The 69,390-nt window shown below is 41.0% G+C and overlaps 1 long non-coding RNA gene across 5 annotated transcripts; it reads right to left on the reverse strand.

Annotated features, from left to right (window-relative positions):
• Nucleotides 1–7,153: 7,153 nt before the first annotated feature.
• On the reverse strand, nt 7,154–41,460 carry LOC105475718 (uncharacterized). Of its 5 annotated transcripts, XR_983596.2 has the most exons (6): nt 30,884–31,011; nt 24,456–24,596; nt 15,258–17,409; nt 13,886–15,172; nt 12,972–13,039; nt 7,154–11,309 (listed from the first exon to the last, which is right to left on the reverse strand). It is a non-coding gene; the product is annotated as an uncharacterized lncRNA (long non-coding RNA). The 5 variants fall into 5 exon arrangements; XR_003016582.2 differs by lacking the exons at nt 24,456–24,596; nt 30,884–31,011 and adding an exon at nt 41,346–41,460; XR_983595.2 differs by lacking the exon at nt 24,456–24,596 and having other exon boundaries at nt 30,884–30,985.
• Nucleotides 41,461–69,390: the final 27,930 nt, after the last annotated feature.

Raw genomic sequence — 69,390 nt, forward strand, 5'->3', positions numbered from 1 at the left:
TCGTGCCTGTGTATTGATGATTGCAATTAGAGTTGTTATCATTATTATGTTTATTTTAATAATTATGATGATGTTGAATTTCTATCTGCTGGGTTTTAACTTGCTCTAGGATATAAGTCTAGTGAAACTGTGTCCAAAGAAGTCCAGACTTCGTGGAAACCCTAGACAGCCGAGCAGAAGGCTACTGATCCGCGATCAGTAGCAGAGAGTTCCCTATCTGCCTCCCCATGCTGAGAGTTCCCCATCTGCCTCCCCATGCTGTTTGGTGAGTGTCATTCTCTTTAGGTTTTTGCTGTGCTGGCTGCTGGGAGCTCCCTGAGCTCATTGTCTGTTCCTCAATTGGAACTCTCTAAGGAAGTGTAGTTTCACACTGTGATTTCCGCAGAAACCACTAATTTTGGCCAGCATTGCCCACTGAAGGAGAAGAGCAGGCTTCACTCCTGCGACAGCTGACTTTCTGTTCCTTTCTGCTCTTGCCTCTGTGCCCAGTACTGAACTCGCTGGAGATGATCACGAAATTCAGGGTGACCAGGGTGGGCAGTGAGGAAGCGGAGAAGTCTCCCGGCCTCCTCTCACGCCCACTCCTCGCCAAATCTCCAAGAATTAAAACCAGTTGGCAATTTCTTGGAAAAAGGGAATTGGTTTCTTAAATCTTGAGAAAATAAAAAGGGTGTTTTTGTTGTTGTTGTTGTTGTTTAATGGCTATTTTGTTCCTGATGATCCCGGCATTTGTACCGCGTGTAGACTCTGAACAGGCGCAGGAGCTCGTTCCACGAGACAGCCTGCTAATTTCATTTGCCACCACAGTTTTCCCATCTGCTAAGGGACGCACCCAGACAATTTCCATGTATAATTCACAATCCTTTGTAATTTAGGCTCAAATAGAATCAACAGCTTGATCAAGATGCCATGGCAGTGATTTCAAGGGCAGGGCTTCCATTGTCTCCCATCTTTTGTGAGTGCATCCTCTCTCTGGCCGTTTTCTACGTCTCTGTTTATCTCTCCTCCTACCTTGTTTCACAGTCCCTCACAATTTGTATTTGTCTTCCCTTTCATCAAGCACGATATTTCTGCCTTGCAAATGTGCAGGTCTAACAAGATTCCTCCTATAGATTATGCAGCACAATGGACATTGTTGGGCCCCAACTTGCTAATTGCAGCCCCCACCCCCACTTCATCTGGCCAGGGCTAAGATGGATGCTCAATTTGCATTATTTATGTCTTTTTCTTTGTGTTTCTAGTGATGGCTTTTGCATAACATATGTAAAATTTTGCTGACATCAAGAATTCATTTGACTCGAGATGTTCAAAAGATTGTAGGAGGGAGGGGGCCTGGTTTGTGTAAACTCAAAAGCCATCAGACATCTTTGCTCTCATCTATTTCTTAGAAAAAAGTGGGCATTTTCTCCCAGCATTGGAAGACGGCTTTTCATGAGAGTTCTCTGGATTACCCTGGACAGTCAGGTGAGCTCTTTTGCTTAAAGAGCTTTGGTTCCTTTTGAGCTGTCAGTCCTCTTCCTTTGAAAGGGCACGGCAAGGCACCAAGGCTCATTTTAAAGTTCAAACACAAGTCCATTGCCACATTGCAACTACAGCTGAAGATCATCAGAGCAAGGAGATCTCAGTGTCTAATTTGACTTCCTCATTTTGTTGAGGAGGAGACTGAGGCGCAGACACAGACAATGGCTCACCAAGGCCACAGAACTGCCACCAGCTAGTTCTGTGGTCTGTCATTTTATTTGGTCCTTAAATTCCCTCCAATAGAACAGCAACATTGAAGGTATCAGTCACTATTCTAAGCACTTTGCATATATTATCTCATTTAATCCTCGTAAAATACCTATTCACTGGGACTTGTTGCTATCACCTTCGTTTCATAGATGAGAAGACTGAGGCACAGAGAAGGAAAATAACTTGCCTAAAGTCACAAGGCACTAAGTAGCAGAGTTTGGATTCGACCCCAGGTAGCCTGGTTTAAGACTCCTTGATGTAACCAATCTGTTCTCCAACGTCGCTGTGCTGCCCCATTCCCCATAGAATAATGCCAAAATTCCTTATTTTGCAACATAAAGCTTTCTACTCTTGGAAAAGCAGCCTGGTATTGGGAAAGGCAGTCTAGTGTGGGCAGTCTTGTGATTCTGCTTGGCCACATAAAAATGGGCTTTGGGCCTAGAGTTCTTTCTTACCAAGAGGTAGGGGCCCTCATAACCTGTGCTGAGCTTGTCACCTTGTGCAGGAATCTTCCTCTATTTCAAACTCATTGAGTGCACCTAGACTGCTTAGACGCATGCATGGATGGACCTCAGGAATGTCCCCCTCACCTGTCCCTCGCCACCCCTTTTCTGCAATTCAGACCCCCATGGGGTAAGGGGAGAGGTCCTTCTATTCTCTACAGAGTAGGGTGCATGCAGCCACATCACCCGCTTTTGCTGCAGCGTGGATCGATGGCCCTAGGAGCAATGCACTGCCAGCTGGATCTCATGCACACTCTCTCTACTCTCTTACTGTAAGAGAACCGAATGCAGGAGAACCGAGGAGGCTGATGTGTGTTTGCCCAGCTAGCAGCCTCTAATCATGCACTGGTCTTTCCTTGGGTCGCACTCATCTGCCTTTTAACCTTGGCTGTACCCGTTATATTCTATTCTGACACACAGCCTGACACCCAGGGAACTGTAATGCTGGGGATGACTTTTTGGTGACTCCCACGCATTCACTCTTCTTTGGGTACAGCACGGATTTTCTCCTGGAGAGATACTCTTGGCTCCAGCAGAAGGCTTGTGACTCAGGACTGGCCCATTAGAGCATCCCATTCCATGTGAGAGCTGGGTGTGTGAACTCTCAGAGCCATGTGCTGGAAAAGACTTGTTTATACCATCAAGAGAGAAGTAAGATTCTCTCTTCTCCACCAGAGCTCCTGGAGCTAAGGACATGAAGTAGGAGGTATCCATAGTTGTCTCAAGAATGAGGCCGCTATGGGCCAGATCAGAGCTGAGATGAAGAGGTGGAGAGACACAGGGTCTCTCTGATACCCTCTAAACTCTTACCTGAAGCTGAGCCCAAAGCCAGCTCCTCTCTAGATTACTGAATTCCATGAGCCAGACGTTTCCTTTTGCTTAAGCCAGTTTGATTTAGGTTCTGTACTTGGAACGAAACTCTCAATTGATTGCTGAGTTTCACCAAGTTCTGAGTCTCTCCACCCGGCCCTGCTGCCTCAAGCTCTCTCCTCTTTGAACTTCCTCTTTTCTCATGCTGAAATGCCAGTAAGAAGATGCAAGTCAAGCATCTTGTTGCATTGTGCCTGTCACCCTCCTCTACAGTGTAAGCTTCATGAGAGAAACAAACAAAGAAACAAAAACCCTAACCTGTCTTATTCTCACTGCTGTAGCCCAGTGCCTTGAATAGGTCCTGGGATCGCAATAGGCACCCAACAAATATTGCTGAATAAATGAATAAAGCTCTCCATGTTCATCTTCCCCCTCCTCCCTTTATGCTAAGTTGCTCATCCCCTATCAGACATCGTTACATTATTCATCTTACACATTCCCTTTCCTAAATTATGAATTATTTAAGGGGCCTGATACTTCTTCATATTCTCCATGCCTAGCAGAGTTACTGGCATAAAGTAAGGACCCAAAATAATGGTTAATAGAAGGAATCAATTGATTAGGTCAACAGAACACTCTTTTCATTATACCAACTCAAGCTTTCTTAGCTCCCTGGTTGATGTTTGCATTATCCCATTCTCTGGCATCATTCATAATCACCTCCTGGGGCTCAGCGGATGGACAATGGAGAAATTAACTTTCTAATGGCCAAGATATGAACCTCCCTCTTTCATGGTCAAGGCAGGAGGAAAGGACATAAAGAAAGGGCCAGCTACCACTCTCTGGGTTAGGTGATATTCAAGCTAGGAGTACTGGCTCAGAACAGGAACCCCTCAAAAATAAAAGAAAGAGGTGATGCATGCATTCAATCCACATAACAATCGCCTTGTGCAGGAACTACACTTGGTCTCATACTAAGCTCAAGTGCAATATAGTTTGCAGTTACTTTTGCTCCCTTACTTAGCTTTAAAGCTTTAACCTGACTTTCCTACAATAATGACTGCCACATCACTCAGGTCTGGCTCCTTATGACTGTCATATCAGTCTATATGTTCCACCAAAGAGTAAGGAGATAATATAACTGCTATTATATTATAAGCTCTTGTTAAACAATAAACCATGCCTTTCTTTTATGATTTATAACACTACGTACCATAGTATTTCCATATTAAAAGACTATAGTGATTTTACAAAGAAAACTCTTGGTAGACAGTACTTAATTACTACATATGATATATATTTCATACGCATAATTCTGACATATTTATAAATCATGTTACATTATATATCCAGAAACTCTTTATAAGTGATAACTGTATTTTCTTTTCTTTTCTTTTCTTTTCTTTTTTTGAGATGGAGTCTTGCTCTGTCGCCAGGCTGGAGTGCAGTGATGCGATCTTGGCTCACTGCAACCTCCACCTCCCAGGCTCAAGCGATTCTCCTGCGTCAGCCTCCCCAGTAGCTGGGATTTCATGTGCCACCATGCCCAGCTAATTTTTGTATTTTTAATAGAGACGGGGTTTTACCATGTTGGCCAGGATGGTCTCGATCTCTTGACCTGATAACTGTATTTTCTAAGCCTCTTGCTTCCAAATGCAGGTTTATAACAAAGCTTTTATGGACCCAGAAAAATAAGGGCAATGATATTAGCTATATCTTGTATGTATTTGTATATAGTATGTGTGTATAAGTATAAATTTATGAATGTTCTTTCTTGGGAAAAAATGCCATTTATTCAAAGACTAGAGACTCATCTTTTTTTTTTTTTTTTTTTTTTTTTTTTTGAGATGGAGTCTCACTCTGTCACCCAGGCTAGAGTGCAGTGGCACAATCTCAGCTCACTGTAACCTCCACCTCCCAGGTTTAAGCAATTGAGACTCACTTTTTTACTTTTTAACATCACCAAGGGCAAGAAAAAGGGGCAAGAAATGTCCCCTCTTTTATGAAATAACAGTGTTTGTTATACTAGAAAAATATTGGGGTATTATACGTCAATCTCCTCAATTTTTTGACACTTTACCAGATTCTTGGTTTATTGATTTTATTTCATTAGCTCATAAAATTACTCCAGCAAGGGCTCTCATGCTCTGACACAACCCACGATGGGCTCAATCCTGACACTGCCTCTCTGGAAGTGGCCCATACCCCAAATTGTCCCTCTCTAAACTCTCCACCTCTCCACTCCTCTGGTACCTGTCCTCACCTTCTAATAGGAGGAAAGGCATGGAGAGCTATGAGACTTTAACTCAATACTTTTCTCAGAGTGCTTGCATTATTAAACAGGATGCATATTACTCCACAGGGTGATTTCTTATCATGAAATAAGCATGAAATATTACTCTTATTACTCCAAAGAGTAATTTCCTATCATGAAATTTCAGGCAGTGAGGTCAAGTAGGGTGAATAATTGCAAACAGCATTGGAAAGCTAATGTTGAGTACTTTAAATTAGAACCCTCAGCTGGCTCTTCTGAGTGTCTGTCCTTAACCTAAACAGGTTGCTGGAAAGTCCAGAGCAGCAGTCTGGTGATGCCCCAGAAAATAGTCTTCCCCATTAGGTCGAAAATAAGCGATCATTTCAATATCAGTAGGGAAGTGGAGCTAAGGAATAGTAATCATCTGCTGGTTATGCCACAAACTTCTGTTTCCTTTTATTTCTCCCTCCCTTTATAACCCTTTCTGTCTTCCCACTTTTTATTTTTTACCTCCCTCTTGTCACAAAACACTTTCTCCAAATACTTGAAACATATATTTAGTTGGTATAGCTAGCTACACATTGATACGATCTCTTGTGCAATTTGGAGAATGGATTTCCAAGCTTTATAGGGAAGAACAAGCCCTTTTCCTTCTTTCCCAGAAAAGGAAACGAGATCAAGGACCCTTGGCTAAGAACATAACCAAGCCTTATTCAAATAGTAATCTTCAGTTTTTACTCTTGAAAACTAAGAGAATGTCCATCAAAATCCCAAAGAGGAGAAAGAATATGTGGAGAGAGGAATATGGAGGAAAGAACGAAGCAGCAGGACGTGGAATTCGTGGAGATAGGCATGTCTATCCAATTAGAGCACAGGAAATGTTTCTGCTCTTCCTAAAGAGTTTGGGTAGTCCTGTCTGAGAGACTTAATGCTTGTTTTGGGAGATGTGTGCATTTAGGACAACAGACATGCCGGTAACTCCAGCTGCAGAGGAGGCTGAAGTAGACAAGCCCATGACTATACCCTAGGTATGTTTTATATGCCTCCCTCCATCCTGCAAACAGTATTGCCCTTCTATGAGACCTGGGATGGCAACGGACACTACTTCTGATACTACTGAAGGTCCTCTCTGCATCTGTACTTTTCTCAGACTTTGGGAAATACACAAAGAGAAGTAGAGTTGAGGACCCTACTTCAGTTCCCACTTCTGTAACTGGTCAGGAAGCCCAACTTGGTCATCATAGCTGCTTTCTCCCCATCCTTTCTATGTTGTCTCTACCCACTGCCAGCAACTCAGTCAGGTAGGCTTTTATCTGATGGGATGACCAAACTTTCAATCTAGGATAATCTGAGTGTTTGATAGCCTTGGCCTTACTGTGTTGCCTCAGTTTTCCAGTGCCAGAGATTATTGGGAAAGGGAGTGTGGAGCTTGGATTAAAAGGCAGATACAGACTTAAATTTGAAAGGTTAAGAAAGGTACGCAAAGGAAGCATTAATGACTAAAATAAGTATTTTACCCGAAAGTTGAACCTGAGTCTGATCATGCTTCTAGGTTTAACTAACAATTTGCTGGTAAATACAGGAAAAAAGGCCCTGATGTTTTTAATAAATTGAGAAGAAAGCTATAGAGGAGATATTTAAAGACTAAGAAAGGCTAGGAGACTTAAGAGACATACCAACCAATTGCCATGTATGAACCTTGTTTGAATTCCAATTTCTAAAAAATAGCCTCTTCCATTTCATTAAGAGGTAAATATTCAGTAGTTTTACTTTTCATGTTTAATAATTTTATTAACCTTTATATTATTATTTATTAAATATCAATGGTAGAATTTTTAATACAAAACACTATGGGCACAATGAATAAAACTATTAATTTCAAATTTGATACATATTTTTGTTGCAGAGAAGTAAAGCAAAGTGTTCAAGAAAAGTCTTTTAAGCATGAAAATACATTTCATTAAGATAAAACCATATGGGAAAAGTAGAATATAAAGAATGCATTTATAAAGATAAAGAAATGTAAAATTTCAAGAGCTTGTTTCTATATTTTTTTAAAATAGTGAGCTAGGCATCAAATTGTTATGATACTTAGATTCTGTGGATACATTTAAAAGAGTAACATAGACCAGGGGTGATGGCTCACGCCTGTAATCCCAGCACTTTGGGAAGCCGAGGCGGGTGGATCACTTGAGGCCAGGAGTTCGAGACCAGCCTGGCCAATATGGTGAAAAAAAAATTATCTGGGTTGGTGGTGCATGCCTGCAATCACAGCTACTCAGGAGGCTGAGGTGGGAGAATTGCTTGAATCCAGGAGGTGGAAGTTGCGGTGAGCTGAGATTTCACCACTGCACGTCAGCCTGGGTGACAGAGCAAGACTCCATCTCAAAAAATTAAAAAATAAAAAATAAAAGAATGATATAACAGTAGAAATGTGCCATAAATTGTGTCCTTCATAACTGTCAAGCAAGCCAGAAATTGCGTCCTTTGTAACTGTTACAATTTGTGATTTTAAAGATGTAGATGCTACCTTAAAAGTAGTGACAGGGTCTACAGTTTCAAAATTCTTTCAGGGGAATCTAAGAAAAAGAGATGAAAAATCCTTGCTGAATCCACTAATGCTCAACAATTTTTTTGGACTTGAGTTCGTTTTCTTGCATCAATACTTATCTACTCTCCTCAGAATGCATTTTAGGAAGAAAAGCTTATATACTCTAAAAGTCTTTAATTGCTACAGTGGTACCAAGAGGCTTGTGCTTCTTAGCATCATTCGTTCATTATTCATTTACTTAATACAATTCAGTTAAGCAGATACTAGGTTCAAAACCTGTGCCAGGTCCCAGAGAAATACCCACTGGAATCAGGTACAGATCCTCCTGTTGAAGAGCCTAGCAATGATCAAATTCTTAAGCTCTGCCCTTTTGTCAATGCAGTCAGATAAGCCCAGTGAGACTCTCGCAGTAGCCTCCTGAAAATGGAAATGATCTTAAGAGGGTCTTGCACAACCATTATTGAAAATGAGTAAAAACTAAAAAATAATATTTTTTAGTTTAGAACAACTAAAAAAGGTATATTCCAAAATTATCCTTGTACTCTTAATTGAAATTGCTTCTTGGTTCTCTGGTGGCACCTCTGGAAAGACGAACTAGAAGCCAATTTATAAAGAGGTCAATGTCAGAGAAGCCATCCTTATTACTGGTAGGAAAAAAAAAACTCAAGTAGAACAGGCTACGAAGTGATATTAATAACCCAGATCTGTCACTGCATGCCCCTAGACTTTGGAAATGCCCCAAAGATTATGTGTACATGGAGTTCTGATCTGAATATGATTTATCTATAGCAGTCTGACCAGCTCTGTTGAACAGAGTCAGCTATATTTTTGGGGGCTTAGAAGATGACATTAATATTGCCCATATTTATCACTGTGAGGAGACATGGAGTTGCAAGCTGCAATTCTGAGTTCTGTGGGTACAGAGTCACAAGTGTATACTGTTTTCCGATGTGTGAATGATGCATGTGTTAAACCCAGCAAGCTTTTTTTTAAGGAAGTTTTTACTCTTCGATGTATTTCTATCTACCTGCCTTCCTTTACCCTACACAAACTCACACACTCATCTGTCCATTCTTACAGAAAATAATCCCTTCTTTGATTATTCAGAGAAAAACCCCTGTGTGACTAGGACGGTGAGGATGCAAAAGTCACTATTTCTTACTGAGCAATACTCCAGGCCTGACTCCTCTGGGGGTACATCAACAGGATGCAGTTCTGCAACTTTGTTTTTTATTAGTTTTGTGTTTTGTTTTGTTTTGTTTTGTTCTTAGTAATCAGAAGAGCAATCGCCCACCCATCCACTCAGCGATTACTTAAAACATCAAGAAGGGATCTAGCCCACTGTTCTCAGTGATGGGCTCTAGGCATGATAAACCAGGCATTTCTGCTTGTCAACATTATTCACTCACTCTTTCAACAAATGCTTATTGACCACCTGTGGTATGCAAAGCCGTGGGCCAAGCATTAGGGAGAACAGTCTGTATTTCACAGATTCTGAAACAGTTATTTTTCAACATTTGAATGTCTCTGAATTTGGGGAGTTTACTTGGCAAGGCTTTTTTTCTTTCTCAGTGATACCTAAAGCAATGCTGTCTTACAATCAATGGCCTCTCAGATTTGATAAAAGACCACATTGTCCATGACATCTCTGCTTTCACCAAAAAAGGGATTATACAGAATAAGAGGAGGTAAAACTCAGCTATCAGTGGGCTTTTCACTGATTGTCAACTTTTAGAGCAAGAGAAGTCTGAGCTTCTGTGGTTTGAAGATGATCTGTGTATTTCATTTCCTCGTGCCCTCCCTGGCTTTACAAGCTGTCATAACTTCACATGGATTACCTATTATTATCCTATAGTTCTTAAAATCTCAAATGACTTTTTTATTGAAGTTGGGTGTGTGTGTGTGTGTGTGTGTGTGTGTGTGTGTGTGTGTGTGTGTGGTGCTTTCTACAAAATAATTCATTAGGAAATTGATTTTTCATCCATTATTGAAGCCATAATTTGAGGAGACTGTTTCTTAGAATATATCTACCACATGCCAGTGGAAACTAGTTAAAATATTTTTATTAAAGCAAAATAAAGGTTATTTTTGTTGTTTTTGTTTTCCCTTTATTCATCCAAACGTTTACAAACTCCCTATGATGCATCAGACACTGTTAAGTACTGTTGGGAGACAGTGACAAATTGGATACAGTTTTTGCATTCAAAGGACTTAAAATTAAAGGAAGGGTAAAACCTATAACTACCAATGCTCATATAAGGAAGAATGAGTGAGTCCTGAGGCCAAGATCCAAGAATATCTGAACGAAATCTGCATCATTCCATGGCACTACATCTACCATTAAATATCACAAAACAAAAGCTGTTCTTCCTTTCCCCGGAAACACGGCCGCATCAGGTCTACCCAGGTAGACCACAGAATGATGAACCGAAACAGCCCTTCTGTGGTTGATATACAGAGACAACTCCCATCCCCTGGTGGATAGAAAGGACCACATATTTTGAAAACTTTACAATAAGCCAAGTGTTCCATGCCTCACACACCTGCTGTCATTGGTTTCCACCCACTGATCCGTGTTACCACTGTAGTGGTTTCTACACACTGATTGGTATTTCTACCCAGTAGTCAAGGTGTTCCCCTGTTCTCCTTCCATAATGTTTTGTACCCTTTCACCCCTGCTCAGCTTCTCCCAGACCCCTCCCTCGCGACTTTTTAAACTGGCTTTCAGAGTCTTTCATCTTTAATTCCCTTGTAAAATGCTCCCTCTCCTTTGTTTGAACTACAAGCTCTTTGAAGACAGGAACCAAGCCTGGATGATACAGAGCAGACAATGAAAATACGTTTTGCTTTGTCAAGGAAGGATGATAAAGAAGAGAAAATAGCTTCTCTTCTTGAATACAGGAGTTTAGGAAACTGAAAAAAGCTTTGACACACCCACAGAGCAGCACGTTTTACCAAAGAAGGCTGAAAAAGTTCAATCCTGGGTTTCCTCTCCTGGAACTGTCTGAGACCAGTGAACCTTAATCTTCTTTTTTGTCCCAGCACACATGACAGTTGATAGTCACATGAATAACAGATTGTTGCGAGCAAAGTCAATTTATCTGGAATTCTCACATGATTGACTTTCAAACCACCCTTCTGTCTTACTTGCTATGCAAGTGATTAAAAGTGAATCTAATAAAGAGATAATATTGAATCCATTCTAATCTATGGGGGAAAAGTAAACCCACTTGGCAGATTTTGCCATTTCATATTTAGTAACATGCTTCTTGAGACAAACCAGTCTGTGGATGCTCCAACGTTGTCTTCAGCCCCTGGCCCGGCACACCCTCAGGACAGCTTAGCTTGCTGGCCACCTCCTGCTCCAAGACCCAGAAGTCAGAATCCACAGCAACAGGAGCTCTTCCCACATCTGGGGCCCAGAAATGGTTCTACTTTCTTCTTTCAGTGCATAAAGGATCTGTAAACAAAAGGAACAAAAGAAAAGCAGAAACATTATCAACATGAAAAGAAAACCATCCATTCTAAATATGTCCATTTATTTCAAAACAAAGCACACAAACATGAAGCTTTATTTCTAGTATATCCAGGTTTATGGTGCCTAATTTGTAGAGCATCCCATCTTGGGGGGCCAGCTTTTATAACATTTGTTGAGTAAAATTAACTGACTTGTGATTTTTCTTCTAGTGATGATCTGAATATGATTTATCTATAGCAGTCTGATTTATTTAATGAATAATAGCAGCCTGTCTATTTAATAAATCGGTGCATCATGTCAAGGGCTTCTGCCTGGACTTGAAGGTCGCCCTTCATGAGGAGCCAATGTTTGTAGTTTATTTGAAACTCAAATTGAACTGGGTGTTTTGTGTTTTATCTGGAATCTTATCCCTAGAGACCGTTGCTTGGGATTCACCAAACACTATATCCACTACTTCTGATCACAAGGATTTGAAGAAATAAGTACTTAATAATGGTGGCACGTCAAGTATTGGGGATCCTATCAAGAAGAAGGATTGGGGGACCTCTTCACATCTCAGAAATCACAATACAGGAGGGGGCTCTACTTTCTATATGGAAGGGGACCCACATCATCATAGGTGAGAAGAGAAGGCAGCAGCCAGCAACAAAATTAAAGATCAGAGAGAAGCCAAACCCTTCAGGAACCACAGCGGATACCGTCTTCTGGGCCGCGTACCGGGCCCCCTGTGCCACCCTTCCCTCCTGAGCCTCTGAGAAAGTCGACAATAAGACTGTAGTTCAGTGGTTTGAAAGCCATAATATTCTGACAGAGGCTCAATTTATGTTCAGCATTTTTTCTTTTGCATCCCAGTCAGGACTTTCACTCAAGTTCTCTTAAAGGAAGGTAAATATTTACAGGAGGAAAATGGCACTAGGTGCCTTGATAAGCTCAAAAAAAAAAAAAACAGTTAAATTGGTGTGTGGATCTTTTTTTTTTTTTTTTTTTTTGAAACCGAGTTTCGCTCTTGTTGCCCAGGCTGGAGTGCAATGGCACAACCTTGGCTCACCACAACCTCCACCTCCCGGGTTCAAGCAATTCTCTTGCCTCAGCCTCCCGAGTAGCTGGGATTACAGGCATGCACCACCACGCTCAGCTAATTTTGTATTTTTAGTAGAGACACGGTTTTTCAAGTTGGTCAGGCTCGTCTCAAACTTCTGACCTCAGGCGATCTGCCTGCCTCAGCCTCCCAAAGTGCTGGGTTTACAGGCGTGAGCCACCACGCCCAGCCCGCGTGTGGAACATTTAATCACCATATCTGGAATATATAAACATGGTATATATTATCTTTGCCACCCCCTGCTTTTTTGTAGCCTCAAAATTTGATCCAAGACTGGGAGTTAAAAAGTCCCATTTTGTGTAATCAGGTTCTGGTTGAACATGATTGCTGAATTATTTTAAATTAAAGACATATGTTTGGGGGTTGAGCTATATGTATTATTTCAGGATGGTGTCCATTAGGTCTTATCCACAGGGGCTATCTTCAACTTTTGCCACATTCAATGCATTCTTTATACATCAGTATTTTCAAAATGGTGAATCATATGTAAGGGAAAATTGGAGGGAATATGGTACTCGTTAAATGGTGATTTTTTTGAAAATTACCTTGAATGCATTATTCAAACCTGTTTCCAGTCTCCCCTGCTAAGGGCCCACTGCTGGTTGGAAAAGTTCTGTGGGGGGAGAAAAAAGAATATTTTAAAGTCAATAACAATGCATAAATAAATAAAATCCTACAGTTGTGCAAGGCCCTTTTGCAAGCCTAAATCTTTGAAGACTTCATAACTGAATCAACATTTACTTTAACTCCTTGTCAGCCCTAAACACTTTAAATGTCTTAATTGCAGATCTAAATCATTGTGGCTGCCATCGGTTTTTCACTCTGAATGCAGATGTCCCTGAACTGAGGCTTTGTCAGGCTTCACCTCGTAAGGGCAGCCTGTCTATTTAATAAATCGTTGCATCATGTCAAGGGCTTCTGCCTGGACTTGAAGGTCGCCCTTCATGAGGAGCAGTCAGGGTGAGGGAAACTGTATGGCTGAGTTCATCTGTTGGCCCAACCACAGCAGACATCCCTCTACTCCAAAGATCTCCTTCCTGCTAGAGCTGGCGCATCTGCTGCATGGTTATTCATTTGCACAGCTTTATGGAGGTACTATTTACATACCATAAAACTCACTCTTTTGAAGTCAAAACTCCATGATTTTTTTCATAAATATTCAGAGTTGTGCAACCATCACTGCAATCTAATTTTAGAGCAATTCCATCACCCCCGAAATAAACCTCGTGCCCATTTGCAGTCACTCCCTCTTCCCACCTCTGGCCCATGGCAGTCACTAATTTTTCTGTCTCTTATAGATTTGCTTTTTCTGGACATTTTATATACATGGAATCATACAATATGTGATCTGACCTTTTTCACTTTGCATAACTTTGAGATGTGTTCACGTATCATGTAGCAATACTTTTTTTCATTGCAAGTAATATTCCATTGTGTAGATATACCATATTTTGCTCACCCAGGCATCCACCGATAGACATTCATTTGGGTCACTTCCACTTTGCAGCTGTTATGAAACAACCTTCTGTGAACATATGGGTATTTTTTAATGAATCGAAGGTCAGATTGCTATCGTCATTCGCAGTCAACTTTAAGTTGAGCTTACTCTTTTTTCAAGAAGTTACCCATATTTTTGTTAAAGCTGCCTGTTGGAACATTCCAGAATAAAGTAGACTCCTGAGTGCTTCAAAAAATATTATTTGTCAGAGTGAGACCTTCGGTGATTCCATGGCATGAAGTGGTTAAACATAAGGGAGGGAACCATTGGAAGGAAGTTTCAAGACCAAAAGCGATTTGAAGAGCAGCAGGAACCCCTTCTATGCCAGTCATGACCCAGAGTCTAAAGAGCTCAGACCCACATGCGCCTGCCACGCAAGTATTCCTTCTGGCAGCCTCAGCACTGCCTGACTTCTGAAAGCCCTGCTGACTTAAATAACGTGGGGGCTACTCAGGGAGAAGTCAAGTTGGAAGTGGCAGGGGAGGTGAACAGGTCATAACACAGGGAACAGAATTGTCAGGTTTTGTTTATTTTCATGTCTTCTAAGACTTCAGCGACTGATAGGAGAGGCCGACCATTCTTCCATCGAGGAAGGAGTGTTGTACTTGATGCGGAAGCAGCTAGATCAAAAGGCGCCCTTCTACGTTGCCCCAAATCACCCATCTAGAGCCATGAAAAATCCGTGTTATGAGAAATCCTTTCCCCAGAAATCATCATGGAAAGCAGGCATATAAGAAGCAAGCTGGTTTAGGAAATGTGATGTTGATCAAAAGGAAAGCCCCGCGTCCTGGGCCTGGCACAGCTCTAACTCTGACTGTGGCCTTGGGCAGGTCACTCACCACTCTGGGCCTCGGCTTCCTCATTGTGAAATGAGGGAGACTGACATCTGGATTTCTGCCTGAGGCTTTTTTCCCACATCCAATATTCTGTTTCTCTGACGACTGTGAAAACTGATACTTTTGAAACCCATATTTAAAAGTGAAACCAGTATCATCATCCCGTTGGCAATCAAGCTACTGATGTCAAGAGGCATGACCTGGAACGCCAACTGGTGAATAATTAGCATGAGGAACACAAGGTTTTTAAAATGCTTCCCAGTGGCACCCCTACTCTGTTTTGCAGATGGAAACATTGTGGTTGATTTTTTTTACATATTATCTTGCAGGTTGTTTAGCTTCTTTGTGTCGGAGTTAGGAATTGACCCAACATTTTAGGGCTTCCAGACCTTTACTGCATCAATCAGATTGCCTAGGAGAAAGAAAACAATCATTCAAGAGCCTGTATAAAATAAGCCGGCATTAAAAAAAAAAAAAGAAAGAAAAGAAACTCTGACCTTCTAGCCAAAAACAAAAAGCCGTATTTTTCTTGTTTTTACTTTATGATTTAGGTTCTTATTGGAATGATGAGATCCTGTTGGAGAAAGAGGATGAAGGGTGGTTACAGTCTGATAATAAATGATGAGGCTGATGGACTCCCAAGAAGAAAGAATGTTCCTGTTGAGAAGAACGTCAGCATGTCTCTTCCTCCCTTTTTCTCAGTTGCTTATGTTCTCTCTTGCCCGTGGAGCGATCTGACATCTCTTGGCCAGGCTCTCAGACACATAGCCAGCTTCCGAGGGCTTAACATGCTTTCATTAGGACTTTCAAGTACATATCTTGCTGGAAGCCAACAATCTCGGTACACTTCCCCATGGCAACAACCAGCGTTGGAGTTCACAGGGACGCCTGCTCCTTTGAATTCCATAAAGAGTATTCCAGAGCCCTGGATTTTGACTGTCCTCCAAAGCCAGTGGCCAGCCTGGTAGTGAAGGAAATCTGGGGACAGATGGTATGAAATTGAAATCACATAATTGCTACCCTCTCCCAAATACTGGCCTATTATGTTGGCGAGTCTCCACAAAGCTCTGTGGCACTCATGCTGGTCTTGCTGGAGGGCTGCATCTTAAACATGGGTGCCTGAACATCAGGGCTGATGAAGAGCTGGCCCATTAAGAGGAACTGCATCAATGTCGTGTGGTCCCTCCGTGACCATCAGATCCACATGTACATTTGAAGAAGTCCTCATGCCACTGGATCAATGACAAGGTCTCTTTCAACTTAGACCCATCTGTTGTTGAAGAACTACTGTATTTGTGAGAAGCCATTCTGAGGTGGAAAGGGAGCCTGATCTTTGGGGGAAAACATGGCTACAGGGGTTCTTTCCTCTGAAAATCTGTAAATGTAGCTAAAAGTTACTTCAGGAGAAAAACCCATCGGTAGCAAGCACTTGGCATCATGGAAAGATCCCGACATCCTCTTTTGATTTACTGTAGATGTCTGGCAATCTCTCTTTGCTTCCCCTCTCTCATTGTAAGATGGTCAGTGTTCGTGTTATAAACCAACATTTGCCTGACTGAGCTGAATTCTTGTCAACCTCTGAAACTGCTGAGTGGGGAATGGAAGAAAGTGAGGGGAGGAGGAAGGCCCCTGGTGCACCCTAGAGGAACAGCCCAGATTCCAGTTGAAATCTACATGAGGCTGGCTGATTCTGCTTCTTCCAATCCTCAACTTTCATCAATGCCAGCAACAGCGTATGGGGCAATAGGATGCTTTGGTTGGCATCGACTCCTGTCCTGATAGTGTTAGTTTATTTTCATGGCAAATAATTATATTCTCTCCTTTCCTAAATATTTCAAAATGGTGCAAATAATATATAAATCCATAGACATAAAAGTCATTAGATTCTTCAAGCAAAGGATTTTTAAGAGTACACAAAATGACATATTAGATTTCTCCAAGCTCTTACTCAAAAAAGCAAATAAAAATTTATTTATTAAAACATGTTAGTCTCATTTTACCCTATTGTCATGCAAAAGGAGGAAGAAAGGCAGAGAATTCAGAGTTTAATAATTTGTATTTTAAAGTGCCTCTTCCACTGCTTATTACTTGGATGATTAAAAAGAGACTGAATTTCAATTGTCTTATTTGAAAAAGTCAGTATGATAATAGTAAATAAAAATAACAGCAATTTTAAGGGATTCTTGTAAACATCAAAAATGTTATTATTGTAAATATTAATAGTGCATGCTTTTTAAATCATAAGGCCTTAAACAAAAACTGGTTATTATTGTCCATGGAGAATAAAAGTGAATTCACCAAAACATCTGGAAAAGGTTTGTCTTTTGCGCGGGGTTGTTTTTAGTGCAAGATGTAAAGAAAAATTCTGAAAATAGCATGAAGAGAAGTGAGCTAGTTTCAACAACTTCTTTGTCTGCATTTCTCTCTTTCTGATTATGTCTCCAAAACTTCCTCGCTTCTTCAGTCGAATTCTCTATATTTCAGAAACAGGGAGACACTGTTGTCAAAAGAACTCAGACTTGTGTTTGAGACAATCCTCCTGCCGTCTCCCATCTCTTCCAACACCTTTCCTCAGAGATCAGATACATTTTCCTGGCAAGATGTTCATTATCAGAGGTTGCTTTGCAATTTCCTACAATTTCTGTTCACCTGCAAATAAAACCATGCCTTTATTTTAGGATACAGAGAAAGCTTTTAAGAACAGAAATTAAAGTCAAGCGTGGATAAATTTTATGCATGGCAAATATAGACTTTGATAACATTGTCTCCATCAGGGTTTATTGTAAATGATTCATCACTTTCTTACTCATGTTATTGATAGAAATACTGGAGTTCTCAGTTTGTAAATTAATAAAACCCCTTATCGACAGCACAATATTCATTTAATAATATATTCCTAACACAGACCCATTGTATGAACATACATTGATTGCATTCTTAAATGGATCACATTACTGCATTTTTATCTATGGGGTTGGAATTATGCATCCCTCTAGAAGCCAGAAGTGCCATGAATTTTCTTTAGCTAATTCAGAGCGAAAAGGGTGAAAAGACTGGGGGCCAGGAGGCAAGACAGCATGGTGTTCAAAAGAAAGGGGGCTTAAGATTTTGAGAAAAGAGGCCTGAGATGCTAAAGCACTGTGCCTTCTTCAGCTTACACTGCCAAAAGTCTTTATGGAAAGTATAGTCTTTGGATTGCACTGGCCATCCTATGGCCAAAACAGTAAGATGTTCTTTAAAATGTTCATTTTCATCTACATGTTAAAGAGACAAGCAGCAAGCTTTAGCAATCCTGCTACCTAAGTAGTTCTGAACTTTTTCTAAGGGAGATGGGCAAGGATACTTTTGAAACTGATGAAGATTCCTCTTCCAAGCAAAAAGCAAATATAAAACATTGCCTAACAATTCAGGCATTTTATGAATTGCCTGAACCCCATTTACTTCAGTTATTAAAAATAGCTGGAGTGCTCCATGCCTCCTGAATGTACCCCTTTCTTAGCTATTTTTCACATAAATAATGATCATGTTAACAATGGAAGCTCTCCTTTATATGAAGCCATATGTCATAAATAGTATGTGATATGATTTATATGGTCAATAGTATCAATAAGTATCCTAGTCATATGTAATAAATAGTAATCTTTTTTCTAAACCTTTTTAGCCCTTAATGGTCAGTCAAGGACGAAGACATCATCCTTTTATTAATTTTTTAAATATCATAAAGTTAATAAAAAGTAAAACTATTTTCTGGAAAAAATTCCCCAATTCTTTGCTTTCCAGAAAGAATCTACATCTCTATATCTATTTATTTAACTATCAGTCATCACTGCAACCAACACTTTTCTAGCAATGAAACAAGTAAAATCAATGTGAGAGGAAAATCCTAATTAAAGAAATCCTAGCTAAAGAAAGACATAAAGGCCGGGCGCGGTGGCTCACGCCTGTAATCCCAGCACTTTGGGAGGCCGAGGCGGGCGGATCACAAGGTCAGGAGATCGAGACCACGGTGAAACCCCGTCTCTACTAAAAACACAAAAAATTAGCCGGGCGCGGTAGTGGGCGCCTGTAGTCCCAGCTACTCAGGAGGCTGAGGCAGGAGAATGGCGTGAACCCGGAAGGCGAAGCTTGCAGTGAGCCGAGGTCGCGCCACTGCACTCCAGCCTTGGGGGGACACAGCGAGACTCCGTCTCCAAAAAAAAAAAAAAGAAAGAGATAAAGAATTTAGTAATTCCTTTGTGTGGAAAATGGGTGAGGAGTAAAGCTCTTTTATAAGAAACAATTTTTCTATGCAAATAAAAACTTAGTTTTATTTTTTGAACACAGTACTCTATTATTTTTGAATAATGACAGAAGACTTAATGTGTCAGTTTTTTCCTCGTTTAATGAGAACTAAGGGCCACCAATACTTTTTTTTTATAAGATACATCAAAAGCACATAAAGATCCTTCAAATTTTACCAAAGGTTTTCATTTAATTAAACTGACTTATTAAAAAGATGTTATTTTATTCTGAAATAAATAGTTGCATAAATTAATATTCTTCTTTGTTAACAATTTAAAAAACATTTCTTAGTATAAAAAATCAAAAGCAGCTATTGCCAAGTTAAACTTCAAAAATTAACTTCAAACAACTGAAAATTATAAAAGGCATGTATTTTGGTTTTCTTTATTGTATCCCCAGGTAAATTATGGTAAGTATAGTCTTTGGCTTTACTCATGCCATAAAGCCTCAAGTTACTGCTCAAAGAAACAAGGAAGAAAATAATTATATATGGGTAGATTATATTGTGAGAATACTGTATAAGTATACTTTAAATGGAGTTGCCAAGATGGTTGCTTTATATAAAAAAAGTTCATAAAACATACAATTCATAAGTGGACTCTTCTGCATTAGTAGAGTGAATGTTTCATTTTCAGAATTACAGATGTATAAAAATCATACTTCCCTGCTTATGAAGTACCAGTAAACGTCCTCATGTTCTGTAAAATCTTAAATGCTGGAGGCCAACACTCACAAAATGTAATAATATTTCCGCTAAAAAAGCCAACTTTTTTTTTAATGAGGAAAAGAAATCAAACATATACATCCTAAGTGCAATATTTCCAAACTTTTAAAAAAGGACAGTATGTGAAATTGCCAATTCTATATTTTTAATTTGCTCTTGTTTGCTGAAATAATTCTATTTACAGTAATGAATGGGATTGTTACATACATACTGATGTGACTGGCTCATATGGTCCTACCTTGCTTTGAAGGAAGCCAGCCCTTATTGGAAAAAGACAACAAGGTAAAATAAGAATGAGATTTTTTTTTTAATGTTTATGAAGCAAAACAAACAAACAGATAACCTCACCAGAACAAAAAGCAGGAACAACTCTCTTTCTTTTAAACACCTGTTACCGTTAAACTCTGGGGACTTCATGCAACTGGGTGCCTGAGCAATATCCGTGGTGCGTGCCTTACAAATGAGTAGTATGCTAAGTTTCTCTTTCATAATTTGGAATGAAGAACTTTTTTCTTAGAATCAAATATTCCACTGGATAGGAGGATTCTCTGGTTGACTCACAAAATTCAAAACAACCCACAGTTTAGCTTGCCTTATATATGAATAATGTTTAAGCAGCAAACAACCACCAGATAAAATACTTTCTATAGAAAAATGCACTCTGTATTCCATCTCAGGGTGCCAGACGTAGCTCAGAACAACCCAGAGGAGTGACTAGCAGTTGGAGGGAGGAAGGAAGAACATGTTGGTCAGCTAATCTTGACCACCATAAATTCCTACATTCTGTAATGTTGTTTGGAAAAGGTAATATTGTCTACAGCCATACTACTCTGAACACACCCAATCTCATCTGAAAAGAGTAAAATTGTGACTCTCATAAGAAGATAAAATGACCTTGTTTCCAAGATTTTATTTAGCTCATTAATTAATAAGAGATAAATAAGATGTTATCATCAGATCAAAGAAGAATTCAACAATCCACATATATATGGGCAATAGGGAATGCCAGAAATAATTTACAAGATGCAAAAGGATCTATCTGCAGGCAATGATCAATTACATTCCACCAGATATAACAAATTTGACTTCTATAGATAAGAATTATTTTCCTCATTATCAGTTTTCTACAACTTTCAAAACTATAAAATAGCTCAAGAACAATAAAACGTGGAGGTAACCCCAATTATATCCATCTAATTAGACAGGACACTTTTCTTTTATCTGTTTCAAAGTACTTCATAATTTTCCCTGGCAATATATACAACAGTAGAGTCTATTAAGACCATCACATCCTTGATGTTGTGAATTGGGAAGGAAATACCGAATTCCAGATAGAAATACTCCCACTGTCTATTAATAAAGGCTATAATACCAGTGCTGTCCAGTAGAAATACAATGCAAGCTACAAATGCAGCCACATTTTAAAAAACATAGAAATTGTTAATTTAATTGTTAAGTTTAATAAAATATGTAAATAACTAAATGCAAAGTATTATCTCAACATATAATCAATAAGAAAAAAAATCAATGAGATATTTTACGTTCTTTTTTACATTGTGTGTCTTCAAAAGCCCATCTGTGTTTTATACTTACAGCACATCTGAATTCAGACTAGCCACATTTCATATGCCTTACTGGCCATATGTGGCCAGTGGCTACTGAACAGCACAGGTCTACAGAAATCAAACATTGGCGAGCTAGCTAAGCTTTGCAGGGTTTGGAATATTAATTAAAGCATTTTAGGTTTGTTCCCAACTTATTTTCAAGATAGCCAGGTTCTCAGATATCCTCCTTTTAAAATGAAGCATGATCAACACCTGAGGAAATTATACAGGTATACCTCCGAGATATTTCAGATTCAGTTCCAGTCACTGCAATGAAGTGAGTCACACAAAAATGTTTTGGTTTCCCACAGCATACAGAAGTTATGTTTACACTATACTGTACTTTATTAAGTGGATAATATGTCTAAAAAGGAATGTGCATACCTTCATTAAAAACAGCTTATTGATTAAAAAAAAAAGCTAACGATCATCTGAGCCTGCAGTGAGTCGTCATCTTTTGCTGGTGGAGGGTCTTGCCTCAGTATTGATGACTGTGACATATCAGGGTGGTTGTTGCTGAAGATTGGGGTGGTTGTGACAATTTCTTAAACTAACACAACAGTGAAGTTTGCCACATCAATGAACTCTTCCTTTCATAAGAGATTTCTCTGTAGCACGTGATTCTATTTGATAGCAGTTTACCCACAGTAGAACTTCTTTCACAGTTGGAGTCAGTCCTCTCAAACCCTGCCACTGCTTTATCAACTAACCTTATGTAATGTTCTAAATTGTTTGTTGTCATTTCAACAATGTTCACAGAATCTTCACCAGGAGTAGAAACCACTTTCTTTGTTCATCCGTAAGAAGCAACTCCTCATCAATTCAAGTTTGATTATGAGATTGCAGCAAGTCACTCACATCTTCAGGGTACACTTCCACTTCTAGTTCTCTTGCTATTTCCACCACATCAGCAGTGACTACCTCCACTGAAGTCTTGAACCACTCAAAGTCATCTATGAGAGTTGGAATCAACTTCTTTCAAACTCCCATTAAAGTTGATATTTTGACCTCTTCCCTTGACTCATGAATGCTCTTAACAGCATCTGAATGGTGAATCCTTTCCATGCAGTTTTTGATTTACTTTGCCCCGGTCCATCAGAGGAATCACTTTCTATGGCAGTTATAGCCTTATTAAATGTTTCTCTTAGATAGGACTTGAAAGATGAAACTACTTCTTCATCCATGGGTTGCAGAATGGATGTGGTACTAGCAGGCATGAAAACAGCATTAATCTTGTGCATCTCTATCAGAGCTCTTGGGTGACCAGATGCATTATCAATGAGCAGTAATATTTTGAAAGGCATCTTCCTGAGCAGTAGGTCTCAACAGTGTGCTTAAAATATTCAGTAAACTCATGCTGTAGACAGATGTGCTGTTACCCAGGCTTTGTTATTTTATTTACAGAGCCCAGGCAGACTAGATTTAGCATAATTCTTAAAGGCCTTGGAATTTTCAGAATGGTAAATGAGCATTGGCTTCAATTTCAAGTCACCAGTTGCATTAGCCCCTAACAAGAGAGTCAGACTGTCCCTTGAAGCTTTGAAGCCAGGCATTGGCTTCATCTCTCTAGCTTTCAAAGTGCTAGGTGGCATCTTCTTCCAAGAGAAAGCTGTTTCATCTACATTGAAATTTTGTTCAGTGTAGCCACTTTCATCAATGATCTTAGCTAGATCTGGATAACTTACTACAGCTTCTCCATCAGCACTTGCTAGCTCATCTTGCACTTATGTTATGAAGACACCTTCTCATCTTAAACCTCATGAACCACTCTCTGTTAGCTTCAGACTTTTCTTCTGTAGTTCCCTCACCTCTCTTGGACTTCATAGAATTGAAAAGAGTGACAGTCTTGCTCTGGATTAGATTTTGTTTCAAGGGAATGTGGTGGCTGGTTTGATCTTCTATAAAGATCATTCAAACGTTCTCCCTATTAGCAATAAGGCTGCTTCACTTTATTTTCATTCATGTGTTTACTTTTAATTTCCTTTAAGAGTTGTTTCTTCACATTCACAACTTGGCTGAGTGGTGCGGGAGGCTGAACTTTCAGCCTATCTCAGCTTTAAGCATGCCTTCCTCCCTAAGCCTAATCATTCTAGCTTTTGATAAAGAGACATATGACTCTTCCTTTCACTTGAACATTTAGAGGCTAATGTAGGGTTATTCATTAGCCTAATTTCAATATTTTTGTGTCTCAAGGAACAGGGAGGCCTGAGGAGAGGGAGAGAGTCAGGGAAGGGCCAATCAGAATGGCTGGCAGTGGGGCTGTCAGAACAGAATTTATCAATGAAGCTCACCATCTTATATGGGCACGATTCATGGTGTTCCAAAGCAGTGATAATAATGACATCAAAGATCACGGATCACCAAAACAGAAACAATAATCATGTAAAAGTTTGAAATATTGTGAGAGTTACCAAAATGTGACACGCAGACACTAGTGAGCATATGCTGTTGGAAAAATGGCACCAACAGAGTTGCCAGACACAGGATTGCCACAAATCTTCAATTTGTGAAAAATGCAGTACCTGCAAAGTGCAATGAAGTAGAGCGTGATAGAACGAGGATGGCCTGTGGCTGAAATGGCTGTCAGTGCAACCCCATGGATGTCCTCATTAGCAGTCTGTACCGGTGTCTTTTTCAAAGGAAACCATACTTACCCCTGTGGTGTCAGAGGGAAAAATGAACACACAGGGACATGGCAATAACCATAACAATAAAGGTAATATTGCTGTGCCTGTCACCTGAGTGTGACAGCATGCATCAAAAACATTAACTTTCTCATTTTCAAATCACTCTTGTGAGGTAAAGAGAGGTGGAATGCTTCTCATAAGCCCTCTTCCACTGCAGCATGAGGAAAGACTTTTTGCTTCTTAGCAAAGAAGCAGCTAAGGCATATCCAACTCAGCATCTCAGATACCACAAAGACCTCAACTAATCACCAGAAGATCCAGCTCAAAGCTCCACCTCTGAAGGGAGAGAACCCCCTTCCTCAGGGCACAGCCCCACAGCATCCCGCAATGCTGCGGCACCACGTCGTCAGTGCCAGGCAGGTGCTGAGGAGGAAGGTGGTAGGAGGAAGCCCAGCTTACCTGTGTGAGCCAGGGCAGGGATGGCTGCAGGAGGGTTCCCTCATCTCTGTATTTATTTACTCCTCTTTATTGTGCCTTCTCCCCACAGGGGTTTCTGAGAAAGGGATTCAAGTCCCAGGGTCAGATGGCCTGCTGGGATCCCTAATAAAAAATTATTTCACAAAGTAAAACAGTAACACTTGGAATTCTTCCTTTCTTGTCATGGTCCTGGTGCTTTATATAATCTGAACTAGGAGAACATAGGGCCGTGTGTGTGTGTTTGTGTGTGAGAGAGAGAGAGAAAGAGAGACAGAGAGAGCAAAAGAGAGAAAGACAGACAACAGAGAAGAGAGAGAACTAGCCAAAAGCTGGCTCTCAGACCCCAGTCATATCCTCCCTTGCCATTTACTTGGGATATCAGCTAAACTCAGTGCTCCAGGGACCAGTGGTCTCCAGATCGCCTTTGGGTCCTCTCCTCCCCCACCCTCACACCCTCTAGTGAACTTTCAGAAAAGCATGGAAGTCATCCTGCTCCCCACACATCCAGCCAACTATCTGGACTCTGGTGGTCACCATGTGCAATCACCACCTCCGCTGCATGAATGGTACTTTCACCACCTGAGCGACACAGGCTTCCCATTCAACGGGCAGCGTCCGCCTGTATTTAACATTAGCTGCTCAATAATAACCCATTGAAGGAGTAGGCCCTATGATGTTTGTATAAGGAGACGGGCAGTGAAGAAAAGCCTCCATGCGCTGAATTCAAGAAGGGGGATATTTCTTTCCTACTATAAACAGAAATGATTATAAAACCAGAGCCCAGAAAGAGCCCCTCAGCCTTCACTTTGGCATGAGGGGGTTTTGTTTCTCTGTAAGGCTACCTCTACATGCTGACTTCTCCAAGTTTTTCCTGCATTCCAGGGAGGGAGATAGAAACCAAAGCAAATAAAGTGCCCCCAAAGGGCCCTCTCCTCCCTCTGAAAAGCTTCTATTTTTAATTCTCTGCAGCTTTTAAAACAGTCAAATGGGGAGGTTTCAACAGTCTGTGGTGGAAGAGGATGCCTGCCCTCTCTAAGGACACCCACTTTAGATAATCCCGGTTGGCCACGGGACACCAGGGCCAGGGCTGGGCAAAGGGGTTTTCTTGGCAGTTTCTTTTCAGCACATTTCTGTCATCACAAAGTAACTTTTAACAACTGTGTTTTCCTCTCTACAAATGAGAAGAAGGCAGATTTTGAGCGGGTGGTTCACTGCATGCAAAGTGTACCTGCTTCCCCCATAGCGTCTGGCTCATGCTACAAGTGTGTTTTACTGGCGCTTGGTGCTTTATAGAGATGCTAAACTGGAAACCAGGGATTCCTAAGCTCCCTGCAAAATTTCTCACATTCACCCCACATCCACCTCACCAGGTGGGTGGCAATCATGAGCCCATCATTTTCAGGCAGGGAAATGGGCAAAGCCAGAAAAATGGCAAGTCGTTTTCCCAAGCGTGTCTTGGAGGATGTCTTGGAGGATGTTAGCAGGAAGAGTAAACATTTCTTCTCTGACTCTGTCCGGCTTGTGGCCTCGTGGCTACTCTCTCCCAACCACACAATCCTGACTGTCACCCCGTGAGCATCTCTTAAACCACATACCATGCACTCTGACCCTTCAAAGCCTGAAGTGCCCCCACACAGGTCTCCTGAGGTTGAAGCAGCTTTGGGCACCCGTCGCATGGTGAGCACAGAAGAGCAGGATTGCGGAGGATTTCCTCTGCTTCCTCCTAGGCCACCTTTGCAGAGCTGTCTCTAATACCCACAGGGCCTACTTTCAAAAGGACATATTTAAAGCAATTGGCCATAGAAAGCTCTAGATCCAAATAACCTTTCAGGGTTCTTAAGGACAGGACTTGAAGCTTGGGGAGGAAGCAGCAAATGAGCTCCAGGTGTGAAGGGGATGAGACATACTCCAATGCAGTGGAGAGGTAGGAAGCCCAGATTTCAAAGTTATTTCTACCTCCTAAGTTACAACCATTACATCAAGAATTTAAATCTTTAGCCAAAATGCCCTATTTCCGAATACAGATTTTTTCGTTGGCAAAACCCTACTTATAAATGTCTCCTGAGCTCTCCTCTCCAGCTTTTAGAACTCAACCAAAGCCCATTTTACATGAATGAAGGAACAAAGCAGTAGGAAAAAAAAAAAAAAAGAATGAATGTGCCTGTCCATCCTTTGTCCTATGATTTTTTTATCAACTTTGAATCCAGCAAAACCTAACAATAATTCAGCCGTGAACTTGCTGCATAAACTGGAGAAATTTGGAGCATATGTTTCCAATTCATTTACACTTGGCTCATCAAAATATGTTGCACTTAAAAAAAAAAAAGCTATCTGATGTTTAAGGAATTGTTTCCACCTTTTAAAATAAGCCTTTCTCAATTCAAAACAGGAAGCTGCAGAATGCTAAGAGAATAGAAACTCAAATACAGGAAGGTTCAGGGACGGTTCAAAACTCAGAGCCATGAATTTAGAGAGGGTTCAAAAGTTGGCAGCATGAACCCTCTCATCCCCATCCACAAATAATAAATATCACAACAAGGAAAAGGAGAAAGGAGAAAGCCACTGGAAAGCCATAACTTATCCTGGCTCCAGACTTATAGTTCTCTCCAATAAACCAGGAGTTCTCGGAGAACTTAGGTTGTGCTGCCTGCAGGGAGCTGAGCTACTCTTGTGTCATAAATTACCTTGCTGGGGATAAACTTTCCTGCAGGTTCAACAGACAGGCAGCTCTGCAAGACCCATCACCCAGCTCCGTGCTTCCTAAATTATACTTCATCTGGTTGTGACATCTGAAAAGCTAGAGGGAGAATGATCACCCCAAATTTGACCTTCCTATGCCACTAGGTCTTTTAAAAAATAATAATAATAACTACATCAAGGGAAAAAAGATATAATAGCATCCTATTTGAAAACACAAACGGGTAAAAAATAGAGCTTCCTATACACCTCCCCAAATTATAGTATGATGTTTTCAAACTTGTCTACGCTAAAGGTTTTTTTAATTACAATGTGACCCTAAGTTCTTCCCCAACTGAAATAGCAACAGTGAAGCTTAAAGTCATTGAAGTGAGAGCAGCAGGGATTAACTTTTCCCCTCCTTTCTTACTTTGCAATCAGCAACAACCGCATTCCAGTTTTCCAGTTGTATTCAGATGTGTACACACAGACAGACACATGCACTCAAACATCTGAGAACCCAGACTATTTAAGGAAGTGGCTACAGTGCCTTGAAATGTGATCAAGCCTCTGAGAACAGGTATCAAGCCAAGAGAAATAACTCTCATTCGTAAAGAGTTCTCTAATAAATCAGAAAGCCTTTTCTTCCACAAATCACCTGACATGTTTAATTTATCTGCTTTGACAGAATTGTGGCAAGCAGATTGACCACTGGCACAATTAGAATGGGCCTTTGTGACCAAGGGCAGGATATCAAGCATGGAAAGGCACAGAAAAGGAATACACACAGTAGGTATCCTATAAATGTTTGTGGGCCAGCTCCGTGTGATGGAGGATGCAAAAGAAGAGAACGAAGATTTCAGATTTCACAGGTTTACAACACATCGAGCCAATGCATAGACACAGTAACCAGTCTTATTTAATCCAAGAAATTTAACTTAACTGGTTTGCTTCTTCCTGGAATTTGGCCTCAGTCATAAACTCTAGGGAATTGCAAAGGCTTATTCATTGTTGCTTCTGCATTTTACTTATGGAATACAAGATTTACAAGGAAGAGTAGGAGGAAATGTACTCTTTCTAATGTCTGCACCTTCTGAACTTGCGAACGCAGTGGATTTATTAGTGTCAGCTGGCTAACCTTGCATCTGGTCATACAATTTGTTTTGAAAGAAAAACTTTTACCTGGAGGAAAAAAAACACACCTTGATCCTGCCAACAAAATGGCTTTTAAATACCTACACTTTATTTATTAAGGAAAAACGACCACAGTTACTAGCCCAATGTTCCCTTCCCTGCACCAGCTGCTACACTCTAATTACCAAGGCTCCCCTGGCATCGAACAAGAAGAGACTGTCTTCACTTCACTTCTAAATCTTTATGTAAAGTAGGGCTAAACTATCACCAGTTATACAGGTGAGTAAACTGAGACACGGACAGAGATCAACTTATTTTCTTCAAAATTAGCTAGTGGCAGGGCCTAGGCTTACACCCATTCTGGACTCCAGGTGCATGTTTTCAACTTCCTTGCGAGGCCACCTCTGTGTGAGCCCAGTTCCATCACTCTTCTTGCAGCAAGAAGATTATTACTGAATACCCAACGGGCATTCAACTTATCATTGATCATATACATATACCTTAATTATTTTTGTTCATTTACCTTTTCCTATTTTAAGATAATTGAAATATAATACACATAAATAAAAGTGCCTAAGTATTCAGTCTCATGAATTTTCCACAAGGTGCATGTGAATCAACAACCAGATCAAGAAACAGATCATTTGAACCCAGAAGCCCCCTCCTTTTTACCCTCTTCATTATACTCCTGTCTTCATTCCCAGCCAATATATGCCTTTCCTTTTGTTGGTGGCAGTAATAAATTTGGTTATAAGCACATGCTTTGGAAGAGATTATCTGGGTTGAAATCCCTTTTATAAACTTTGTGTCCTTGGGCAGGTGGCTTAATTTCTCTGTGCTTCAGTTTTCTCATCTCTAAATTGGAATTTTTTTGGGGGGAGTGGGGGGACAGAGTCTCTCTCTGTCACCCAGGCTGGAGTGCAGTGGCGTGATCTTGGCTCACTGCAAGCTCCGCCTCCTGGGTTCACGCCATTCTCCTGCCTCAGCCTCCCGAGTAGCTGGGACTACAGGCACCCGCCACCGCGACCGGCTAATTTTTTGTATTTTTAGTAGAGACGGGGGTTTCACCATGTTAGCCAGGGTGGTCTCGATCTCCTGACCTCGTGATCTGCCCGCCTCAGCCTCCCAAAGTGCTGGGATTACAGGTGTGAGCCACTGTGCCTGGTGTTAAATTGGAATATTAATAGAAACTCATGAGATCATGGGGAAGATGAAGGGCTATAATATGTATAAGAGCTCAGGAAAAGGTAAATAGAAAAACTCAGGGTAAACCCTCAGGAAGAACCAGCTGTTATTACTGGAACATTTCTCCTCATTCTCAGAGACTTTCCAGGGAAGACCAATAAGATGCAAAGACAGTAGAGCAAGGTAGATGGCAAGGGAGAGGGAGATAGAGTAATTCAATTAAGCATGTGTCTTACGTCAGTATGAAAAATAAATCCACCTCTAGGCTAGGGAGAGGATGAGAGATGGACAGGTTGAGGAAGAGCTCACTAGACAGTTTGCCAGTCACATAGAATCAAGTTTCTAAAGTAAAACTCTTATTTGAAACATAATGTATTTTCTCATCAGTCCTACTAATGCCCCGTATGTGTGCAAATACACATGCCAAAGATGATAGGCACGAGTGCTCTTTTAGATCACCCATGGGCCTTCCACTCCCACCATGACTCCTAATAGTCTAGAATTAGATGTATATTTGCTAGCTTCCTACACTAAAAAGAAAAAGTGTGTAATTTTTTCCATCCAATTCACAGCTTAATTCCTTCTGCCTACTATACTTCATTAACTAGGCCATTTTGACTGACAATGCAAAAATCTCTATTTGACATAGCTTTTTAAGTAGAACAGATTCAGGCATTTTTTTTCCATGTTACATTTCTTCACATTTTGAATCACTTAAAATATTTTTGATCCATTTCATTTAGCACTTTTCAAAATTCTCTGCAGTGTAAATCATAGGCAATAGGTAGCTTAAAGCACAGTTTCCAAGAAGCCAGTTGCCTCAGGAAAATAAAAATACAGGATAGATAATTTGCCATGCAAATTTCTTTTTATGTATTCTCACTGAAACAATGCATTTGCTGGAACTTCTTTCTTAGGTCTGCATGTTTTATGTAGACATCAAAATATTCAACCAAGTTATAAAAGTCAAAAAAGAAAAGAGAAAGAATAAAAACATCTTTCATGTAATATTAAAAATGGCAAACATTCAAGCATTCAATATTCATTTGAATAATGAGTTGACTACTGTAAAGAATTAACATAGTTTAGATTCTCAGCAGTATCAGGCAGATTGAGGTCTGACATATTGACATTATTAAGTTGCAATAGGATTTAGGAACACTCAAAATAGACAGGAAAAGAGACCCATGCTTGGTTTCTTCCCTCCCTCCCTCCCTCTCTCCCTCCCTTCTCTCACTCTCTCTCTCTCTCTCCCTCTCCTTACCCTCCCTCTCTCTTGCCTCTGCAGTTTTTCTTTTTTTGCAGTGTTTGTTGTGAAGTAAACAGATCAGAGATGAATATTAAACTCTAATACGCTGTGCACTCTTAAGCTCTAATAGATCTTTTTTTAGTGCAATAGAGATAATGTTACTTACAGGGCCTTTCAACAACGTGGCCATATGGCTGGCCAGACCCTCTGTCTAAAAGGAACAAAATGCTTCCTTCCTGGGTGGCTGGCTGTGGGCTGGAACAGTACATGATGTTCAAGATAAGAAAACGGAAGTTCCTTGTGCTGAGCTTAACCAAATGAGGTAAAATAAGAAATGGAAAGACAATGAGAAGCTGCCTTATTTGCAGCCTGTGTCAGAGCCAGCGCAGGGATTTGGAGTGGAACAGCATCTCTCTCAGTCATAAGCGGGAAGGCCTTGTCCCAGCTCCTTAGCTCCATGTAGATATAAATATGAGATGAAGCTGCTTTGTTACCTTTTAGGGATATTGCAAATACCACAGAGATCATTATAAACTGATTCTTCATGCCCTTGAGCTTGCTGTGTAAAATAAATTGAGCCTGTAATTTCCTGTTCAGTGGCTAAAGATTCTGTCTACCCATTTCTAAGGCCAGTGATCCCCCTTTGAAGGGTCTCTCCAACCCTTTAGAAACTAGATCTACCCTACACAGGACGCTGGTGACCATCTCAGCCATGGCACTTGCCCTCCAGACTTTGCAGTGCACCACATGCCCAGCCTCTGCCCCAAGAAGCTCCAGCCACCACTGCCTTCTTCTGAGCCTTCGTTTCCTCATCTGTAAAACAGGGAAGACATTAGTTTCTGCCTGATGGGGACACTTGTGCTCAGATTCTCTTTATGTGTCCAGCCGGCTGCAATCTATAGGTGATCAGGACAGCAGGCATACCTGGCCGTAATCAGCTCTGTGACCCTCAGCAACTTATGTAACTCTCTGGGTCTCCGTTCTGTCATCTGTAAAATGGGAATAATTAGACTGCCTCCCAGTGCTGTAAGAAGAGTTCAATGGCATATAACTCTCAGGAAGCCATTGCTAAGTAAAACAAAAGGGGCCTCCTTCTCGCCTCATTCCTTCACTTTCCTCCTTGACCCATTCCTCATGCTGTCTTCTAGGATGGGGCCCTCCAATTAGTCTTTCAGGTACTCCTTTCATTAAACATTTTTGAGCACAGTCACCAATATATATTTATATATTTATAAATTTTATGCCTATAGTGCTTTGTTAATATGCTCTGTGCATTCTGAAAACACACGCATACTACACAGAAGTTTTAAAAGAATGAGGTAAGAAAGTCAATAGAAAAAGGAATATAATCATTATATTCATGCAGCTCCATCTAGGGCTGTCTAGCCTCTTCTGCTCTCCAGCCTCCCTGGCCCTGCAGGAGAAGTGTTCTCCTATGGGATCCTGGATATCCCATCTTCTTGGGAGAGTTGCATACACCATAACCCAAGCATGGCGTCACCGGTCTGGATGAGCCTCCATTCTCAACACAGTAGCATGATCCCAGGTGAGAGTCAGCTTCATGGACATGTGATCCACACAGTGCCATAGGGCCTCATGCTTGAGAGGGTGCCATGCTTGGTGAATTCTCAGATGTTGCCGTCTTGAAATTCTTAATAATTCTATCTTTGAACTTGTGCTTTGTAGGCGAAGTCTGATGGGACAACAGAACATATATGTGAGCAGAGAAGATATGCACAGTACATGTGTCCACTGTTTCTTGCTGTCCCATTCATATGAATTGTTGGTGATGCCTCATGAGCACAGCAATTCTAGCGGGCCCACCTGGCGTGAGAGTTCAGTGAGACTCCAAGTGAATACAAGGTGAGCATATTATGGAAGCTACCTGCTTCCAGAGTGTGGTAGAATACACATGTTTCGAGAAGTGAAATAAAAACAGTGGAGTTTTATGCAATGTTTCCACTGTTCTGGCCAGAATCAAATACCTATGCACATACAAGCTATGAAAACCGAATTGTATATTTTCAGTGATTCTGCACACATGCTCTTACATTTTCATTTAAAACTGACATTATACAATATAAAGATAAATGGGAAAATTTGTGCCAATAATTTAAAACTGTAATTTTTCTTTACTAAAAAATGACATCAGATAGCAAATAAATAACATCATGACAAGAGTAGAGAAAGAAATATGGAAGAAAGAAACAAAGTTTTCTATTCTGGTACCTTTAACGCACTTCTTTAATGCTTTTTAAACAAGGTGCCCCATACTTTTATTTTACACCATAACCGGCTCTGCCCCCAGTCCTCTGACTCATGTCCACCATAACTAATGTGTCTCTATGAGGAATGAGTCCTCCCTACCATCTCCTCTTACTGGAAGAAGGGGAGAAGGCTCTCCATTCTGCCCTGAGAAATAATTTGTCCTTCCAAGACCACAGTTAATCACATTCAATTGACGACATGCTTCATATTTCACTTATTCATTCAACAAGTATTTGTGTATGTATTGACTCTAAATGTAAATAATATAATGTTAAACATTTGCTCAACGGAACTGGTACTGATTTTACCCTGTTTCTGACAACAGCAGAAAGTTCTTGCTGAAATGTCAAGATCTCAGTTTAAAAGAATTCTGCTGTTGAAACTTGAGGACTGAGCTCTGGATCATCTACCCTTCAGAATCCTTTACCTATGCCCAGAAGCTAATGATTTCCAGAGGTGGCCACAGCAAAGAATTCATAGGAACATTGGTCATTGTGTCAAAAGTCATGTCAAGAAGGGAAGGTCACAGGTTCCAAAAATTCCAGAGGTGAAAAGTCACTCTTACAAATACCGTGTCCTCCACTTTCAGCACATTGTGGTATGTGCTTTATCATAATTTGATGGGCCACCAGCTGTCACCAAGGCAGACATCATCCAAATGAAGTTCTTCAACCTCCACTAGCCAGGTGTCACTTTTACAGCTTGGTTGACACTCTCTGCCAGGCATGGACATGGGTCAGGTTTTTGCCTCTGGAATGGACTAAGTCAGTGGTTCCTGAAGTGTAGTCTAGGAACACCTGGGGGTTCCTGAGACCCTTCCTGTGGGTTTATGCAGTTAAAACTATTTTCGTAATAAACCAAACTGTTATTTGTTCTTTTCACTCTTCTCTCATGAATTTTCACTGTAGTTTTCTAGAGGCTACATGACAAAGATTTCATTGTTCTGATGGCTAATGGAATGGGTATGCTTATATTTCGAAAATTTTTCTTTTCTTTTTTTTTTTTTTTTTTTTTTGAGACGGAGTCTCGCTCTGTCGCCCAGGCTGGAGTGCAGTGGCTGGATCTCAGCTCACTGCAAGCTCCGCCTCCCGGGTTCACGCCATTCTCCTGCCTCAGCCTCCCGCGTAGCTGGGACTACAGGCGCCCGCCACCTAGCCCGGCTAGTTTTTTGTATTTTTTAGTAGAGACGGGGTTTCACCGTGTTAGCCAGGATGGTCTCTATCTCCTGACCTCGTGATCCACCCGTCTCCGCCTCCCAAAGTGCTGGGATTACAGGCTTGAGCCACCGCGCCCGGCCGAAAATTTTTCACTTTTAATATCTAATATAGTTAATATTTATAGATATAGCCCAGATAAGCATAAGCTCTCTGAAGTCATCAACAACTTTAAGAATGTAAAGAGGTCCTAAAAACAGAACATTTCAGAAGTACTGGACTAAGTGAAGCAGGTATCCATTACCGTTTTCATTTCTTCAAAGACAGGTCTGCCCTCTTATTTCCCAGATAATTCCTTCTCACAGTCCCAGCAATGACTAGTGTGATCCTTACAACTCACCACGGAGACTGTCATGCCAATGACTAGTGGGCAGATAACTATAATGGAGCCTTGGTCACTTTGGCAAACAGAATACTAAAAATGTACAGCTATAGGACTTTGCAAAGTCACGCATCACATGACATAAGCCGCAAACTACCCTGAGTATAATCAACAGAATTTTAAACTGTTTTAAATTTTAAACTTCTTTTGCATAAAGAAGGATGTGGTATATATTAATTTTTAAAGTGCATTTTTAAAAACCTGGTTTTCCCAAACCAAAAAAAAAAAAAAAGAAATTAGTTGAATAAATTGCATCTGACAGAGCATATCCTTGGAGAAGGAAATCCCTACTACCTCCTAAAGAATGTCTTCAACACATACACGAAACCCTTCATAGACACATATGGTAGTTAATACACACCTGTTACAGAACAACTGATGCTTTTACCTTTTCATGAACTATGAGTCATCCCCCTGCCCTAGAGAGTATTATCTGAGCTTCATAAATATTGATCATACTCCCTAAATTCTAACAGGTGGTTTCCTCAAATACGAGTACTACTTCCCAACCTCACCCTTTATTTTCTATATTTAGTCACAATGTATTTGTTGACTACCACAGAAGAAAGAGATATTCCATATAAATGAGTATTCTGGATCACTGAAGTTTAGCCACTTCAAATCCCAAGACATTTATTCATTCAAAAACATTCCTGGACCGTGAGCTGGGCCTTGAGACTACCACGACGAATTAAGCAAAAAGTCCCCTTAAAATTGCTTATATTCTAACAGATGTTGAATAGAGTCTGTCCTAAAATTTATTCCAGTCATCTTAAAAGTGGTGTATGTGAAGAAAAGATTAGAACATCTAATTTAATCTTTATCTTATTTTGGGGTATGTTTTATTATATACACAATATATTCATTTAATAGCACATGCATAAATTTTAAATAAGTAAACACACATCTATTGAGAGTGAGCACCCCCAAATTTTTACTGATGGGATGTGCAGTTCTCAAGGGTTAGCGACACTGACTGAACATACACTTTTCTAGGCCTTCTTTTTAAGAAAAGGGGTCAGTTATCCTCATGAACACTTCCTCAATCACTCAGCAGCTGCATGGGCGTTTGTTGGAAAATTAGAATACGCTCTAAGCAGGTCTGGCTGTCAGGGAATTTAGAGACGACTGACCTTTTGTTTTATAAAAGAATCAGGGCCCCGAGTACTAAGTGACTGCCTAAGCGGTTTCGCAGTTTGGTGAAGGAGTTAGCAGTGATTTCGAAAATGGGAATGTGAGTTAGCACTGCAGTGGGTGGAGCCATGTGAAAATGCAGGTCCTGGGCTGAGGATACAGATGTTTTTGGTCAGAATCTCCCAGTTTGTTATTTTCAGCAAGCTCCCTGGGTGATTCTCAAACATTCTCTGATTGGAGAACCGTGGGGGTTGGAAGAGGCTGAGGTCTCCGCATGAGCTGGCTCCCTCTCACACGTTGTCTCAACTTTTAGAGCAGGAACTATGGTGTTCAGTACCACAACGAGCCCTCAGGGCTTTCCAGATGTGTGTGACCCGATATATATGGCTGTGGAGAGCTGATTTTGCTAATTCTGGGACCACTTTCTCGGGGCTTGTTTCTGATTCTTCCTTTGATGTCAGGCTGTTGGCCATAATTTCTTACTGCCTTCAGTGTTATCCCTACCAATCTCTCTTACCTCCTTCTTTGGCCCCCTCCAGTTTTCTACTTTTAATTCATTATGGGCTGAGAGACTACATATATTGGCTTGTTAGGAGTATGTGTTAATTACAAGTCAATCAGACATAGTTAAAGTGCATTGATTTGTGACTGGTGTTTCCGCTGCTTCGAGCCTGTTTTGCTTCCTTCCTCTTTCTCAAGCTGAATTCCAGAAGGCGGAGGTTGGGGGACGTCTGACCTCTGGTTAAGTGGGGCACTAGGATATTTACTTTCTTGTCACCTTTCACTGCTGTCAAAGCTCAGAGTCTGGTTGGCCCCCAGAGGAGCCAGTGTGCCTAATGATTCAGGACACTTGGGTCTACCCACTCCTCCATTTCTCTAAGCTCAAAGTGATTTACGGGAAGAACAGGAAGAGGGGATAGGAACCAGGAAGCAAGAGGAAAGGCCTACTCTCCAGGGTGGACCAGGAAGTAGGAATCAGCTTCTCTGAGAGACACACTAATTTCCAGTTCAAGAAGGGTCTAGGTCTGTCTCCCTCTAAGACCTGCTGGGGCATCTGTCATGAAATGCCACATTAAACTGCAAGGGTTCGTCTTGCTGGGGGTGAGAGGGCTTCTCTAGCCTAGAAGGCATAATCAATATATTTAACACCAAAGTTCATTCCATGCAAAAATACTGCTATTTTCTAAAACATTTTCAACATATAATAATATCCTTATAGCCTAAGCTTTATTTGGCTGTGATGCAATTGTTGAATGACATCAGGACAATTATAAAGATCATAAAATTTTCATCTTCATCTTATATTAGGAAATAAAAATTAATTATCCTCACAATGCCCCAGGATCCTTCACTCTCCCTTCATTATACATAAACATACCATCTTTTGAGTAGAGAAAGCTCTGTCTTTCCAAAGTTAAAAAATGACAAAAATCAACCCAAAGTCAATGTTATTTTATTTCATGGGGTTCTGTGCTTCTTGTGAGCTAATGTCTTGTTTTTTTCCAGAAAAAGAAATAATGTCTTTAGCTAATGTCCCAGGTCAGGACATGCTTGACTAAAGATGAAGTGTGTGTTAATTTTGTTAAAAATGGGGTTTTGAGAAGAGGCAAAAAGCAAAAGGTACTTGTACACGGGGAGGGATCATACTGATCCATTTTCAGTGCTTAATTACAAATCTGCTCCAACTAATTTCCTTATTGTGCCCACAGCTGCTATTCTTTTGTCACCAGTTTGTTTTTCTTTGAAAGTCTGAAAAGCATCAAGGCTCGCCCTGAAAGGCATCAGAAGCAGAACTAAGGTCCCAGATGCCTCATTACTGGTCTCGTTTGCAGGCCTGTTTGGTTGTTTATGTCTTGCATTCAAATCATTTATTTTGTTCAGACCCTCTTTTGCTTTGAAAATGACTTTAGGACACTGAACCGCTTTTTTCACTCAACCGTTTGCTTGCTGGGTAACAGGAACATCATGGTTTAATTAACATCACAATTTCTCAATAATCTCTAGGCAGGTCTTGCTCAGTAAATATCAAAAAGTTTAGAGTTCCAAAGACTTTCACAATGACCCAGGGGTCTGAGTATCTTTGTTGGAAAGCAAAAAACGTTGCTCATATGAAGTCATAGTGATTTTGGAAGATTTTCATCTGTAAGTCTTCATGTCATATAGAACGGCTTGGAACTTGCAAAGGCTTTGCTTTCTCAGCCAGGAAGTTTGGCTGCTAAAAGCAGCTAAGGCACTTGGTGGGTTGAGGGTGCAAGGGGTATTAGTAAAATACACTATATTGCAAGCAGCATGGTAGAAAGCTTAAATGTTTGTTCCCAGGAGTTAGAGAGACCTAGGTTCAAATCCTGGCTTGGGCAAGTTACCTTATCCTCTTGAGGCTCAATGCTCCCAAATGTAAAAGAGAAATGAGTAGCATCTGACTTCTAGGGTTGTAATGAGAATTACATTAGCTAATGCTTGGAAATCACTCCAACTCAATAAACAAGAGCTATCATTATTACCATTATTAATATTTGTTTCTTGGAAGAAGAGCTTAGTTGTTCGGCTAAATATTTCTGGGTTTTTTCTGGGTAATATCAGTATTGTGAAAAACAATGTAAGCTGATCTCAAGTGAAAATTGTTATATTAACTAATCTAGGTAGGATGGCTATATAATTTGTGGTCTAAACCAAGACATTTTAAGAATGACATTGTGTACTATTAATAATTATGCCAGGACAATAGGCACAAATCAGAACCATCCCAGGCAAACCATAACATATTCATCCCTTGCCATAAGGAACCTTGAACCAAAAAATTATTAGAACTAAAGATAACCTTAGATATTTTCTAGCTCAATGCTCCAGTTTTACAGTTGAGGAAAATGAAGTCCAGAGCAGTGAAATAACTCACCCAAGGTCACACAGCTAGTAATTGAAAACCAGGGTCTGGAATTTCAGTCTTTTAATTTTAACTCCAGTGACTGTTCCATAGTATGGCTCTGCTTTCTAATGTCTTCAGCAAGGCTGGGGACTATTTTCCTCCTGTTTCTTCTTCGGGAAGGATCTCAAGCCATCCTACTTTGTTTTCTTCCCTCCACTTTACACCAGAACAGATGACAGCCTGTACAAAACAATCTTCTTAAAAGAAGGCTTGTCATTTTTCTAACCTAAATCCCTCATGCTGTTGTTAAAAACTATTTTCCTTTTTTATTTATTTGGTCATGAGTTGAGAAAGAAAAAGAGCAACTGTTCCCCCTTCTATAAAGGAAATTATTTTTGGTCACTCTTAATTATTATTTGTTTCATTTTCCTTTGGGATTAAAGAATATTTCATTCTAAACCAGAATGCCCTTTTAAATGATTTTTCCAAAACCTATCACCAGGAAACTTTTGCATCTAAGACCCCCGGAAATTACACATGTGAATGCACATCTTTATCCCTGTAAATTACACCACACGTATAATATTGTCATGAATAGATCTCAGAAGCTCTCATTTCAGGTGATTTTGTTGCATTATTTAGACAAGGCAAATATTCCGTAGGGTTTGACTTTAAAGAGATGAGAGAGCCAGATGATCAGAAATCACACATGTCAGGCCCTCCTAAGGTATATCACCAGCTTCTCTCTTTAATGAAGACCACATTTTATAACAATGCTCCTATACAAACGCAAATTTATGTAGATTATTTAGACTTTCGCTTTTATACATCAATCTCCATGTTCCATCCTCCTCTCCTTTTTGCTTTGAAAGAGTGGTTATTCAGGTCATATCTCTCCAGGTTTTATGGTCTGGCATGCCCATAAAGATGACAGGAGGTGCATTTCGCAGACAGCAGCCTTTCTCTCCCCAGGCTGCTTTGTGTTGTAGACGAGGCACCAAAGCAATTGCTATGGGATGGGTCCATACTTTCCTCCTGGATGTGTGGTTCACTGATGAACAAGGCATGAAGCCAGGCAGTCATGAAGCTCCCAGACCCTACTGAGCGTTGGCTGGGTGGAAGAGCCAATGAATACCCTTAAAGGTTATCTTAACACACCGCCGCTAGGCAATATGTTTGTTATGCACATATGTGAAACTCTTTCTACATCTCTGATTAAAAGCCCATTTTTGAAAGAAGGAGCTAAGATATGTAGATGGGAAACTGTGTATTTATAATGAGAACTCAAAACCACCCATGCAGAAAAGATACCAACTTCGTGATGCTATAAGCAATATAAGTTGTGGTTAAGAGTGCAGACTAATGTCAGATGTGAGTTCAAGCCCGGTCTCTACCACCACGTGAATTTGGGCAAGTTACTTATCCTCTCTCTGCCTCAGTTTCTTCATCTGTAAATTAGGAATAATAAAGAGTATCTGCTTCATGGGATTGCTATGAAAAGTAAATACTATGAGGTATGTAAGTCAGTTAGCATAGTAATTGGCATATTGGAAGGTCAAAAGAAATTTTTGCAATAATTTTCTTTTTTATATAATAACAAAAGTTATCTGACATACATACATATATATAGGTTGTTGTTTTATGTATAGTATGTCATAGAGCATGTTTTGGAAGGAAAAGTTAATACAAGAAATATATATATAGCTTGTTATATATAATATATATTATATATTTATATATAGTTTGTTATATATAATATATATTTATAAAATATGTATAATATATTATATATAACATATTATATTATATATAAAATATATATTATATATAACATATATAACATTAACATATATAACATATATAACATTAATATATAAAACGTTAATATATAAAATATATAATATATAATATATATTATATAACAAATTATATATTATATGGTTTATATATATTATATATATAGTTTGTTTATATATATTATATATATATAGTTTGTTTAATAGAAAGCAGCAGAGAAGTTCAGGCTATGGTTAAAGCCAGCAGAAAGTGAGAGATGAGGACAATGATTTTAAGCACCGAGTGGCAGGCACAAGAAGAGACAGAGACAAATGATGATGTAGACATGTGATGCCACATGGCAAAGCGAGAGCAAAAGGGCAGTAAGGAAAGGGCATAGTAAAAAATGCCAATACAATGAGGATCATGTGTGGCAGGCCAGGCTGGTGTGGCATTTGATAAAGTGGCCCTATCTCTATAACAAGATCTTATAGCACCTCTTGTGAAAGGTTGCCTGAGGGCTCCTCAGGAACCTCAGTCTCCAGAACCTAGGAGGAGAGGGGAATCCTCCCAGGACCACCAGGTGTTCCTCCGCAGAGAAGCCAGTAAGCAGTATGTATCTGCCTGTGCATCATACATTCATGTGCCCCCACCCCCACGCTATAACCTCAGCCACAGAGAAACTGCAGCTCTGTGTGTTTAAGAAAACCCCAGGGCCCAACGCATCTGTTTTTCAGCCACGGAGCTGGAAAGCAGAGCTACCCTGCCATGCTCCGCGTCGGTCTGCACTCCATCCAACAGCTAAGAGGGTTAGGGCGGGCTCGAGTTTCATGGCCAGGCACTGAGGCCCTCCAGGTAAATTCCAACTGGTCCATTTCATGTGAAATGTTCCAGCTTGACCAAGAGTCGCTGACCTCGAGAGCAGCCGTTTAACCTCCATTACTTGGTTTATATTGGTTATATTTACATTGGGAACTTGATTAAAGCTGACCTTTGGTGAAAACGGAATCCAATATGTATTAGAAAACCCTCCGCCTTCTCCAGCCGTGTCAGGAGTCATCTGTTTCACGTCTCCCCTAATTGGCTGACTGCATCCACCTCTCTCACTGAATGTGTGCAAAACTTTCCATTTGGTTTTGTGCCTTTGTCCCTCACTAGCACATCTGAAAGTTAACCGGGCTAGGAGCCGCTGCCTGGTTGAGGCTGGGGGCACAGTTAGTCTGTCATAAATAGATCCTATTCCTCACAAAGTGCAGAGAAGGCACTGAATGTCTCCTGGTCTTCCTATTCTAAGGAACCTTGCCCCATTGTGAAGTGATCGAGATGTCCCAACTCCCACCTTCACAAGGACAACTGAGCCCCCTGGGGACGGAAGGCAGCGGCCATTGGCTCAGGATAAAACTCTTCTTCCCACGTGAAAATGTTACCTGTATTGCTTTTCAGATCAATAGATCCGTAAAATTGAAAGGGAGGCTACTTGATGAAATGTTTGTTTGCTGACATGTCCAGAAATTTCTCCTTACCACTGAGTCAGTTCAGCAAGTATTTATCAATTACCTCTTTAAAATGCTGGACAGCCTGGGAGTCGATATACCTTCCAGGAATTTTAAATCTGAGGGCGGTGTGTGTGTGTGTGTCTGTGTGTGTGTGTCTGTGTGTGTTAGGGGTGGAGGCATGAATAGGAAACATGTCCACACACGGAAGTTAAATAACAGTCTCAGGTGATGAAAACACTATTGGCCAGTGCATCAAAAGACCTGGCTTTGCCACTAGCTAGCTTTAATGCCCTTAGTAAGTCACACAACCTCTTGGGCTTCAAGGACTTCAGCAGTAAAGTGGAAGCCTTGGCCCAGAAGGTAAATTAGATAAAATTCAGCTTGACAATATTCTGTGACTCCATCAACAAAGAACAACATAAGGAATGTGATGAAGATAGAAATGTGCTGTTGATTCAAGAGAAAGGGAAGCCATGGGTCACTGGCAGGCATAGAGCACACAGGCACTGGGAGGAGGGTAACAGCACAGAGCATGGGCAATCTGGGAACACTGGTCCTGTAGCCTTGGGTTTATGGTTCCTGCTACAACTACGTAGTATGAGGCACAGACAGTGCAATATTCCTGATAAAATGGATTTCCTTTTGCAGAGATTAGGGGTAAACCTTTCAAATATGGACTGTTTTTCCTGTCTCAGGCATGCAATTTCATGTCATCCTTAACACAATCCTATGAAGCTGGAATTATTATTCCCACTTTCCAGATAAAGCTGGAGACTGAGAGACTTAATTTCCTCTGATCATGTAGAGAACAGAACCAGGATGTAAACTTAACTCTGTTCATTCTAAAGCCCATGCTCTTGTCTGGTGCAGACCAGCCCTCTGTGTTCCCCAAGGAGTCAGTCCAAGTTACACCAGTTTACTACACTAAAGGAGACAGGCGATGAACATTAGCTGTCAGTGTCATTCACCTTGAGCACCACCCACTGAAAAAAACAATAGATGCATGAGCATCCAATCTACCCTCCTACAAAATAAAAGGGCCTGAGCATCTCCAGAAGGCAGGAACAAACAAATGTCTGGAAAGAAATAAAATGGGTTTGCATAGCAACAATTTAAAAGACTATATTGAGAGGAAGAAAGACCGCCAACTGAAAACTATTTGGGGAGCTAGAGTCTTGTCTTTGAACCCAGGAGGCTGTTGGGTGTACACTACAGAATGTAAGGAGGCAGGGAGATTTCTCCCCATTCCTTCTCTCCAGTCCACCTGGCAAAAGCAGCCACTTGCAGTTTGGGCTGACAAGGTCAAGGCCTAAAGAAAAGGTCGTACAAAGAAATGATAAATGTTTGAGGTGATGGAGATACTAATTACCCTGACATGATCGTTACACAATGTATACATAAGTCAAACATCACATTCTACCCCCATACACATGTACAATCATTATGTGTCAAAGAAAAAATAAAAAGAAGAGGTAGTGACTCCTCTTGAAGTCAGCTTGACCGTATTTTCCCCAGCAGGCTCCCCACTGGGGGCAGGACACCCCAAGTGGTATTGACACAGTTCCACTCTGCAGTCCCCTTGGAAGCTGGAAGCCCAGGAGCAGAGCGTGAGTGCTGGAACCAAGATGGCACTATCCTGGGGTTAGGCTTCGGGCACTGGAAGCCAACCCTACAAACAATAGAAAGAAATACCAAATTATGGGAATCATGTGATAAATTAAAATTTCTTTTCAAGATAATGTTCTTTTTTCTATTTCTAGCCAAAGAATCTCTTTTCCCTTATCTAAACAATCAGAGAATTTGGTTCCCTCAAGTCTCAACCTTCCATGTGAAGGTTATTATTGGCTCGGTTAAACAAAGTACTTGTTTGTAATAGATATAAGAGATGACGAAGTCGTTTTGAAATTACACAGTTGGTGTAATAAAACCAGTTAAAACCTTATTTAAAAAATGTCACAGCTGGTCAAATGTATTAATGGCATATGGTTTAGTTTTTTCTTTTTTTTTCCTGCCCCAGAACAATATGTGCATTCTCATTTCACAGAGTGAGTAGAGGATTAATGGAGCAAGATAAACTTTCTGCTGGCTTTTCTTCTAGACAATCTACACTTTCATTAACTGACTCAAGCTTTATTTATCCCTTTCTATGTCTCATCTTCCCCAGTTTGCCATTTTCTTTCCCAAAGCACCCAATTACAGAATTCCTAAAATTCCAGGTAATGTAAGAGATGAATGTTATATCATATAGAGCATGTTTTAGAAGGAGAAGTTAATGCAGAAATTACACACTACATAAACAAAATGCCCACAACTGGCAGACGCAATTATTTTTTCTCCTGTTGATATTACCAACTGTAGTAATAAAGTCAAAAATGTGCCCCAAAGCATAATATTTCGGCTGCACGTAGTCATCATACCAGAAAAGAACATAATTGGATTATTTGTCTCCTCTGAAATCTCTCACTCAAAGCTATACCTTTCCCAATATCTCCTATTAGAGAATTATTTGGCTGTTTTCAAAAGTAATGCATTGACCGAAGTTTTGAAGTCTGGACTTGCCAACGTAGCTGTACCTGTTCAAGTGGGTCATCTCAGAATTGTGCCTGGACTCTGCCTGGAGCTTGGAGATGCCATCTCTAATCTACAACTCTGCCATGTATTTGGTTTTTGTCATAAATGAAGCATGGGGCTGTGCTTTAATTTTCCTTACTGCCCTCTGTCAAGTAATAACCATAAATATTGTCCTGAATCATTAAGTCACAACCTGAAATGTGATCCTGCCCAGCTCCCAATCAGACGGCCATCTGGAAGATGAAAGAAGTCTATTTGGGTTTCGGAATGATCCAGACTCTAATTTGTAGTAACAGTCTTAACAGGCTGTTTCAGAGACATTAACCAGCAACTTGTCTCAAGTTCTCAAGGAAGGCACATTGTCCACAGTTGGAGGCATTTGCTTCAAGCAGAACCGTGAACTGTAACTGTTGGAAAACTACCAGGCTCACCAGCTTTCAATCAAATGCCACATTCTTCCATGGACACTAGATTTCTACCCAAGGGCAAGAATATATGCATAGAGCAAATGCATACATAATATATCTCCAAATATTCTCTATGTCATAAGGAAAGCAAACATTTCAATAGAGGAAAACAAATTGCAGCTTCTACAAGCAGACAACAATGCAACATGATAGATATATAATTTTTGCTATCATCTCAAGGTCACTCTTGCAGGGAAAATAAATTGTACTCTGATTTTGCCATAGAAATAATTTTGTAAACACAAAAAGAAAGTCACTATCTAAAGTCTAAAAACATATGCTTAGATATGAGTACAGTATTGATTAAAAGGACTATTGGCCAAACAATTGCTTTAACTATCTGAACTTCCTGATCATTAGCGATGTAAACAGTATCAATAGGAGATGCCTTTCCATTTCTACTTGACTGTGGATTGGAAAACCAAGTAGAGAAAACAACTGTGAAAAATTATGCTTCTTCTCCAAGTTATACCTAGCACTGTTCTCTCTATGGAGTGAGTTGAATTTAATTTTTGAGCATTGAAAATACACGTAAAAATTAAATGAAGATATTCACTCATAAATAAATGATATTTTAGGCAGGTATGTCAATGGTGACTCGGAGAGAACTAAACAAATGCTAATCAACACAAGAGAGTCTCTTTTCAGCCTTCAGGGAAGGAACTTCCATGCCAACTTTCAGAAACCCTCTTTTTTGCCTCAAAATTTGGTTGGCACCCCTCACGTTCAGTAATTAAAAATATTTATTAATTATTCATTAAAATTAGTGCCATGAAAAAGATAGATTAAAAGAAATTTAATTGTATTTCACATCCTTATTTGAGCCTTTGAGCAAACCAATTATTAAAACATCCATGATATGTGAGACACTGATCATGGGCTGGGTATTAGATAATATTAAGGAATTATTATTAGTCTTGTCAGATGTGATGGCATCATAGCAATTTTAAAAGTCCTTATCCTTTAGAGATATATACTTAAGTATTCATGAGTGAAATGATATGGTGCCTGAGATTTGCTTTAAAATAATAGGTGATGGATGTAATGTAGGTAGATGAAATAAATAATAGTAGGTAGATTAAACAAGAGTGGCAAAATATTAATACGTATTAAAGAGGAGTGGTAGATACCTACAATTCATCATCTTTTTTTCCTACTTTCATCTATACTTAACATTTTTATATTAAAAAATATTTTTTAGTGTATTGAGAACCTAAAGCAGTGGTTCTCAACCAGGGGTGATTTCTGGCTACTACAATTAAGGGGGCAGGGTGGTATCAGCATCTAGTGAGTAGAGGCCAGGGATGCTGCTATACATCCTGCTATGCACAGGACCGACCCACAGCAAGGAATTGGCCCCAAATGTCAATGGTGCAGAGGTTGAGAAAACCTGGCCTGGACAATGTCTTGTTCGGATGGAGTTGATACATAGGTAAAATATAGTCACTGCCTTCATGGAGTTTGCCATCTTACAGAGTTTACCATCTTACAGAAAGAGTTGATACATAGGTAATATATAGTCACTGCCTTCATGGAGTTTACCATCTTACAGAAAGAAGAAAACAAATAACTATCCTACAAGGCACCCTGCACCTGTCTTCTATCATGTCTCTTTGTCAGTGACCTCCAGGAGAGATGGAAGGAAGATTAATTCCTTATAGACAGGCGTTCAAAGGCAGTGCTTTTCATTACTTATTTATAACCCTAGCCTCTGGAAATAAGCTTTTTAAAAGGTCTTTGATAGGAAGGTAATTTAATGGGCTACATTTTAGATAAAGACTGGAATATACACTGTGGAATACTACTAAGCCATAAAAAAGAAGAATGAAATAATATCTTTTGCAGCAACTTGGATAAAGCTAGAGGCAATTATTCTAAGTGAAGTAACTCAGGAATGGAAAACCAAATACCACATGTTCTCACTTATGAGTGGGAGCTAAGCTGTGGGTATCCAAAGGCAGACAGACTGGTATAATGGATTTTGGAGACTCTGAAAAGGGAAGGCAGGAAATGCCATGAGGGAATTTTTTTTTTTTTTTTTTTTTTTTTTGAGACGGAGTCTCGCTCTGTCGCCCAGGCTGGAGTGCAGTGGACGGATCTCGGCTCACTGCAAGCTCCGCCTCCCGGGTTCACGCCATTCTCCTGCCTCAGCCTCCCGAGTAGCTGGGACTACAGGCGGATTTTTAAAAACTACACATTGGGTACAATGTACACCACTCGGGTAATGGGTGCACTAACATCTCAGACTTTACCACTATACAATTAATCTATGTAACCAAAAACCACTTGAACTCTAAAATTAAAAAAAAAAAATTAAGATTGGAAGGGAAGATGTTCTAAACAAAGAGAATAGAGAGTACAGAATGCAAGGGTGTGGAGGTAGTGGAAACTACAATTGGGAGAAATCTCTGGTGAGCCTGCAAAGGAAGCGTCTCCAAGGCACAGGGAGGCATTGGTCGTTATCCTTTCTGTGCAGAGAAGTTGTTCTGGTGTCCTCTCTCCCCCAAGCTACCAGGCGGCATAGTTATAAACATTCCCTTTCACCTCTCCAAACGTGGACATTGCATGCTGGGGACTGAGGAATGGTCCTGCACACCACGGAGGCCTCCGTGCAGGGAAGGGATCAGAAGTAACTGGATCATTTCCGCCAACCACCCAACACTAAACCCACTGAAACCAAGCCACCAGCACTCCCTTATCTCTTCCAGGGAAAGCGTGCAGAGGTCTCCGCTTATTTTTAGAAGCCACTCAGCCATAGGACACATGTCCATAAGAAGAGGAGTGATTGTTCGTGTGGATAAGTGGAGAGGAGAGAGTCACATCCATGGAGGGCCTGATGTGCCAAGCCTGGTCCTAGACACCTCTCATAAAACATCACCTTTAATCCACACACCGGCCCTGAGAGGTAGGTAGCATGAGCCCCACTGCACAGATAAAGACACTGCAACATGCTGAGAAAATGTGACTTTTCCCAAGGTCCTGCAGCTCCTAAGTGGCACGTTTGGGATTCGGAGCCAGAACTCTCTGATTCTAAAGTCACACAATGAGCCGCCCATTCTCCATCCAATCTGTGCACATCAATAACACCAACAGTAACAATGAATGGAGATGCTTCAGGCTGGGAGCTCTTCCTGGCCTTGCTGTGGAGGTGGGCAGTTCAGGTGAAAACCAGTACAGGCTGAGGCTGAAGCCAGGTGGATCAGGAAGGAAGAAACAGGCACCACTGTTTCGAGTCAGGGCTTCCGGAGCAGGGGTTGGCAGCTGTCTCTTGTCTGAATGGAGGAAACTGGACATCCTCAGCCAAGGGCTATGCATTGAGCACCAGCAGTACGCTGGTTTGGGGCTTTGAGAGGCTTATGGTACTTGAGCCTTTGGCCCAGGGGAGTTATCAGGAGGACCAGGAAAGCTGCCAACTCCATGTCAGAGTTCCCAAGCGAGCTCTGGCTAAGGAGCAGTTTGGGTGGTCCAGAATTGGTGCCTTCCCAAAACAAACAGGAGAGGCCTATGTTCCTGGCTAACTCCCACTGTGACCCTAACGTCTGGCACCCCAGGGCACGGCCTGGGCTTAGAGAGCTCATTAGTGCACACAGAAAGGAAGCTGTCCACGTCTGGGCAGAGGGGGTGGAAGAGCAGGTGGGTGGGACGAGAACAGTTGGAAATCACCCACTCCAAGGGACTCAGCTGAGCTAAGTATGGGCAGGGGAAAGGATCCTGAAGCAGGAGGCAGGAACTCAGAGTCCTGTATCGCCTGCTGTGTACCTGTTGGCAAGTTATGAATGCCTTGTGGACTGAGTTCAGTGCTTGTGAGCAAAGACTTACAGTCAGCCAGATTTGGGTTCAAATCTAGCTCTGGCACTAACTAGCTGTGTGACCCTGAGTAAGTCACTCTGAGACTCATTTTCCTTATCAACAAAATGGCCAAAAAGAGGTACTTTCCTTATAGGGCTGCAGTGAGGATTAAACAAGCAATTGTGCGTAGAATACAGGGCCAGGGCCCCACGCATTGTAAGTATTCAATAGATGGTCTAATTTCTTAGTATCATCACCATCCTTATCGATAATGCCACAGGCTCTGCTCTTTCTCAGCACAGGTTGTTGTAATGCTCCAGTGAGACTGTCTACACAAGTGAAAGCATGATGAGGCAGCAAGGCACTGTGTAGACAATGGCCAGACTTCTCAGTAGGGACATGCTGCTCTGCTACCTTATCTTCTCTCCTGGGCTCAAGAAGATGCCCAAAGGAATATTCCCTTGTTGAGGGTAACCAACTGTCTCATGGGGACATAGAGTAAATAATTCTATTTTCAAAGAAATTACATGTCATTGGTTATTGGCTTTTAGCACATAGCTAACAGCAAGAAACCATGTACTCACATAAGAGTTGGGGTTCAGATCATTGCACCCCTTCAAGTAGGATCATAGTTTTGCATTCCTATATTCCTTATCTACTAGCTTCCCCTCCACTTTCAGTTGACTGTCTTAAACAGAGCCTTTCTTGGTACACATTTGTTGGGGAAATGATTTTTGTAAACATTTTAACAAATTGCTTGGGCATCATGGAGAGCCAGATCCATGTTATGTGTTGTTCCTGGGAGGCTGCAGGGAACACAGTGAGCGTTTGCTACTTCCTTAGACCACTCAGACCTTTTCAGTCTGCAAACCACAGCGAGAATCTCCAGAGAGAAGCGGCCTCATGGCTTGTTGACTCCTTCCTGCTTTCTGTAGCACTAGCTCCAGCAGGATCACAGATGCTTCCTCTGAGTTTTATCAAAGACAGTTGAATACTTACAGGCCTGGGCAGGGCATAAAAATCTGGAAGGAACTGCCATGAAGATCTGAGAAATGCCTTCTTTCCAGCTGGCTGGAAATTTGGTTTAGGTTTGGGTCATAGATCAGGTCGATGTTGAAGTGCCCCTCCCAGGTCACCCCAAGCTGGTAAGGGGACCCTTTGGGTCTGCTTTGATTTAGTCATTGCCAGTCTCCTTGTCATCACTCTGTCCTGTTTCTTTGGAGGCTGTGCTGTGAATGTTTTGCTTCTCCTGATGCTAGTTGAGCCCTGTGGTCACTGGCCCTCCCTGGTCTACTGCCCACCACATCAGTCTTTCTGTCCAGTCTGCAAAGCCAGCACCTGCCTGGTCACTTTTCCACTTCCTGGCTTATCTCTGTGCTCACAGCAGGTTTAGCTCCTCTGCACATTCTGAGAATGGTGCCCAGCAGGACTTTCTGGGCTTTTCTTTTCTCCCCGTATAGAGGTGACAATGGATAAAATATTGCCTCCCGAGTCACAAAGAGCTTCCTGGGGAAGCGGCAATGAGGGGTAGCCTTACCTTTGGGCTAAAGATCTGAGGGAAGGAATGAGAACTATGGCCTGCTCTGACTATGCAAGCTCTCAAAACCACGATTCAACTCTCTGGGGCCTTTCTGAGCCATAGGGGACTGGGGAGGGGGTGGGCAGCTGGAGAAGGATTCAAATGCCCTTGTGATGAATTCTAATGCACCTGTACACATTCTACATCATGATTGTGTTCCAAAGACCCATCCACCACCTCTCTTCCTTGCTTGCTCATGGCTGCTGGTGTTCTCCCAAACCCAACAGCCCAGTAGGCCTCAGCTGCTACCAGGTACGAGGGATAGCATACTGGGTGAGACCTGGACTCTGGAGGCAGACGGTGGGTTTGAACCCTGGCTCTGCTGCTTATTGGTCATGTGACCTCAGGCAAGTTACTCAACCTCTCTATGCTTCCATTTTCTCATCCATAGAATGGAGGTGATAATAGGACCTACTCCACTGGTCATGATAAGAATCAAATGAGTTAATACATGGAGAGTGCTTGTATCAGCACCTGGTATGCAGTGAGTGTTTGCAACATATAACAAATATTCAAAGACCCAGTGTTAATTTTTCCATGGGATATAGGGGTCATTACTGAACTTTGAGCTCTCTTGATGGTGGGGTTGAAGTTAACTTAGAATATAGTGGCAAGAAAACCACTTGACATCCTCAGCACTGGAGCAATGTAGCTGTGTCCCTCGGTTTCCTCTGCTGTACAATGGTAAACAAATAGAATTCTCCAAATAGAATTCTATTCTGGAATGAAATAATTCCAGTAATGCTCTTAGCAGAATACCTGGAAAATATGCAATATGTGTTTAGCTATACTCATTAATGTTATTGTTATAGTAGCTGAGACAGGCCAAGGAAGGGTAAGGGTTGTTCTTGGACACTTGCTCCCCAAAGGACATCAGCAATGTCTGGGGTCACTTTGGGATGTCATAGCTGGGGTTTGCTACCCATATCTAGTGAGTAGAGGCTAAGAATGCTGCTAAACATCCTATAATGCATGGGAAAGTTCCAACAGCAAATAATTATACAGCCCAAAATGTTTATAGTGTCAAGGTTGTGTGTTTTGAGTGTAGCTACTGCTGCAGTGCACCACATCCCTGACTGCTGTGTGATCACCCTTAGAACAGAAATACCCTTGAGCAGGCTTTCCACTGTTGCACAGAAAAAAGAAGGTAATAACTCCAGATTCACTGAGTTTAAAGGGAAATGTCTCTCTAGGGCTAACTTCAGGTTTTCAAGTACCAGAATCAGGGAACCCCATGAAAACAACACCAATCCCACACCATGTACCTAGAATAGCTGCTTTGCTGAATTCTCCCTGATAATGTTTGCAATCCTACCAAATGCGGGTGCTGGCTCAATGAGCTTCTGCAGGCCAAACTCTCTCCCCAGTACAGTCTCCGCTGCTGTGAATGGCTGCATCCCCCTCCATGCAGTCACCCAAGTCAGAAACCTGGAAATCATTGTCAATGCCTCATTCTCCCTTGTCTGCTCTAGCCAGTCATGCTGTTGATTCACTGTTCTAGATGTCACTCACATCACTCACCTCTCCCCATTCCCACCGCCATTGCCTTGGTCTAGGTTTTCTTTCATTCAAGTTACTCCAAGAGCTCCTAATAGTCTCTGTTTCCAGTCCCTTCCAACCCCTACCCATCCACCACCTTGCTCCAAGAAGCATCTTCCCAAAACATAAATCATGTCACTCATTTACTTAAAATCCTATCAGCAAAGTATTGCACCAAGCACAGGGCATAAGATGCAAAGCGCTTTGTGATCTGGCCTTGGCCTGCTTCTCCATACTCCCCTTGCATTCCTCAGGCTTCAGCTGCTTGCATGTCACTAGACATATGTCATATACAGTCAAGCCTCTGAGCCTTCTCATGTGCTGTTACAGTGCCTGCAACACTATTTCCAGCCTCTTCTGTGGGCTGACTCCTACTTTCCTTGAAGACTCGATTTAAGCATCACTCCCTCAGGAAAAATTTCCTAAAACTCTCCCTGGGAGGCTGTGTTTAGGACTTTCCTTTCTGCTTCCATAGCTCCTCATGCACACTCTTCTCATCTTGTATTATAATCCTGGATTTCCCTACCTGATTCTTCCACTAGACCATCAGCTCCTTTAGGTGAGGCACTGTAATCATTTCTATTTACCAGCATTCTAGTACATGGTCTTGCACATGATAAGATGGTCAATAAATGTTAATGGAATAAATAACTATTGGGGTTATGATCAATATATGGTTGTTGAATTAATTGAATGAATTATTTAATGATATTTCACCCAAGTTACTCCAGGAGCTCCGAGGATGTCACTCACTAATACTAAGCATCTGCTTTTTTTTTCCCCCCTTGGTGGATTTGTAAGCCAATCACTATACAGGTCTCTAGAAATTTCAAGATGAATAAGATGATGTAGTCTCTTCCTTGTGAACTTTGTAGTCTGGCTGAGGACACAGACCCACTAATTAATCCTCTCCTGCCTCCCTCTCCATTCTGCTGCTCAAAAAAAAAAAAAAAAAAAAAAGGATTCTTTCTTCATTGATCTCTCTTACTCATCCCCCTCATCCAACCCAGCAACAGGTCTCACTGAGTCTACCTCTAAATCATAATATCCTTCACTTTCGTTGCCATTTCTACCACTATAATCCAAACCAGCATCTTCCTCTTTGACTCATTAGTCTTCCAGCTTTCACTCTTGCCCTTTACAATTGATTCTCCCCATAAAAGCCTAAACGATCTTTTGACAACGTAAAAAGAGCATGTTACTTCCGTTCTTAAAATAATTGCTCCTCATCACACTCTTACCAGGCCAATGAGGATGACTGAGCTCAGTTCTTCTCTTCATCCCTTAACAGAATTTTGCATCCATACCCTTGCTATGGCTTCTTGGTAGGAATCATGTACTTCTCCACCTCTTGACCTAGAAATTGGCCATATGACTCCTTTGACCAGTAAGATGTTAGCAGACATCACCAAAGCAGAGGCTCAACATGTGCTTGTGGAGACTGGCATGCCCCTTGTGCTTCTCTGACCTGCCATGAGATGTTAAGCCCTGGTACTTCCTGTGCCAAAGAAAATGTGGAGATATGTGGAGCAAATTTGAGCTGAACCCAAATTCTGGAGCAAAGCCCCACCAACCCATACACCTGCAAATAGGTGCTTAACCTGTGTAGTTGTACAGGACTCCTTGCTTGGAGGAGCCCCATGCTTGGTTTAATGTTCTTCTGTTACTGTTTTATTTGTTTTAATATTTTTAACAAGGGACCCTACATTTTCACTTTGCTCTGGGCCCCCAAATTATGTAGCTGGTAAGCAAGAATAAATGTTTGTTATTACAAGCTACTAAATTTTGGGTGGTTTTATTTATGTTCTTTCTTTGTAGTATCTTATCAACTTCTGAAGTTCCCTGTCCACTTACTTGTTGATGATTGTCTTCTCCAAATAGACTGTAAACTCCTTAACAGCAAGGACCTTGTCTATCTTCTGTGTCTTTGTAGACCCAGGGTCTGATGCATCCTGGGCTTCCAATCAATGCTAGTCGAAAAAATAAATGAACAACTTCCATAATTTCTAAAATCAGGCAAAAAGCTGCAAAAGCCTCATGGACAAAAGTATTAGTTCTGTCCAAAGATGGGAGGTTTACAGAAGAGGCAATGCTCAAATTTCTTTATCTCTTTCACTCATCCTTTCTTGTCTTTTGTCTATTTGGAGTACCCAGCACCTGAGTGACATTAGCAACCTCTGTAAAATCAGGTTTTTCTACAGTCATCTTCCAAAAACATAGATGAAGGAGAAAACAAGAAACACCTCTTTTCTCAGACCACTCCAAGGATAAGTTCACTGCTCAATACGTTGGGGGGTAGACAGAGGTGTTCATTGTCCCCCTGGCTTTCTTCTTCCTATATATTTAATAACATGATGCCAAGAGTTTTATCTGGGCACTGATCACTCAGCTCCAGCCTCCTCTGCAGCCAGTTGTGCCACATGACGCATTTCAGCCAATACAACATTAGCAGAAATAAATTACACAAAAAAATTTGCTTCACAAAGTTGCTATAAGAACCTTGTGAAGTATGAGATAACATCACATGTAAAGGGCTTAGGAGAGTGTCTGACTCATAGTAAGCACCCAAGAAATGTCATTCACAGTCATCACTAATATTTTAATCTTCAATTTTGCCCTCATTATAAAAGAATAATTTATGAATCTTCCACTGTTCTCATAGCCATGTAGTATCCCAAGTCTCTGGTTATTGATTCAGAGGCTGTTTCTTCATTGTCCTTCATTGTCCTTTCTTCATTGTCCTTCCAGTGTATTACCTTGGAGAAGACATTGCAATGGAACAAGTCACTAATCAGGCACTTTTCCTGTTGTATTACAATTCCCATAGGTAAAGGTGTGCCGGGGCCTCAGGAAAATGCATCCCATCTCAGATCTTATGGGCTGCTTTGTGCTCACCAGGCAGCTTTACCCAGCACCAGCATTTCAAAGGACATTTAGAGGCTCAATAGAAGTGCCCAGAAGCATGCACTGCTCTTGAGAAATAACTAGCTTCCTATTTGCAATATTTTGAAAACACTGTGCCATAGTCTATAAAACTGGAGTCAATTATGTGAGAAAGTGATAAAACAAAATAAACTATTTGTCCTGGAAAGCCACTGATTCTGAGGCAGCGTTGTAGATGCATGGTTCTTTCTTGCATCTTTCTGGCATGGCCAAATGATACAGTTAGGTGTTATGAGCACAAGACTTTCAAGACAGGCAAGCTGGCTTTGAGTCCTAGCTCCACCCTTTCCAACTGGGTGACCTTGGGCAAGTCACGGTCTCACCAAGTGTTTAAATGTGGCCCACTTCATGCAATTGTAGTTTATGTAAGGAGCAGATGAGATGATGGAGGCAGAGCACTCTCAACAGCACCAGGAGCACAGTGGGTGCCACTGTTATTACTGTCACATGGCCCAAAACTCGCCTGGCCCAAGTCAGCTCTGTCACATGACTTTCAGCAGTGCTTCCCGACGACAAAGCTGTTTCTGCAAGTCACCAACAGCCAACAGACCCGGTGGATAATTTTAATTCTCAAATAATTTTAATTCTCGCAGAGAGACTTCAATTTCCTATTGGTCAATTAAAGAATTCGTAACTGCCTCCTGCCCTTCATGTTCAGCGTTTTAAATGGTGCTCCCTAAATAGAACATGTTTCGTCCTCTTTAGCCCAGCCCTTCCCAGTCAGGAGAATCTTTACGTGAGTTGTTCTCCTCCACATTCATTTTCCCTTTTGGAGTCCAGCTTATAACCTTGGGAATCAAGTCCTTCACTGGCTTCTCACCACAGGTGACTCTGGGAACAGGCCTCCCGGAAGGGCCTCTGAAAAACCTCCTGGGCAGAGGCGTGGGCCTAACATATTTTAAGCAGAGGAGGAAATTCTCTTCAAGCCGCACAGGCAAAGGTTCGTGAGAAAGTGCTTTCACGCAGGCAGGCTCAAGAGACTCCTCAACTCGGAAGAGGCAGGAACAGAATTCATGAGAAAATGGGATAAGAATTCAGCCCTCAGACCCACAGCACATTCAGATATTAACACCCTTGCCTTCACTCTCTCCCAGATAGCAGGAAAAAGCAGTATGAACCATCACAGTTGAATTAAGCCCAGGCTGGGCAAAAACAAACTCTCTCATGTTCCCATTGCAGAATTCACCTCTTGGCCAGCATGAAAATATCCAGAACAATGTAATTCAGGAATAAGCCATCTTATTTCCTACTGGTTTCTGTTATTGAATCAATAAAAGTCTCCCATTTTAAATATATACACTACTGTCCTGAAAATAATGCTCAGAGCATTTTAAAAATAAGTTAAGAACATTCCTCAATTGCACATAACCCCCCATATCCAAAGAAAACAAGGACTCAGGCTATCACTTGGACAGAATGTGGTTGTGAGTAGGACGAGAGGCTCAGTGGGTCTCTAAGAGCTCTTCCAGTGCAATAATGAAGGCATTAAATTACCAGGTCAGAGGCCCCAATTCACAAAGAAATAATATCGGTTTATTATTTCTAATCTTATTAAGTTAGAAAATAGTCTTGAGATGCAATGTCATCTTAGAATGGCTAAAGTATTGATTATGTGAGGTTGCTCTCATGGATAATTCAAGGAGCCTGATTTTATTTAATTCCAGTAATTTTTAAAGCATTCTAACAAATTTTCTATAAAGTAAATAATACTGAATTATTCCCATAAATAATGTAGATATATGGTCAGATTTACTTAGTATTTACCAGTTACATATTTTGCATTATGAGTTAGAAAAAATAATAATTATTTTTAATCCTATTTTACCAATCCCCAGTGTCTTCCTTGAGACAAATAGACCTTTAAAAATATATATGGCCATTTTAAAATATATATATGGATGTTATCAAACTAGAACTTGTGACAATCCATTGATGCTGTCATTTTCTTACAGTTGCATTACGTCCAAAGCTGAAACCTCAATATGCTATGATTTCAAATTATGCAAGGAAAAGCCTATAGCCAGGCATTGTTACAACGTCAACCTGCTGCAGCTGGCATTATAGACAGCAGTTAACCCTGCCAGAGCCCCTTTCTCCCCTGCCTACCAGCAGAGCTCTACTTGAGGGTAGGGCCAGAAAGAAGCCTCAGTCTCCTCAGCCACAAACCACATTCTTCCCTCATGTTCAAGGAAAGTGACCCCAGCATCTGGTGAGTGGGCAAGACTGGCTACTAGAGCCAACAGCTTAATCCAACATTGAATGAACACCTACTCTATGCCAAGACCCAGGCCAGGCATTCAAGGATACAAGATTTTCTTCCTTCTAGAAGTTTCCAGTTGGATGTATGTCTGGATAATGAAAGGCTTGGGAAAGTAATGTCCAGGGTGGCTAGGGAACTCTTCTTCATTACTAGATATTACCAGGGCTAAAAAAGTCACCACCCTCTGCTACCACCACCACATTCATGACATTGTTCTCAATATCCTCCTTTCCTTCCACATAGACAATTTTGTTTTCATTCTCCAGGCAAATAACATGGGACCTGCCATGTCCCAGGTGCTATGCCAGGCATTAGGAGTACAGCAATCAGTAAGATCCAGATTGGGCCATTTAGAGTCTTACAGTCTAATGGAGAATACAAGCAGGTCAATGAAAACCATATGGCATCATATACTGTATAAGAGTAGACACTTGGTACGAAAGGATCATGGAATTCTTTCTGGGGGAGGAGACATCTAAGCTGAGTTTCCAAACATGATGACAACACATGCAAAGGAAGGTGGGAATGGAGTGCAGCATTTTGGACAGCACGTGCAAAGGCCCAGTGGTGAAAGACAGAGACGTGACAGGGAACTCCTAAGTGATATGTCAGAAATACACAGTGCAAGGAGGTGAGGGAGGAGCCACCAGTCCTGCTCCCAAAAGGCCCTACATGAGGTGCTATGGAATTGGCACTATGGTCGACTCACCTGGGGTCAGCCTCCACCAGTGGCTCACCTTGGCTTGTGTCCCGTAGGCCAAAGAATCCAGCAGTCTCTTCCCTGTCTCTCACTCACATCCCCTGAGGTTGTTAATTAGACTTTTCCGATCCCAAGATTTCGTGAGCAGTAGGCAAAGTGCCTTCATGCAATTAGTGAGCTTGAAGTTACCAATCTGAACCTGAGATTCACGCCCTCAAGAATGTTTCCTCTCAGGATATGTATTAGCTCAGAATACATGTGTGAGCAAAGCATGTTATTTAGTGACCTGTAATGCCTGAATAATGATCACAGTAAATCAGACCTCATTATTATGTGCAGGAGAGTTGGGCAGCCCAAATGGCTAGGTAATGAGGACTAATTTAATGCCCTGGCATTATTCTCCACATGTTTGCTGGGAAGTTAGGGGTGGGATGGCGGGGTTGGCCTGGTGGATCCAGAAGCCCTGGGATGTTCAGCAGTTGCCTAGGGAGGCTAGTACACATGTTAGGAGCTTGGGAAAGACTGTGCTCAGCAATGCTCAGTCCCTCCCAGTGGGTTACAACAAGGCCTGGTTCTCTCACACTGGCTTAAACCAGAAAAGCTTATAGTCACAGCTTATTATAACAAACAACAGCACCCTGGGAGCTATTTCTTAGAAATAAAAGGAAGGTTACAAAGGCAGGAAACGCCAGCACAGATAGCCAAATCAGAATCTCCATGAAAAGAAATACTAACTGTCAGAGGGTTCACTTCATGATCATGCGTCTCAGACCAGTCTGTGATAGAGTCTAATCAGCATGTCAGAGCCAGGGGAAATGGCTCTTGGTCTAGCCTTCTTTGACTGTGAGTAGTCCTCACTTATTTCTTGCTTTAAGGAGCCTTTCCATAGCAATCCATTATTGTGGTTTTTAATTCTTCATGCACAGCCTTTTCTCATTGATTACCTAACATCATTCACTTGGGCCTGTCCCATACAAAAGTCAATGGAGAGATCAATGTTAACCATTTGATGTACAAAAATTTGCTCTTAAAGCATCCAGAGACTGAAATCATTTATCTTTTGTTCACCAACTTATAAATCTTTTCCTACTATTGGTTGCTTGTTGGGTAGCAGACATAAAGAAGGAGCCAGCCAGAGACCTTTGTGCAGGTAGCCTCCTCTGAATCCCCATGGAACTATCATCTAGGAAACCTCTGACATCCAATGGCAGTTACAAAGTGTAATATCTGTGTGTGACGTCAGGTACCAGACAGGATGTAACACTCAACACGCTATCAGCTGAAGCTCTCTCACTGCCTCCTTCATCAGTTTTCAGTCCTCTCATTCCTATCAGTGGAATATGGTGAAACCCAACAAAGCAGACTGCACGGCCACGTGTCAGGGGCTCACATGAAAAGCGATGCTTAGTGCAAATCCTCCTTATCTTCCATATCAGCAAAATAGCAGGATTCTCTTGCATTTTCCCCGAGCAGCAATTTGAGCATTTATTTCTACGGGGCACAGAAAAATGCTTCCTCTACATTCTCTTTGGACTTGAAAAGGATTCTTAGATCTCCCTGTCTTCTGGGACTTCTAGGCTCATAATCAGACAAAAATCCTTTTAGTAATACCAAACTATGATGCAAGATAATCATCCCAAGTGTAAGGGAACAGCAGGGAGAGACTCAATTGTGTTTTAAAGCACTCTGAAAAATAGCAAACCCATTCATTTGAACCCTTCAAAAGTATTCTGTGTTGTAGGTTCTCTAGCTGGCATTTTAGCTGAATATGGCAGTAAATCTTCATTGTATAGCAAAGTCTCTAACAAGCAAAATGGGAAGAGGCTAAGTGTGCATTGGGCTGCCAAGGCAGAGGTTTCTTTATTGTAAACCAGAACAGTGAGATGGGTGTGGGTGCAGTGGGCTAGTGGAGTAGAATCTGTCTGGGGTTCAAAGTGATCACAATATGGTGAATATGGACTATGGTCAAAATTATCCTTGAAAATCCCGTAGGATAGTGCCAATCGATGATGGACACACTGCCTCTCGCTAAAGTCAGCCCTGCTAGATTTTCTCTAGCATTGAAATAGGACTATGCCTACCCTTGAGCTTCTATCTAGGGACTAATTGGCCTGAAAACTGTATGCCTATAAACAGTAGAACAGCACACAGCATTAAAAGAGGCTGATGCTGTGAAGGGCCAGGAAGACTGAAGTCATCTGCAAGAACAGCAAAGTTATGCTTCCCACTTCATGTACACCTTCGCCCAGTGGTCCTCAACCTTCAGCCCTCATCAGAACCACTGGAGGCTGGTTAAAGGACAGATCAAGAGTCCTACCCCCATGGTTTCTGATTCAGTAGGTCTGGGGTGGGCCTAAGAATTTACATTCCCAGTGAGGCTGGGGCCAACTCTGCAAACCACTGATTTGGGGGGTTGTGTGGACTGATGGGAAGAACTTTCTATACTAACCACTTTCCTGCACTTCCATGCTGCCTTACTCATACATCTGTACCCATATTTCCATTTTCTCCAATCTTGAAGTAATCATCTGTCTCTAGCTATAGTTTCTACCAGCTTTGCTTCATTCTATTATTGGCTTTTTTTTCCCGGTTGCAGATGAATGTACGATGCCCTTCCTAACGTCTAAAAAATTTCATCAGTCTTCAGTTCCCTGCCAATATTGGTCTTCCGTGTTCTCTACCACCCCACCAGCAGCACCTAGATTTGCCAGAACACCAACACTTTAATACGTAGGGCAATACTCTTTTTTTGTTCCTTTGAACTAATTCAGGCATTCTCACATTCACACATTTTATTGGCCATTATAGGTCAAAACCTACCCTCACAAAGGCCACAGAGAAGTAAATAACACACATGGCACAGTGCGTTCAACTCAAGATGAGAGTCAGCATGTTTTCAATAAGTCACAGTAACTATTCACCAGATTATTATAGGATTCAGAGCACATATGCAGAGAGATACGCAGTCATGTGTGTGAGTGTGTGTGTGTGTGTGTGTGTGTTTATTTCAGAGGCAAATAATGCTAAAATACTTCAATCCTTCACAGGTAGGTCTTCAGTATCATATTCATGCTAAGAGTACACTGTTGGCATCGCTTAAACTGCCTGTGATGTACTCGATTGAATGTGTTTTATGGCTAGTGAGAAAAATAGAGATATATAGTTTATAGTAACAAAAAAGAGAAAGCTAGATATCCATCTCACATCTAATTTCCTGGTTTCAGAAGGTAACTCAGAAAAGGTTCTCTCCCAGGCAATTAAGTGAGCTAATGAAAGGCAATTTACAATGCAGAAAGAGAAAATAACTAAACAAACGTATTTAACCTATGGCCTCATCAGGACCAGAGAGCCTCTTTCCTGGAGTCTAGAACTCCCGAACCTAAGAAACAGTTCAGTCGATTTTCATCTTTTGTCTGCAAACATCTAAGAAATGTTGGTTGAGAACACAGCTTTGTGTTAAGCTGTTTGAATTTTTGAAAAATAATATGTATACTCATGCGTTATATATCTCTAATATTATTAAATTTAATCAATAGGTAGTGGTTTTTAAACAAAGGATTATTTTCTCAATAATTGAAAATAGAAGTATTTTCCTTTGTGTCTGTCTTCGAGTTTTCCGTATCTAAAGCTGAGAGTCGTGAGGGGCTCACGCTATCCCAAACAGATACCACCCCACGAAGTGACTATTTTTATAAATACTGTCTTCCAGGAGCACAGCGGCCTCTGCAAAAGCATTCTTGCAAACTCAATATTATCTCATGGTGGCAAAGTGATGGACCTGTAAGGGGGTCCAATTATTCAGAAAAGACTTGAGGAATGTTCTGCCATAATGTCAGAGTAATTCACGTCTCTACTGCTTCCATACCTGCAGTCTCCCCCCATCAAAGTGACAAACCTGTTGAGAGTTTTTGTGAAATCATAACTTCCTACTTTGCTAAGAATATTATAGCCAATATACCACAACATCTTTATTCACCGTGTTTTTTCTCTCCTACTCTGTAATTAAAATGTCCAACATTTAAATGCTTTCTATTGTTTCCAACTTAGTATGGGCAAAGGTTGTAATTCTGGGATAGACCTAATTACAAAGTCCCATGTTCCATTCTGTGCCAATTGCAAGCTTTTCAAAGAACTTTACCATCTGGAGCTCTGACTCCAGATACAGTGAATATCCACAAGTACTGTTAGTGCCTGATTGTCTGAAGAAATATTGATCTCTCCAAGCTACAAGCATCTCATGTTTGGGGAATGTATGATTCACACTAGATATTATTCTTGATCTACACTAGATATTCTTTTACTGCAGATGTAATCTACATTGAAGATTGTGGAGGACCTGTAGTTCTTTTTCCTTCTCCATCCATAATAAGCGCCATTCTCCAGTTCCTACAGGTTGTTCCTAGGCTTTATTTACCTATCATCTCGTTCTTTCAGAAAGTCCTAGATTCATGTTGTATTTTTCGAAGCAATGCTACCTGTTGTATCAGCAGAACCCAGAAATCTCAGTGGTTTAGCAAAAGGAAAGTTTCTTTGTCGCTCATGTCACAGTCCAGTGAGATTATTCCTGATTGGGAAGCTCTCCTCCATATGATGAATCAGGGACCCAGACTCTTCCCATCTTGTGGCTCAGCATCTTCATCAGGGAACTCCCAAAGTTGCCCTGGAAGTCATTTCCATAGGAACCAGCTGAAGGGACAAGGAGCATGGAGAGCCTCACAAGGGAGTTTGAATAGGATAGGCCTGGAAGTGGCGTAATCACTGCTGCCCATGTTTCCCAGGCTCAAAGCCAGTCACACAGTCACTTAATTGCAATGGAGGTTGGAAAATGCAATGGGCTGTGTGAGCCCATCAGGAAGAGGAAGCAGGTTTGTTAATTCCCCAGCAGCCTCTGTCACAAGGGCTTTTGCATCCTTTTGGACATCGTCACTGATGGAAGAGGGCCATAGGACTGAAACACAGCTGGCTTGCCGTGTGCAGACTTCTCCTTCCTGGTCTTCTGATTTCTAGGTAAGGGGACTCCTGGGCCTGCCCATGGGGAGCACCTTCTAAGAGAAGAGGGGAAAGAAAAACTGGCAAAATGAATTACCAAGAAATTATAGCTCCTTGGTTGTCAGGGACATGTGTGCATACATTTCAAACAATTAAGCAGACACGATAGGAAGCTAAGTGTGCACAGTGAGAAGCTCCAAGAATTAACTGGTAGGTCCCCACACAATTTCAGCCCCTCCTTAGTACACAGCTGGGGCTGGCCTTCTGCTACAGATCTGCCAAGTCACCTGCCCTTTAGTCATTGTTTCCCTGGTCTCCAGCATCAGAAGGAAGTTCAACTAGGGAGTTTGATTTTGCTGAGCTGGACAAAGCAATTTTCTGGTGTCATCTCATTTGTTAGCAACTGTGAGATGTCAGCACCATGCATGGTGTGGACCCAGGTGGTATGTGCATGCCCAGATACACAGAGAGCATACAACAAATGTCTGGAGAACTGTGAGAAAGACTCTTTCAGAGCAATAATTCTGCGTGGTATAAGAGAGCCAGAGAGTTAACTGTCACCAAGGTCCTGGGAGTAATTTGATTTTTATGGTAAACCCTGGGAGACCTTTTTCCCTACCGTTCCTATTTTGAGTGTAACTTTATCTTATTTGCTTTTATGGATGCTAAAGGCTGGAAATCTTTAACACTGAGAAAGTTCTCAGATTTAATCTGGACATCGTTCAGCCAGATTTGCCAATCTAAACGGGATTTTCGGTCTCCGTGGAGAGAAGGGATCTGGAAGCAGGGAGATGCACAAATGCATAGTCACCTCTTCTTCCCAGCCCTCATTGCTAAGGCCGAAGGAATAGAAAGAGGTCAAAGAAAGGGCTGGATATTCCCCTTTAGGCTCTACCATCCTGAGAAGAGTCACCCTATGTGGGTTTCCTCTTGATCCCTGATATAGAACAAACTGGATCCCAGAAGAGACTGGGTACCTGCTGAGCTTGCTCTTTCGTGGATCTGGGGGCCCACAGTCTTCAGCCTACCACAGAAATGTTTCATTACTTGGGTGAGAGACCTCACTAGAGGCCTGTAACCCCCCCATGGGGGCAAATCAGCAGGGCCATTTTGTGTAGTGCTTAGGATTAGAATGCCTGGTGTTCAAATCTTTGTAAAAGTGTCCTGCAACATTATTACAGTGCCCTATGCAATTCAACTGCTCAAAATGCATTTGAGGATTTGTCACACTTCTTGCTTTGCTTCTTTGTTTTTCTCTCTGGCCTCCCTATATCATATTTCTTTAAGCGATCATTATCTTCACAGTCAGTGAGCAGGAAGAGGAAATAAGTGAATGTCTCCTTCCTTCAGTGAATGAGGAGGGGCCCCCTCCAGATATTCCTTTATATCCTCTCCTGAGAGACATTTGATTCCAAGTTGATCACGGAGGTCATAGTTCACAGTCAACACCCATGCGTCTATACAGCAGCATTAAAAAGAAGAGTTTTGTCATCAGTGATGATAAGGAGGACAATTGGGGAATTTCAAGTAGCTCTAAAACACAGTAGAGTTCTCACACTCAAAAGCAGACAAGGGTCAACAGGTAATGAAGAGTGAAACTGGCTGGGAGGAGATTGGGGGCAAATTGAAGAGCGCTTGGCCCACTGGAAGGGGCCACCACTCCCCAACATCTATTCATGGCTGCCAGGCCAAACAGCGGACCACTGTTGCTAGACCCATTGATTTTCTAGAGAAGCAGGGGGAAATGTTCCTATATGAATTATCCCATTCTCTAATGATGAAAATTAATTCATGCTTTCAAAAATACTTTGCTGGCTGACCCAGACACATTGAATGGTGTATGTCCATGGGGACTTCACTTTGGAACCTCTGTAAGTCTACCCCTCTACAAATAATTGAGGGCCAGCTATTATTAATATGCTCTTCTTGTCCACTTGTACATTTCCTGGTCATAGGACTTCCGTGTGTTGTAGTAAAACGAAATAATCCTTATTAAGAACATATCACTAAAGACCAGGAGCAGTGGCTCATGCCTATAATCGCAACATTTTGGGAGGCTGAGGCAGGAGGATCACTTGAAGCCAGTGAGCTATGGCCTCCTGTGAGTACCACTTTACCTACTGGACAACAGAGTGAGACTCTGTCTATAAGAATATAAGTAGATAAAAGTAAAAATAAGAACATATAACGAGGAATACAGATAAAATAAATTCAATCTATGGTGAAAAGTAATAATCTACCTCATCTCCTTATAAAACTATGGTCTTTTCTCAGCAGTTTAAATTACTCAACATTATTAGATGCAATGTTCATTGAAAGAAGATTTTTGAAGTCATTCAGATCCAAGAATTTGGTCTTAGGAAGACTGGCCACAGACATTACTAAACAGCAGCATTGAACAATTGTGGAAAATTCCTCTTAATCAGACCTCAAGAAATACCTTTTGATTGATTGGAAGAGGGAGAATTGCTTGTCCTCAGGAGGACAAGAAGAAAGCATTTCAATAAAAGTGTTGAAAATCTGAAACAAAGAAAAGGTCCTGTAAACAGCCTAGATAACTGGGCAGACAGGCCTGCCTGATTTATGAAGGAATATGACCCATTCATGAAGGGTTCCCTTAGAGGATCAAGGAGGCCTTCATAAGGAAGACTGGAGGACATGCCTGTGGCTGTACGCACCTTTGGCCAAAGGCCTGGACCAGAGTCCCCCAGAGTTTGGGGTTTGACTACTTCAAACATAGACATCTACGCTACTAGATACATCTTCTTCACTAAGTGCAGGCTTCACCTCCCTCCCACTCCCACCCCCAAACTCATCCTGAAGTTGAGAATCACTGATTAATTGACCTGAATTCATAGTCACTGGACAAGGTTATTGGACATACACTGATTTCATTATCACATACCTTCTAAAAGTTAATGAAAGGTTTTTTATTAATCCAGGTTTTAATAGGCTATATTTCTTCATACCTAAAGAAGTAAAACTGGGAAAAAATTGAAAATAGTAACAGGAATTGATTATTTTTAATCTTTGTAAGTTCAAGTTAACTCAGTTTATTGTTTTGTATCTTTTAGACAGAAAAACGAAATCAGGCACACACAAAACCCGATTCTCCCTGTCCTCATGAAACCTGCCTCTAAGGATGCATTTGTATTTATTTTTTAATAGAAAAATTCTCTTCCTTATGGCTTGTCTGTGGTTCCTTTTCATTGCTGCAGGGTTTCCGAGCCTGGGAAGTGGGGCTTCTGGGGTCCAGGAGAGTCGGTGATGGCGGCGGATGCTGTGTCAGTGCCTCGCACGTGCCATCGTGGATCTTCCAGAGGTCAAGATTTTTCCTCCTTCTTTTGTTCTTCTTGTTCTAGCGGTATGAGATTGCTTCTCTCTTGTTTAAGAATCCTGATTAGGGATTTTAAATTATGTGCTTAATGATAACTGTAAGAGCAAGTTTTAAAAAGTTTACAGCAGGGCAGGAAATACAAAATAGTCACACTAATCTAAAAATCACCCTCAAAAATAAAATGCATAGACAAAATATCAGAAATATTTTTCATAATTTTCCTTGGTCGTGGGAGATTTTCCAATCTTCTTTCTACAATAAATCAAAATGAAATGCCATTTAACTTCAGAGAGATGTTTTTTTCCCTTTGATGATGAAAGCAAATAATGGAAATAATTAAATGAGAGTTTTATTACATTCAAATTTCTTTGCTGAACATCAATTCATTCTATAATTAAAAATTCATTTTATAATTTACACATTTTTAATTTATGAAGTTAAGTGTCCTTGTCACCTGGCCTCAGTCATCTATAGCAGGGAGCGGGGACAGGATGTTATGAACTGATGGTCTCCACAGTCCAGCCCCTAGTGCTCAGAATCCAGGGGAACTCTGGCACTGGACATTGGATCTCAGCATCAGCAATGAGCTGCATCATCTCTGACAGGAATGGGTGATAAGAACATTTCCCTTCACCATTTTTTAAAGCCAGGTCCTTGATTTTCATGGGCAGGGAGGGGAACATGGTTGGCGGAGTGGTTAGTTTACCACATCACATTTTCACATTTTCATCTATCATAATTTAGATCTTTACATTTCTGGAGTTGGTGATTGATAGCCTCCAAACACATAAACACTCTCCACCTGTACAGAATGCACCAGGGACTCTGCTCTCATAAAGTCAGGACCAAGGTAGAAGTGGATAAAATTCTAAAGCCCACTCCTTAGCAGTAGTAAGTCCCAGGATCGGCCATGACTACAGAAGGTGACAGTTTCTGGATGCTGTTAGTTTGCAGCAAATTGAAATTTTGTGGTTTTATCTATTACCAGAAAAGCCCTCCAAAAAAAATGTAGCCAGTGGGGAAGAAAGCAGGAGTCCCACCGTCTCATTTTTAACAAGGACCAGCTGAAAAATGAAGGCACACACCACACAAACCATCTTATGTCTGCCAATTCATTTCCTGGCCCCAGAAGAAAAAAAAAAAAAAAAACCCTCGTGTTTCCTCTTATGCAGGCCAAACATGGCAAAGCACCAAGGGAATTCTGAATGGAATCAATTGCACTTGTTACTAACTGAGTTTTCTTTTATTCTTATATTACCAAGGGCTGGATACTCAGCTGCAAGCAATTATAATGAAGAGTTACTGAGTAATGGTTTCCAGATTGCTCCATGATGGGGCATTAATTGAAAGGGACAATTTAAGAGCTTAGGCCATGTAAATGCATTTCTTATTCTGTCAGATTGAGAAATTTCTGGATGCAAAAGGCTGAAATACTTAGAACTGATAAAGACTTAATAATGCCCATTTAAGCCAGTATTTTCAAAACGAGTTTCATGTTTTTAAGAGAACAAATATTAAATGGTGAACCTGTGAGCTTGTTCATTCAACCAGGAAAATGATCTAAATAGCACACTGGCATGCTGCACTTCTGTTATAAACATATACATTGTATAAAATGTGACTTGTTTAGTCTGTTGCATTGCAAAGCCAGTTAAATTGGCAAGTAAACTTTCATTTTTCAGTTCTCATGCTATTATGATGCATATTGAGCACCCTCTCTTGCTCTCTTGCTCTCTATATATGCTTTAAAATTTTAAACAGCATTTAAAAACACATAAATGAGTTTTATATGTGTATGCATGCTTTAAAATTTAAAACATTTCTAAACAGATTTGCATGCATACGAAAGTGGACCTTCTCAAAAATTATCTGTGAAGTCCATATCAGAAAGCTTTATTTTGCCTTTTTTTTTAAGTGGGCTTTTATTTCCCTGAGCTGCATTAAGCTGTAACATTTTCAAAGAGATTCTCTGATATGCCACATTAAAGATAAGTATCATAAGACAGTGAGACAGTTAATGCCGAGCAAGGAAGAAAATCACCAGCTCTCTCTCAAAAAAAAAAAAAAAAAAAAAAAGAGTAGTACTCATTTTTAAAGTCTAATATCAGACTTCTGCATTAGTACTAGTTTTGTTTACGAAAAAGAAGGAAGAAAGAAGAGAAGGAAGGAGGGAGAGAAAGAAAGAGAAAGAGAAAGAAGAAAGAAGGAAAGATGGATGGATGGGTGGTAGACAGAAAGAAATAGATGCAGATACGATTTAAGACATGAATTCATCATTGAGGAGAGATGGACGCCACTGCTCTTTCTCATTCTGTTTTCTAAATCTGAAGTGCCATCTGATATTTGAACTTTTACCCTTCCTTCTGCCTTCAGTCTGGCATTCTGGATTTGTGCACAGGAGCTGTGGTGCTGATGGTAGACTTCTCCTAGAGCCTTGACACAAACCATGACATGGATGGCAAAATAGGCAGAGGAAAGAAGTTGTCAGCCTGGGGAAATTGAGAGCATTCAATCCAAGAGAATGAAAAGGAAAGTTCAAGCAGCAGTGAAAAAATCTGGTGGTATTTTCTGCTCACTCTAAAGTCAAGGTCAAGCCCCATCAGAATGTCCCAGACAAGTCAAAAACACAACCACTTGAAAAGTGGATGGTCAATTTGGGACAGGGTTGAATACCATCATAAGCAATAAAGTAATCTAAACTAATTATTCAAACAGAACTGTCAAGAATCCAAGATGAGATAGGGAAAGCATTCTTTGCCAGCAAATAGCATTGCCTCAAATGATCCCTTTTTAGTCACAAAAATCTCCACTATGTATCTGTCCTTTACTTTGCTACCCTTTCTTTTTTCCATTCATTGCTGAAATCTGACATTTTAACTGAAGGTTCAAAACCTCTTTATTTATTTCTAAGATTTAAGGGGAAAAGGTTTCTTTTTAAACATCCTGATTTTAAAAATAAATAAACTGAACAGGAAGACTTAGACTGTCTATTTCAATTGATCTTGTGATTTCTCATTTTGTGGATTGTACTGATAAATTATTATAAGTCACATCGTAATTTTGCCTAAGAAACGTGAGCATCAGCGGGTGTTTTTAAAATATAATAGGGGCCCTCTTTCACCCAACCATTTCCTGGGCTGCTGCTTTTCCTAGTAGCAGCCAAACACCTGAACAAACCCAGGAATTCCAGGCCAAATGGTTCTGATAACAGCAGATCTTGGGTAGAACTGATTTGATCAAATAACTCATACAAAATGCAGCTTAATAGGTGTCCTTATTCTCAGGACTCCACTCAACTAGACAGAAGAGAGTGAAAACACATTCTCTTTTGATAATGTAGTTTATTCCAAAAAAATTTTGTACAAG

The sequence above is a fragment of the Macaca nemestrina genome, chromosome 4, assembly GCF_043159975.1.
Source record: "Macaca nemestrina isolate mMacNem1 chromosome 4, mMacNem.hap1, whole genome shotgun sequence".
Taxonomy (NCBI): Eukaryota; Metazoa; Chordata; class Mammalia; order Primates; family Cercopithecidae; genus Macaca; species Macaca nemestrina.